Consider the following 72,089-nt stretch of genomic DNA (forward strand, 5'->3'; position numbering starts at 1 on the left):
TAACTGAATTTGAAAACAAAAATTCACAACAAAATTAAAACTAAAACTAATGAAAAATCCAAAACTATTATAACCTTGAGGCAGATATCATTGCAGTCTGCCCTGACCCTTGTCTTTATATTGCTTACCATATTCAAGTGGTGACAGATTATAAGTGTGTAAATCAACATGATTAAATTGATCAGTGGACCACATAGAACACATTTCTGATGTTTTAAAAAAAATTCTACCCCTAAATGTCAAAGATCTGTGATGAGACATAAGCGTTACAATGGTGTAGTCACGTGACTTTCAAGGTCCCGGCGGTCAGAACAAAAAACATGGCGGACAGTTCTCTCATTTTTAGTGAAAAAATCAATATTTTGACTTAGTTTCTTCATAAAAATGGATTTTGATCACATTTCTAGCGAGAAATATATGTTTTATTTTCTAAATCTTCACTCAGTGAATGTACATAATCACTTTGTGGTGAAGATCTCGCCAGAAAAATATGACTGTCATTAACTTGCATTGTAGCAAAATCCGTGTCAGTTTCATGGAAATTTGAGTGATTCCGTGGCTATTCCACGGATTTTGAGTTAAGCGAAATCCGTGGCTATTTCACGGATTTCTGTGAGATCATGTTGAATAAAACGGACATGTGCAATACAATCGATATGTATACTTATGTATACTTATGTATACTTTTACATAAACCTTATGAGTTTCTTTATTAACAGATTACTGTTTAGGGAACACATATTCAACATTAATAAGTTGCTTATTATCATGCAAATAAGTAACATATTGGCTCTTAATGAGTCATTATTCAGTAGTTATTAATGCCTTATTCTACATGGCCTTATTATACAACCAGTAAGACATTAACTAAGAGTTTTCCCTCTATTACCTCAGAATTATTGCTTGTTAGTAGTAAGTAAGGAAGGTTTTTTATATGAGTTATGATCTTAATAAGCTTTACTTCGTATGGACTTTATAAGTCTCTGTAACTTTATATGTAATATTGAATGAACTCATAAGGTTTATGTAAAAGTATACGTAAATTTTAAGTAAATCTACACATTAAGTTTACGTAGAAATTTGCATTAACGTTATTTAATTTATCTATATTACTTTTTAATGAAAGAAAAACATTGCATTTAATTTGACCTTTTACATTCAACGTATGTAACAAAGTTACATGGAAAATTTACATGTAATTAAATTACATAAAGTCCACATTTTTGGCTTAATAATTTTTTTGAGTGTACAATGAAGATGAAACATCTTAGGTCACTGAAATACATTCTCATGGAATGCATTTTTTTCCTAAACTAAAACTGTCCTCACAAACAGGCATGTCTCCGAGGTATATCCCTGCTGTCAGCTGTATGGATCTGCTCTCTGCTGCCCTCCAGTGGTTTAGAGTCTCACTGCACCTCTTGTACTGTGGGATGTGTATAATACTGTATATTGCTCTATCTCAGCAGTAAATGTTGGATCATCATGTCCTTTATGTGTCCTTCAATTCAGCAGAATCACAGACTGTTCAGTCTGGCTGAATGAAAAATCACACAACATGTAACATGTAAGCTCTGCCTCTCTATTCTGGCTTTTACATAAACACATTAAACACACGTTGTATTTAAATAATGTTACCTGGTCCTGTAGCAGCATGCCTCAGATATTACCTCTCTGCTTTTCTCTGGGTTGTGGCAGTATCTGCCTCTGATCAGCAGTCAAGAAAAAACAGTCCTGGAGGCATGAAAGGGAATTCCCCATTAAAAAAATGCGATGGGATTGACTGATAATAACTTTTGCTTTTTCCTGAGGGAGCTCAAGTCTGTCAGCCTGATAAACAACACAGAGAGTTCAAAACAGCTTTGAATCATGTTTCAGTCTTTATATTGCTTGCCATATTCAAGTGATGACAGATTATAAGTGTGTAAATCAACATGATTAAAAATTACTAATAGTGTTGGTCAACATTGTGGGAGTGCCATAAAAGAAATGACACCATGAGTGAAACATAAAGAGCAGTGTGACACCATGCCCTGCCATGCTGATCCCTCCAATCTATTACGTTAAAATGGGGTAATTATTATTTTGATTTTAAGTTTTTTTGAATGAGTCAAAACGTTTTTCAGCTGTAGAAACATTTTAATGAGTGAAAAAGGTGCATACATGTCTTGTAGCTGTAAAAATATTTCATAATGTGATAAAATGTTTTGTTTTCCGTGTATGTATAATAAACTACTTCTCTTTCTCTCCAGTGATGTACTCCATTTAATTACACATCTGCAATAGATAATAAATCATATTTGCATGAGCTATTTCCCTGCATTTACATGATCATCTCTCACACTTATTTGTTTAACTTTTAGCTTTGATAGATGATATAAAAAAAGAAGGTCCCCATAAATGACCACTAGATGTCGCCCTGCGCCACCAGGTGTGATAGATGTGCAGGAGGACAATAGGCGCATTGCAAGGACAAACATCCATTCAAATGACCGTGATGGAAAAAAAATCATACAGCTAATAAAAACATTTTCTCGTCTTATTTTCACTTTCGTTGACAGACTGATTGCATCATTGACTGCAGTTAATTGATCATTTAAATGTTTTTGGATCCATCCCTGTCGCCAAAACATGCATTACATTTTCCATATTGCAGCTAAAATCTGAATTTGAGCCTATTGAACTTTAGAAATAGGTTTTTAGCCTATATAACTGAACGAAATACATTTTCTCTGCAGTGAAAAATCAATAACAAGTGATGTCTACTACATCAATAGTAGAGTGTTTGTTTTAATGTAGCCTTCAGTGCAACTGGACATAAATAATATATGCAGCGCATGCAAACATTAAATGGCCTTGGAGCGTAATGCATTTATCGATGCATTATGCTTTAAAAGCCAGAGGAGATGTGGAGATCCTGTGGATGGTGGAGTAGACGCTGCAGGACCGTTATGTAGCCTGATGAGCAGATAACAGTCCTGCTCATCAGAAGCACCTCATCACCACAACACCACGACGCGTTTTATCACACGAGGCTAATTCTGATCATTTGGCACATTTTCCGACCTCCGAGCAGCTCCACGTTAGGACAGAATCAGGGCAGAAACCAGAATCAGGGCAGAAACCAGAATCAGGGCAGAAACCGCTCTGGGCTGCTACCGGATCGACTCTTTCAGTTGCGCAACTGCAGAGGCCTATCCCACATTAGTGGAGCAGACTGGGCTGCAGCATCAAGACCAGAGCAGACAACCAGCTCTTTTTTTTTTCTTTTTTTTTTTTTTTACCGCATCCTCGCCGGCTCTGTGTGTCTCCTCCGGCTGCTGCTGCTGCGCGTTACTGCACACCGGAGCAGAGGAGCAGCGAGGAGGTCAGGAGAGGAGGACACGCTATGATAGTGGAGGAATTTTAGTGGCGGAGACAAGGGAAGGAGGACCGGAGAGGACCGGGCCAGTCGGAGCAGCTACAGCGGTCAGTGGGGGCGGAGGGCGGTCATGTTGGGACGGGGACTCTGGGTCTGTAAAGCCCGGTTCGGTAAGCGGGGCAGCAGGCTGAGCGTGGTGCCGTATCTGTGCGCGGCCATAGCATGCGCAACGCTGCTGGCTTTGTTCTTTGTGGACTTCATCGAGCTGTGGGTCACCTCCATGAGCATGAACACCGTGGTGGAGCCCCACGCCGCTATCATCCCCCCGCAGAGCGTGCCCCCCACCAGACCCGAGGAGTTCCTGCTCATGCCCAGCCCGCTGGTGTGCCAGCGTGCCAAGCCTTTCCTCATCACCATGGTTACCTCGGCTCCCGCAAACCAGAGGGCCCGCCAAGCCATCCGGGACACCTGGGGAGGAGAGGTGGAGGTGAGGGGCCTGCGGGTCATGACCCTCTTCATGGTGGGGGTGGCGTCTGACCCTGGACTGGCCAAGCTGCTGATCGAGGAGGCCAGAGAGCGAGGGGACCTGATCCAGGGCCGTTTTATGGATACCTACTCCAACCTCACCCTGAAGACCCTGTCCCTGCTGGGCTGGGCCCGCCGCTTCTGTCCTCAGGCTCACTTCATGGCCAAGGTGGATGACGATGTCCTGTTCAACCCCAGCGCCCTGCTGCACTTCCTGAACAAGAGCCGTAACCCCTATGAACAAGGAGACTTGTACCTGGGCAGGGTGCATCTACGCGTGGCCCCGGACCGGGACCCGGACAGCAAGCACTACCTCCCCTCGGGGGCCTACCCTCCTTCTGTGTTCCCAGACTACTGCAGTGGTACGGCCTATGTCCTGTCCCGCTCTGCACTGCTGAAGATCTCCCTGGCAGCCTCTGCCTCCCCTCTATCCACCCCTCTGCCCCCCGAGGATGTGTTTGTGGGTCTGTGTGCCCGGACGGCCGGAGTGCTGCCCTCCCACTGCCCCCTCTTCTCTGGGGGCCCGGCTGTGCCGTACGGGCGCTGCTGCTACCAGGCCATGGTGTCCATCCACCACATCCCCCCCAGGGAGATGCTGCACTACTGGGCTGATGTCCACAGCGCGCACCCCTGCTCCTGGCTGAGTCTCCGCGCCTCTCTGGGGCTCTGCAAGGTCCGGGCCATGCTGGGGACGGTGCTGGGGCTGGAGCAGGGCTTGTGAGAAGGAAAACTGGACTCATTAAGGGGCTGTGCCTCGCTTCAATACTGTGAACAGCACAAGTGCTCTTCAGGCTGTGAAGCACTGAAAAAAAATGTCACTTTATTTTTATAGCTTTATTTTTTTAAACACGATATGTATTAAACTGGCTTTTTTTGCACACACACACAGAAGAAAGAGGATGATCCGCTGGTTGTATGAAGAATTGTCACATAGTCTTTAAGCTCTCCTTAGACTGTTACAGCATCTTTCATTATTACACAGATGTATTACAAACACTAGCATGCTGATAGTAAACACGGTAAAGGAAATATAGCTGCTTATGTGCTGAATGCATACTAGAACAAGTATTTCTAGTAACACACTGAGTCTGAAATTTAAAGGACACTACCTTCATATTTAGAACACCTGTGTAGTCTCTCGCCAGGTACTTCAGCTGTAGATGCAAGTCTATTAAGATGCTCCAATGCATGACGCTCCAAACAACAGTACTAAAATAGATATCAAACCACAGGCTTCATATACCCAGTAGGACGGAAGTCATACAAATAAATGTTTATTTGCATTTTATGTTCAAAACAGAACAATTATCACAGCAGATGTATCCAATATTTAACATCTGCATATTCAGTATTAATAATGATGATATGTGCAACCGGTCATTAGCTGGAGAGTTGAAACTGGAGACAGGGAGATTTAATGCCCAGTATCCGGAGAAGACAGCAGAGAAATTGAATCTTCTGTCTGTGGAGGCTTGGCTCTCTCATATCAACTACCATCAGAAATATAACCACGACACCATGAAACTGTGTGATGCACAGATATGTTCCCACGGAGTTGTAGTTCTCATTCGGTGTATACCATTAGTTTCTCTTCCTCTTCATATTAGTTCAGTCATGAGGTTTATAACACTTAAAGAATACTCGGTTAACATCTGTCATTTTTAATTGTTTATATGTAAAACGTTCACCCTTAAGCCAAGATTTAGTCTCTTACCAGGAACCCAAGAGTTAAAAACACTCGTTCTGGTTGATCATTTTTCAACCTTGAGTAATTGTTTTTGATAAACTGTCACATTGTTGGGAGGAAAAAGAAGTTATTATGTTGGCCATTGGAGTCTAAAAACATCTCAACAACTAATTTCTAATGACAGAAACAAGGGAAAGTTTGTGCGTTCTGGTTTCTTATCTCAAATACATCATTTGAATATTGTCGTTAGTGTAAAACCCAAAAGCTGTGTGTGTGTTTTATCCTTAAGAATAGGAATGTATTTTTTAGTGGGTTGCTACAGAAAGCAAATGGCATCATGTGTGGCTATAAAGTTGCTTCACTATGAAGCAAAAGGCACATTTTCTCTGCAGAGTGTGTGTCTGTGTCCTCCTCCGCAAAATGTACTTATTTAATTGTATTAATAAAGATCATGCATCAAGAATATTTGTTTAATGAGAATCATTTTAACTATTTAAGGTTGAAGAGTTAAAGCCACCACATAGGATTTATTACCTTTCTCTGTAATAGTGAGATTAAACATACGGTATGTGTTTTCAGCAGGAGTGTCCGGACAGAGAACACTTAAAAATAAAAGATAGTATTAAGATAAAGCCTCACACCTCCACCTACAATGCAAACAGAGAGAAGGCCAGTGTGGTAACACTCAGGAAATGTATGTGTGAGTCAATTTCAGTCACGAATAAACCGCTCTGTGTCTAATCTTCAATTTGCCTTTTGTGTTTTTTAACCCTCTAGAGTCCATGAAAGCACCGGCACATTACTTCATGACGTGAAGACATAAAAATGAAGCAACATTGAGCCTTCAGCCATCAGCTTCCCTCTAAAGTTCTGGCTTGAAACTCTGTACCAGATATTTTTTGATGATATTTGGCCAAGGAAAAACGGAGATAATGTCAAATATATTTAGTATAAAAGTACAGAACTAGATATTATCCTCATTTTACCTCTTATATGTTATATTTGCAACCTGTGTTCATATTTGCAACATGTACATTTCTGTGTGTGAAACATACTTTTCGAGATCAGATTTTATGTTTTCCTTTGTTTCTTTTGGGTTCAAAATTTTGATCAATTGAGTCAAAGTTAAAAAGTAATTACCAGGATGTATAGTAGAGGCTGCGCTGAAAAAACTGATACCAACATGGCATGGTGAAGATTTTTTAACAGACGAAATAGAGACAGACTCATGACACAAGCCATCATTTACCTACTTTTATCTTTCAGTAGCCCTAAATTCCTCCAATTCTTGTGCATTTTAAATAAAAAATATTTTATTTATTATTGACAGATAAAGTGTATATCAATCTCTTCAAAACACTTCACATCGAAAATAAAACCACAAGTGAGAGGGGATTGTATCTGAAAATGAAATTATTCCAACTTTATGGTCCACCGTGTATTTGTTGTTCAGTCGCCTGCAAAATCAAGAGATCGTCTGCAGGAAGAGGGCCGAGGCGGGAGGACCACACGGTTCTGGTCCAAGGCCCATCGCAGAGACAGGAAGGACATTCTACAATTCTACAATGTTATTTAGCAGACGCTTTTATCCAAAGCTACGTACAAATGAAGTAATACAACACAAGCAAGGATGAAGTCAAGAACAGTGGTGGTTCTAACCAGGGGCCTCCAGGGGCCACTGGCCCTGTGAAGAAGCCCTTGGCCCCTGCTGTGGCCCCTGTGTCAAATTAAAAATAAAATGATCAATTTATAACGATGAACAATGGAACAATTCTAGCTATTTTTTGTTCAAACAATATCTCATTGTACACAAAAGGAACCCAGAATGTTACATTGTATAATATTTGAATTATGCAATAAAAGCTTGTGTATATATAAAAAAGATCATTCTCACTAGACTGCACTTTCAAAATAAAAAAAAGCAATTGTGCACTAAAATGAGAAATGTCATTGTAGAACAAAAATAGTTATTATTGTTGGTAAGTCTCATTGTTTCAATCAATGTATTTGTATATTCCAAATATACTTGAATTAGATTTTTAAATAACCTAAAATAAAGGATTTGAATGCTTAAATATCATCTTTGGCGTTTTTTAATGGGCCCCTCTGATTAAACACTGGCCCCTGCTTGGCCCCCACAGTAAAACTGGTCTAGAGCCGCCACTGGTCCAGAAACATAGCGTGCCGTGGGTTTAGTTCAGGTCCATTAGGACTCAAGAGCTTTATAGGTTGCTGAGCGGTCAGTGAGATACTTCAGTGTAGAAGAGTGAAGGTGTTCAGTAAAGAGTTGTGCACGACCAGGTGGCGCCGGTGGCTCAGTTGGTAGAGTTGGTGGTTCGACCCCCGACCATGGCGGCTACATGTCCAAGTGTCCTTGAGCAAGATCCTGAACCCAGACTGCTCCTGATGCTGCGTTCATCAGTGTGAGAGTGAATTTCCAATGTATGAATGTGTGTGTGATCGGGTGAATGAGTCAGTCTGTAGTGTAAAGCGCTAATAGACTAGAAAAGTGCTATATAAGTGCAGGTCCATTTACCATTTACACCAGCAGAGAACGATGGTTTCGTCACAGAAGGTGGAGAGAAGAAACATCAGAGCAAAAGAAACAGCGAGGCCGTTTCCCCCGATCAGGAGTGGAACACGACATGCAGCTCTGTTTCCCGCTCTAGATAACTATTGACATAGTGGTGTGGTCCACTAAGTCAGTAGTTCTCAACCTTTTTGAGTCGTAACCCCCAATTTAACATGCATGTTGTCCGTGACCCCCACTCACTGAACAGAATCTCACAGTTCAGATCACCCAAAAAAGAAACAAAATGACCAAAAAAAGGAAACGAAATGACCAAAAAAGACTCAAAATGACCACAAAATGACCAAAAAAGACACAAATGACCAAAAAAGAAACAAAATGACCCAAAAAAGACTCAAAATGACCCAAAAAAGACACAAAATGAAAAAAAGACACAAAATGACTAAAAAAAAGACATAAAATGACCAAAAAAGGAAACAAAATGACCAAAAAAGACACAAATTGACCAGAAAATGATCAAAAAAAGACACAAAATGACCAAAAAAGACACAAAATGACAAAAAAACACAAAATGACCAAAAAAAAGACATGAAGTGACCAAAAAGACTCAAACAAAATGATTTGGCGACCCCCAGAAATCATCTCGCGACCCCAATTGGGGTCCCGACCCCAAGGTTGAGAATAGCTGCACTAAGGCAGTGATTCCCAACTGGGGGGGCCCGACCCCCGCCAATTGGGAATCAGGGGTGCCAAAGATTGCGAAGCCCTCTTAATTTTAAGGGGTGTAATAAATCTAATGGATTAAATATTTACATCTAGACCAGGCATGTCCAAACTATTCCACAAAGGGCCGTGTGGCTGCAGGTTTTCGTTTCAAAAGCACACAGTTTGACCAATCAACAGTCTGAAGACTGAGATCAGTTGATTAACTGAGTCACGTCTGGTGTGCTGAAAACCTGCAGCCACACGGCCCTTTGTGGAATAGTTTGGACATGCCTGATCTAGACCTATAAATTAGAAAATCTACAAGCTCACAACACCTGGCAAGGCTTTATGCAAGTTTGAATGATTGTTTGCACAAACTTGTTGTCCCGTGAAAGCAGAAACTACTTACAAAGATATGCATCACTGTGCGCCGAAAACTTGGCGCGCTAGCCCCGAAGGAGAGGGGGGGGGGTCTGTGCTGCTCATTGAGCTCACGATACCAGCAGAAGAGGGGATTGAGGCTGCTTACGACGAAAAACAGGCCAAGTACTCAGAGCTGGCAGCTGGCTGGAAGACGACCATCGATCCAGTGGAAGTCAACAACACGCCTTCTGAGGGACGCAGGAGGGAACCAATCACAGAGCTGGAAGAGGAGGCCGAGGAGGGGGGCTCTGGGCTCTGGCTGAGGAGGAAGGAAAGAACAACCAACCTCAACAACAGCTGCAGGGAGGGAGCACCTCCCAGCTGCAGGAGGTGACAGGGAGGGAGCACCTCCCAGCTGCAGGAGGTGACAGGGAGGGAGCACCTCCCAGCTGCAGGAGGTGACAGGGAGGGAGCACCTCCCAGCTGCAGGAGGTGACAGGGAGGGAGCACCTCCCAGCTGCAGGAGGTGACAGGGAGGCGTCCCGCTCACTGCTCCGCCACCAGGAGGTTCCAGGACTAAAGGAGCAAAACGTTGGTGATTGGTGGTTCCTGGCTGAAGACCCTGCAGCCGACCATTTCCCTGTATATATTACTGTATGAATATTGAAACATTTTCAGAAAACCAGTCATTACTTTTTATTTGGTTTGTGTATCTTAGTTTTATTTTATTGTGTTGATATTATGCTGTTTGGTTTCTATCTTCTTCTTAGTATTTGGGGTTTCATCACAACATATGTTTGATAAGATGGTTTTATTTTCATTAAGCTGCCTATACATTACATAGTTTGTAAAGTATTGAAGTTTATATAATGGTAACACATCTGATACACCCACCAAACAAACCTTGAAGCCTGTTGCAGGCTGTTCAAGCTGAACTAGCCCAGTAAACACTGCAGAGACAGACAGGCACGAGATGATAGGTTAAGGTGAATACAGGTATATTCAGACAGACAGTAGGATAAAAAGCTGGTTTTGGACATTAAAGCATGTTTTAGTACAAACCGGAAATGATACCGGAAACCTTTCCAATTTGGTATGAGGAACTTTTAAACTTCTGGAAAAGCTTGTTAGACAATGAAGATCATTTCAGTGGACACCATAGTGGTAGCCTATCATTGTTTTTTGTCCTTTTCATTGTTGCTAGTGACTATAGGTCACAGGACACCTCCCACATATACAGTACAGGCCAAAAGTTTGGACACACCTTCTCATTCAATGCGTTTTTCTTTATTTTCATGACTATTTACATTGTAGATTCTCACTGAAGGCATCAAAACTATGAATGAACACATGTGGAATTATGTACTTAACAAAAAAAGTGTGAAATAACTGAAAACATGTCTTGTATTTTAGATTCCTCAAAGTAACCACCCTTTGCTTACTAGAATATAAGACATGTTTTCAGTTATTTCACACTTTTTTGTTAGGCAAGGCAAGGCAAGTTTATCTGTATAGGACAATTCAACACAAGGTAATTCAAAGTGCTTTACATACACATTAAAAACAGCAAGACACAATTGAAAACAGTAAAAACAGTCAATTAAAACAGGGAAGATACAGCAGGATAAGAAAAGAGATAAAATAATAAAAAGCACAAGTCAGACATTGCGTAGTTAAAAAGTAAGGGCAGTAGAGTAGAGCAGATAAGAGTTAAAGTTAAGATACGCTGCAGTAAACTAGAGTGTTTTTAGTCCTGATTTAAAGGAGCTGACCTCACATCTACAGGTAGATTGTTCCAGGTGAGGAGCAGAATAACTGAAAGCTTAGTTCTTGTTCTTGGGACACAACAAGCCAGTTCCAGATGACCTAAGGGGACTGGATGCTGCATAGAGAGGGAGCAGATCAAGCAGGTCATTTGGTCCGAGACCATTCAGAGCTTTGTAGACCAGCAGTAAGATCTTAAAATCTCTCCTCTGACTCACAGGAAGCCAGTGTAGTGATTGAAGGACCGGTGTGATATGGTCCAGTTTCCTGGTGTTTGTGAGGACTCTGGATCAGCTGCAGCTGCCTGATTGATTTTTTGTTAAGACCTGTGAAGATGCCATTGCAGTAATCCAACCTACTAAAAATAAATGCATGGATAAGTTTTTCCATGTCTTGTTTGGACAGAAGACCCTTAATTCTAGCTATGTTTTTCAGGTGGTAATAGGCAGATTTAGTGATCAGCTTTAGATGGCTGTTGAAGTTCAGGTCTGAGTCAATAATTACACCAAGATTTCTGGCTTGATTTGTAGCTGTCAATGACATAGAGCCAAGGTGAGCGCTGATCTTAGATCTTTCATTTTTAGGGCCGAAAATGATCACCTCTGTCTTCTCTGCATTTAGCTGGAGAAAGTTCTGGCACATCCACTCATTGATTTGATGAATACAGTTACTCAATGAGAGCAAGGGACTGTAGTCGTGTGAGGACACTGAAATGTAGAGTTGTGTGTCATCGGCATAAGTATGGTAGGAGATGTTGTGATGTTCCATAATCTGAGCTAGCGGTAGCATATAGATGTTGAAAAGAAGCGGCCCGAGAATGGAGCCTTGAGGAACCCCACATGTGATCTTAGTTCGCTCAGACTCATGGTTTCCAATTGACACAAAAAAGTCCCTATCTTGTAAGTAAGACTTGAACCATTGTAGCACAGTGCCAGTGAGCCCCACCCACTGTTCCAGTCTGCTGACTAGTATGTTATGATCAACTGTGTCAAATGCAGCACTGAGATCCAGTAAAACCAGGACAGAGGATTTGCCTGCATCAGTGTTCAGATTAATATCATTTAAGACTTTGATAAGTACAGTCTCAGTGCTGTGGTGTCGCCGAAATCCAGACTGAAATGTGTTAAAAAGATTATATTGCATCATAAAAGCATGAATTTGCTCAAAAACAACCTTTTCAATGATTTTCCCCAGAAATGGCAGATTTGATATTGGCCTATAGTTACTAATTGTTGTGGAATCCAGATTAGATTTTTTTAGGAGAGGTTTTATTACTGCAGTTTTCAAAGTCTGTGGAAACTGTCCTGCTTGGAGAGAAGAATTTATTATCTGCAGTATATCCGGAGCTATGCAGCTGAAAAAACAGTTTTAAAAAAGTTTGAAGGCAGAATATCAAGGCAGCAGGTTGTGGGCTTTAATTTTGAAACCGTTTCCGTGAGTGTTGTGTAATCTAGGAGGCTAAAATGTCCGAGCTTGACTAGAGGATGGGAAGGCACCAGTGTTATCATTCCTGAGCTGGAGCTGCACACTGCTTGTCTTATCTCTAATATTTTGTTTGTGAAAAAGCTGCAAAGTCATTGCATGACTTGTTAGACAGCAGCTCAGGAGGGACTGATGCTGTGGGATTTGTCAGTCTGTCTACTACAGAAAAAAGTGTGCGGGCATTATTACTGTTTCTATTGATAATCTCTGAAAAATATGACTGCCTTGCATTCTTCAGTTCCTGATTATAGTTGTGAAGACCCTCTTTATAAATATCGTAATATATTTGGAGTTTGTTCTTTCGCCACCTGCGTTCAGCTTGTCTACATACTTTTTTCTGCACTTTAACCAGTGTGGCGTTTCTCCAGGGTGACTTTTTCCTCCCCGACAGAACTTTGGTCTTAACTGGGGCGATAGAGTCGATAACAGCCATAACATTGGAACTAAAACTGTTAACCCTCTATGGTACGGTGTTGCCCCCTTTTTTGGCCTGTCAGATTTCTACAATGCATGTTTTTGAGTGATGGGATACTTTAAAAAAGAGGGAAGAGTCTAGGGAACCAATAGCAATGCTTTAATCTGTCACATGACCTCCAGGAGGCCATATTGAAACCCTTTTTTGCAGACTTTTCCAAAGGAAACAGTTTTACCATTTTGTGCCACAAAAAAACACTCAAACGTCGTTTCCTGGCCCTTTTCCATCTGGAAAAACTATATTCCTACTGATAGGTGAGTAAACCTTCTTTTCTGATAGTTTCATACACTTAGACTGTTCAAGACATTCATTTCAATGGGTCGTTGGTAAAAAAGTTCCTTTTATAATGTTTTTTAAATTTAAAATGTCTTGAATTGTTCCCTGTTGAAGCTACTGAATATTTTACACATGTTTATTAAATAAATTATGTTAAAATTAATTTTAAAAACTTTCTTTTTCACTTGTGCACCGTTATGGTACAATGTTGCCTACGGGCAACAAACCCCAAAAACTTCCCAAAAATTTTTTTTTAAGAAAATGTATTCAGAATATGTTAATTTAGTCTATTTTCAGACAAAAAACACTCCAAACTTTTCTTCCCCAACTGGCATCATAATGCATACCATAGAGGGTTAACAAGGTCATCAGCTAGAGCTGAGGGCAGGTTGGTGATGGTGTGAAATCCTGGGTGAATAATGCACAAGTGTTTTCATTTATATAGCGCTTCCTGATTACCTCTGCTTCACCTTTTGTTGGATTGGCAAGGGTGGTCATTTTAAACAGAACACAGTAGTGATCAGAAAGAGCAACATCGTTCACCACAACCTCAGAGATATTAAGACCTTTGGTAATAATTAGATCTAATATGTGTCCTCTGTTATGTGTTGGGTCTGTGACATGCTGAGAAAGCCCAAAGTTATCCAGAATATTTAAAAGTTCTTTAGCACACCCATCTTCAGGATTATCAACATGAATGTTAAAATCACCTACTAAAACAACACAGTCAGAATCTATGCACACAACAGACAGTAGTTTGGCAAAGTCATCAAAAAACCTTGCATCATATTTGGGGGGTCTGTAGATGGTCAAATAGATTGCTCTATAGGGGGATTTTAACTGAATGGCAACATATTCAAAGGAGTCAAACTGACCATAAGACATGTTTTTGCATTGGAAGCTGTCCTTGAACAGGGTGGCAACTCCACCTCCTCTCTTATGTGTTCTTGCTTCACTGAAGAAACTAAAGTTTAAAATATCATCACTCCTGAGGGGAGAAGATTTTTCAGGAGTGATGATATTACTGCGCCGAGTCGAAGTGCTCCCAAGTGCTATTCCGCCATACATTATAGTTCTCCTTTTTATCCGCTTAGAAAAGCGCCACGTTTTATTTTGTGTGGCCATACTTGGTCGTTTAACTACTCGTGTAGCTGTATTTAAATAGGGAAAACGTGGAGGAGTTTGGTCGCTTCTAACTGTCCATCTGTTTGGATCCTAATGAATGAACTGGGCTAAGCTAAGTGCTAGCCAAGTGGCGCCGCGCGCCAGGGCGATTGAGTGCACGCATTGAGACGCAAGAGGTCTGTATCAACTCGTCTTACTTGACCCAATAACATGTTTTAATATGAAAAAACGGTGGAGTGTTCCTTTAAGGGAAATCGGCAGAGTAGTTTCATTCCCATTCTGTCCATTTACCTCCACATTCACTTTGAGCCGGTGAATTTTTGTTTCCAGTACTGCTATATACATAATGTACTTAACAATGTTAATGTTAAGTACATTATGTACTTAACATTAACATTGTTCTAAACTTTTGGCCTGTACTGTATGTTTGATTGGATTTTGGATTGGATTTTCATTAAGCTGCCTATACATTACATAGTTTGTAAAGTATTGAAGTTTATATATTGGTAACACATCTGATAAACCCACCAAACAAACCTTGAAGCCTGTTGCAGGCTGTTCAAGCTGAACTAGCCCAGTAAACACTGCAGAGACAGACAGGCACGAGATGATTGGTTAAGGTGAATACAGGTATATTCAGACAGACAGTAGGATAAAAAGCTGGTTTTGGACATTAAAGCATGTTTTAGTACAAACCGGAAATGATACCGGAAACCTTTCCAATTTGGTGTGAGGAACTTTTAAACTTCTGGAAAAGCTTGTTAGACAATGAAGATCATTTCAGTGGACATCATAGTGGTAGCCTATCATTGTCTTTTGTCCTTTTCATTGTTGCTAGTGACTATAGGTCATAGGACACCTCCCACATATACAGTACAGGCCAAAAGTTTGGACACACCTTCTCATTCAATGCGTTTTTCTTTATTTTCATGACTATTTACATTGTAGATTCATCAAAACTATGAATGAACACATATGGAATTATGTACTTAACAAAAAAAGTGTGAAATAACTGAAAACATGTCTTGTATTTTAGATTCCTCAAAGTAACCACCCTTTGCTTACTAGAATATAAGACATGTTTTCAGTTATTTCACACTTTTTTGTTAAGTACATAATTCCACATGTGTTCATTCATAGTTTTGATGCCTTCAGTGAGAATCTACAATGTAAATAGTCATGAAAATAAAGGAAACGCATTAAAAGAGAAGGTGTGTCCAAACTTTAGGCCTGTACTGTACCTGCTGATGAATTTGTCTGGAAAGCAGGCCGTGCTAATAACAAATATTAAACTCACAATGTGTCAGCGTAGTTTAGCGTGTTTACAGTCAGTTGTGATCTCACATAACACTCTGAATTCAGAAGCCAGTAATTATGAGTTTTATTTTTAGAGAAACTTGATATAAAACATTTGACATACGCTCAGTCATTTCAGACACCAAAGAACTCAATTCAACAAGGTCAGAAATTAATGTAAAATGTGTTCAACAGTAGAGGGAAAAAATCACAACTTAACCCATTGAAGCCTGGAAAGCGTTTACGTCGTTTTGTAGTATTTGTATAAGCTCTCAAATACTTTTTGAATTTCATTTCTATCTGCTACAGAGGCTGAAAAATCTATTATTTAGTAGAAGCGTTGACACTTTTTCCCCCAGAATTTTTCCAGAATTTCCAGAATATTAGAGGCTTATTTTAAAATCCCCTAGGGATTTTTCAGGCCTCAATGGGTTAACACAAATTCTGGATGACACCCATGCAGACCACTCATTAGCCACTCATGTAGACAGAAAGAGCTTCAGGCTGCGGCATTAAATAGAACTGCCCTTTCACTGCACTCAACATTGATTACAACTGATCTGGGACATGAAAGAGGGCCAACTTTCCAGATTTTCTGCAGTTCGTGTTTTTTTCTCCACCGTGGAAAAATGTGTCCAAAAAATGTGTCCTTTATGTAAAGGTCAAAGGCCACTCCCACAGAATGTCACTGCGTTCTGAGCTGCACAAAGGCTCTGTCTTCCTTTTCTACTTCTTGAATCTGTCCAGAGCAGATCTCTTGCCAGATAGTGCCGCCTCCTTTTTCTCCCTCTGTTTTCTCTCCATTTCAATCTTCGTTTTGTCCTCTGCAGTTTTCCTGATTACGTCCTGGGGGGTAAACAAGTCAAGAGAGATGAGCCAAACACTGCACATAAACCAGAAAGTCCACAATGTCACTGAGTCACTCTTTATTTTATATTCTGGATGTCTTACCCGCTGGTCCTCATGAGCCACTTGTCTCTTGCGCTTTTCAATGCTGCCAGCCGAGCTACGACCTTTTTTCTTATGCCGAGGTACAAATTTCTCTTTGGCAAGCGGGTCAAAGCCCTGGAAAGACAAAAAAAAAATACATTTTTATTTCATGCATTTGTTTTTTTAAAGAGAATTTGAAACTCCAGGACACTGAATTGTGTAAGGTGTAAAGCAAATTGATGAATAAGTCGTCTCTTAATATCAAGAAAACAAAGTTTATCATTTTAGCCAAGAAAAACTGTAATAAAACTGTAGAATAATTGCAGAAATAAGGCATAAATACAAACATAGAGGCTGTACCAATCACTCAAGTCTACACCGTCAATCAATATGTGCTGTAACTGTTGCCAATTTATTGCAACAGATAAAGGAGTTAATTTAAGTTGTACTTGTTTCTTTAAATGTTGTTTTATTTGGTATACATTATAATGCTTTTATTTTGAAGGTGAACTAAGTCACCCAAGTCTGGTTTGGCTGCTCTCGGGGCGTTTGTGGATTTCCCGGGAAGCATGAACAATAGTTCAGATGGAACTGTTTGTCAAGAGAGACTGATCAATAATATATATATTATATTATTATATATAATATAATAAGACTAAGGATGAAATATAATTCCCTTTATGTAGCATGCAGCCAACAAGGTATTTTGTTTAATTAATCTGTATTTTACTTTGTGGAATGTAATGTTAAATGAATTTGATTTAACCTTTATTTCATTATAATTTATGTACAGTTTTCACGCATCGAGAGCAGCCAAACCAGACTTGGATGACTTAGTTCACCTTCAAAATAAAAGCATTATAATGTATACCAAATAAAACAACATTTAAAGAAACAAATACAACTTAAATTAACTCCTTAATCTGTTGCAATAAATTGGCAACAGTTACATGTGCTGTGTGTGAGTCTGAGTGTGTGTGTGTGTGTGTGTGTGTGTGTGTGTGTGTGTGTGTGTGTGTGTGTGTGTGTGTGCATGTTTGTGTATGTGGGGGAGGGAGGGGTGGGTTTTGTCATTTTTATTGTCTGTTTTAATTCTTATTTTTTGTAAAGCACTGTGTTGCATTTATATGTATGATATAAATAAAGTTTGATTGATTGATAGTGCCTGATTAACCTTTAAGGTTTCCTAATATTCACTATGGGTTAACATTATGTTATGTTATGATATACAAGAGTCAACATGCCCACATTTCTTGGGAATATTTTCACTCTTACCAATTAGAGCGGAGCCGCATTCACATTCTTGTTGTTAAAACCGGCTCAATCAATACTCTACAAAACATTTATGAGCTGAACTTTGGAACTGCATCAATAATAAACCGCCAACAGGCTTTTAGATTACTGTCGTCCTAGTTATTATATTAAAAGAGTTTTCTTCTCTTTGTTAGGTTTATGTTCCTTTTTTAATCTGTGAGAGTTTTTGTAACATGAATTTATGTTCTGTAAGTAATAATCTGTATTCAAAATGGTCAGTTATTTTTGTTTTTAACCCTTTGATGCTCAACATGGGTCCAAAATGACCCACATTCATTTCCCATGTTATTTCATGCTGGCTGTGTGTTTGAATATCTTTTTTTTATTCCAACGGATCATTATATCCATTTTTCCTTTCATACTTTATGAAGAAAAATAGTTTTTGTATTATTACATCAAGTTTACACACATGGGTCTAAAATGACCTTGTGCATTAGAAGCTTAGTGATACAAAAAGTGAAAAATTAACAATGTGAGTATATGTGTAACTATGTTTGTCTTATTTTGAAGGTTTAACTTTATAAGAGTTGTTAGAACCACCAGATTACGTTGGAAAATCACATATTTTAACATTTGGGACTTATTAGAGCCACCAAATAATAATTTCCATTGGAAAAACACCAATTTAACAAAATAAGATAATAGATTAATATTTGTGTCTTCTTTGTCAGGTTTTAAATTGGTGACAACATATAAACACCTTCTAATGCACAACATGGGTCAGAAATCACCTCCTGCATTAGAAGAGTAGTGATAAAAAAAGGGTTTTATTCAAAAAGTAAGAAATGAAAACCAAAAATTAGGATGTATGATGATCAAAAATAAGTTATTTGAGGAAAACCTGGAATACAGAATGATTAAATTAATTTATTGCAAAGATACAGAATATAAAAACTTCGTCGGGTCACTTTAGACCATGTTGTGCATCAAAGGGTTAATAATTATTATACTCAACTGAACAGTCTTTAGGATTTGGCCTCCGTTGTCTATTGTGCTATTATCTATATCATGGGTCTCAAACTCGCGGCCCGCGGGCCAATTGTGGCCCTCATGACGATATTTTGTGGCCCCCACCTTGATATGAAAGTTTAATGTGGGTTTTATATGAATGGCACTTTACCGCGTTGTGTGTGGAAGGTCCCTTTTTTTTAGTAATTTTGTGTCTTTTTTAATAATTTTGTGTCTTATTTGGTACTTTTGTGTCTTTTTTAAATAATTGTGGCTTTTTTTAATAATTTAGTTTTTTCTGTCATTTTGTGTCTTTTTTTACATAATTTTGTGTCTTTTTTGGTCATTTTGTGTCTTTTTTTAGTAATTTTGTGTCTTATTTTGGTCATTTTGTGTCTTTTTAAAATAATTTTGTGTCTTTTAATAATTTAGTTTTTTTCTGTCATTTTGTGTCTTTTTTGGCCATTTTGTGTCTTTTTTAATAATCTTGTGTCTTTATTGGTAATTCTGTGTCTTTTTTTTAGTCATTTTGTGTCTCTTTTTTAGCAATTTTGTGTATTTTTGGTCATTTTGTGTCTTTTTTTAAGTAATTTAGTTTATTTTCTGTCATGTTGTGTCTTTTTTTTAGTAATTTTGTGTCTTTTTTTGGTTATTTTGATTCTGCCTCCAGCGGCCCCCAGGTAATTTGAGTTTGAGACCCCTGATCTATATGGTTTTGTTAGTGTTCTTTTTTTAATGTGCTATTAAATAGAAAGGGGAAAAAGCACTGAGAAGGACACATAGCTACTATGAGGAAAGATCTGCATCCTAAAACAGGCGTTGATGAGTGCGAGACACTGACCAGAGCTTGGACCCGGTCTTGGTGCCTTTGCTGGAAGGTGGCCCGGTCCACCTGTCCCAGCTGGGCGGGGTCCAGGGTGATGAGCTCCGGCTGGATTTTCTCCAGCAGGGCTTTAACCTCCCACTCCTGCCTCTGCTTTGCACTGCGGTACGGGTTAGCATCCAGACCGTCAAAGTTGGGCTCTCCCGCCCCTGAGAGTGGAGGATGGAGGAAGACAGCAGTAAAGGAGGAAACAGGGTTAATGCATAATGAACGGAGGATTCAAAATAAAACAGAATATATGCACTTTATGGGTATTTATGCACATTGTTTCATAGCACCAACATTTTTATACTGTATATTCATATTTATTCTGCACTGGAATTCTATTCTACTCCTTAATACATACTCCTTCTTTAGACACTTTATTTTTTATTGTATTTTTATATTTTATTGCTTGAAGTATGCCTAGGTTGTTCTTTTTATTTAATTGTGTTGTTATTGTCTCTGTGCGTAATGCTGCTGCTACACTGGAATTTCCCAGCTTGGGAGGGAGGGAGGGAGAGAGAGAGAGAGAAAGAAAGAAAGAAAGGTTGGAAGGAAGGAAGGAAGGAAGGAAGACAGACAGACAGACAGACAGACAGACAGACAGACAGTCTGTCTGTCTGTCTGTCTGTCTCTCTGTGGTGTTCGGGTCCCAGAGAGCCGAACACCACATGAGGGTTGAGAGGACGCAGCTCTAGAGTTCAGTGTTCTGGTTGGTTTTAACCATCAGGGAACCTCACGCTTCAGTTTAAATAAATAAATGGTGTGATGTGGACCTGAGGCTGACCTGGGACCAGCATGCTGGTGAAGCCGTCTCCGTGCCCGACCCCGAGGACGTCCTCAAAGGGACAGAAGTGCGTCCCCCACACCGTCCCTGGCAGTCGGTGAGCCATGTAGGGTTTAGTGACGGGAGCGCTCCACACGTCTCTGTACAGCTGCAGGGACACACATCAGCTCAGTTAAACACTCTTATGCATTAAAAGAAGAGAAAAACACACATAGGAAATCTAGTGAAGAAGCTGAGGTTAAAATTGGGTTTTTATTTTCAAAATAAGTTGTGTTTTTGTTTTAATGTAAAAAAAACAACGTCTTGTCACTGCAACGTTTTTATCTGTGTTGGATTACGGAGATCTTTTGTACATGAATGCTGCTGATCAATGTCTCAGAATGATTGATCCTGTTTATCATCTGGGTAGGATGTCCTGCTCTGGCCACTCCAAGGGCTAATCATTGGTATACTCTCATTTATAGGCAATATTGGGACTGCTGCCTTCGTACATTTGCACCTTAATTACTGTGAGAAATGCAGGATCTTATTCTCTTGGTTCACTAGATCAGTTGTTGCTTTCTGTCCTTCTGCTCTACAGAGTTGGTAAAAGGACATTTGTTTACTCTGCACCTTCTGCTGGAATATGCTGCAGAAAGAATGGAAATTAACTGAATTTGTTTCTTTGAGCACTTTTAAATCCAAACTAAGAGTTATTGAGGCCAATTCCATAACATGCACTTGTTTCTCATGATGTGTTTAAGGTCTGTATGTTATGTAAATATGTAACTGTATTCTGTGTTTGCTGGCTCCCTTAAAGAAAAAGAGCTTCTTAATCTCATTGGGATATTCCCTGGTTAAATAAAGGTTAAAGAAAATAAAAAAGAAAGACAATAGTGTCAAATAATGACTTTCTGCAATGTGGGACAATTTAAAGCATCAACATGCAAAATGTCAGCTTGTTTTTTTTATTCTATCCTTATGCTGTGTTGTTTATTATTACTGTCATTGTTGTTTATTGTTCTAATTTGTAATTGTTTCATTGTTTTTTATTATTACTGCCATTGCTGTTTTATTATTATTGTTTTGTTTTTAATTGTTTATTGTAAGGTGACCTTGAGAGTCCTGAAAGGTGCCTATAAATAAAATGCATTATTATTATTATTATTTATGCTGAGCTTACACAAAACCATTTTCACAGTTTCAGACTAAAAACAGAAAGTCTTTAGTAGCTCTGGTCATCTGGATGGTTACGTGTCAGGTAGTAATCTGCTTCTAAGGTAGTAATCTTCTTATCAGTCTAGTCTTCTAGGGTTTACGATCATATCAACGTGGTGGATATGATCTTAAGTCTCAGTGACGTAAAACAATCAACAAACAATAGATGAGCGGTTCCAGTAAGACCAGTAAAACCACTTTGACAGGAAAAGTTACATCACAATAATGTTAGTAAGCTCAGTCCTACATAACAATACAGTGATGTCATATATTTACGGCCACAAGCGGGATTTTTGGGGGCGATGTTTCTTAGTAAAGAGAACAGTTAAAATGTATAAATAAATATACAGCCTGCATAAATTATTAATAAATAATCTATGATTAATGTATGATTAATTAAATGAAAGTTGATAGAACTGATACATATAATTATTCAGTTAAACAAATTATAATCAAATAGGACATAAATGAATATCATGAATTCATTTCTAGATGTTCATTTCCTTTATTCTTCCATAAATCTATTTTTACTGTAAAATAGTCAACTCTTCATGTGAGAAACACAGAAACGCCTTTTCAGCTTTGTGAGGCATTTTGTGGCGTCTTCTCTTCTTTTTTCTTTTCTTTCCAACACAAACCAGTGAAACACTCCAGCAGCTGGAGCCACAAGCTGCTTCTCCTCCATCTGCATTTCACTAAGAGCATGATGGGGGGAAATGCATTGTAGGAAAAAAATGCTAAAAGAATCTAGTTGTAGTCTCATAAATAGTTAATCTGCAAGATTCACAGTCTGTCTAAACCAGAGGTGTCAAACTCTATACACTATAATTATATTTGGCCCGCGAGGAAATACCAAATGACAACCAGAGCTGGCCCGCAGGTATTATACAGCACAAATAATACTACAAATCCCAGAATGCTCTGCTGGTGTTCTGGCTTGAACACAGTAGATCAGTGTGGAGCAAACTGAGCAACAATTAAAGTGTCTTTATGCACTTTTTCTTGCTAGTCCAAGGCTTGAATGGCTGCACATTCATTGAAGGATATTATTATTAGTCATTTGGTTTATTATTGTTATTTTATTCTCACATTTATTTTTAGCCTGTGGAAAAAGATTACTGTTAAATATAAATTTAAAGAAGGCCGCATATAAAATAAAGGGACGTACGATTTTTATTAAAATTTTATGTAAGAAATGAATGCCATTGATGTGTTTGTTTGTTTTATTTGATATTCGATTTTGCATGTTTGCAATATTAAGTTATATCAAGCTTTGCTTGTTCCATTTCGTTTGAACTTTTTAGTTTAGGTTAATTTTTTCAATAAATATCAATGTTGGCCCGCGACTTTGTCCAAGTTTTACATTTTGTCCCACTGTGTGTTTGAGTTAGACAGCCCTGGTCTAAAACCTCAGAGTGAGACTAGAAACTCCAAACTCTTGTCTTTAGATGTGAGCTGGTAGTTTTCTGGGAGTCTTTTCCTAATCTTTTCATAGTCTTCTGATGTATAGAAGCATTAGGAAGAAGAACTTACGGCAGAACTTTTTCACAGCAGACGTTTTTGCAAAAGCAGCAAGAACGCAGGTGAAACTAACACCTGCGCATTTTACAGTCTCTGAGCCCCGAGCAGGGAATTCATTTGCTCCTGTCACATTTTATGACTATGACCTACTTCTTTCACTGCAATATATATAATAGAAACATTCTGCACCTCAATGGAAACAGCAGTTATGGACAGAGGAAGGGAGAACTATTCAGAAATATTCAATATAACTGTAAAAAAGAAAATGCGGGAAAAAAATGTAATATAATGGAATCTATGTATATAAAATGTTCACAAATGTTAGCAATAATGGAAAGATAATGGGGGCTCCAAATGCTATATATATATATATATATATATATATATATATATATATCTCGATATATATATATATATATATATATCGATATATATATATATATATATATTGATATATATACATCTTTACAACCTCTCCTTTGTGTAAACAACCTGCAGTTCTGTTGGATGTGAACATGTAACATGGCTGCCCACTTACACCACAGAGTGCAGAATTGGATAATGGTTTTTTTTTTACAGGATCTGCAACCAATTTGTGATTTCAATAAAATATCACATTTTTAACCTCCTGAGAGCCAAGCTTTTGTTTGGTATGTATTGTTGGTTTCTCATAGATATTTTGGATTTGTAGGACCTGATAAATACAAAAACTAAGCATTGTCTTTGAACAGGAATTAGTTTTTGAAAAAAAATAATGGGTCCATTTTACTGTATCATGCAATTAATTCACCAGTGAATAAAACTTTTTATTTCCTTACATTTACTCCCTCTCATTTGAAGAATGATAGTAAAAGTCTATTCGTTTTCAAATGAATACTTCCTGATTAGCAGCGTCGGAAAAATGTTGCTAATGCTAAAAATAGTCAAACTTGCACAGAACATCAAACTACAAACATTATTAAGCACAAATACACAAGTTTTAATCATAAAATCTGATCAGCTTTGGGACCTGGTCCACTTTTGTCTGGGTAAAAGCTGTTAATTGACTTTACCAAGATGCTGCCATCTGGTTTTTACACTGATTGATGTATTGTTCTTATTCTAGAGTGCATAGTTGGAGTTAAGCAGAATGAAATATAAGGTCCAGAAAACCTAAAATGAAATGTCCACATATGAGGATGCAGGGTCCAGGGTCTCAGGAGGTTAAGCTAATTGTTACTTATTTCTTATGAAAGTGTTTGTGAGACATGACCCATTCAAGGACCATCAGAAAGTGGTAAACCTGACAAATTGCAGTGTGTTTGTTTGGAAAACATGCTTTTTCCCACCAGGCTTTGGGGTTCAGAGGGTTAAAATGAACTCATGTGTAATTGTCAGTTCCAAGGAAAGCTTCCTGGAGAGGAGGAGATTGATTATAATTGGTATTAATCTATACAGACAACAGGAACAGGTCAGTTGTAACCTGCAGCAATGTGAAATGTTTCCACCAAATGTATCCGTACCAAGGTTATTATAGTAAACGGAAACTAACGAAATAACCAAAACTAGAATTTAAAAAACATTTTTGTTAACTGAAATAAAAATAAAAACGAGAGTTTTTAAAAAACCGATAACTAACTGAAACTGTATTTTGTGGTTACAAAACTAACTAAAACTAACTAAAATTATAGTGAAAATGTCCTTAGTTTTCGTTTTTGTCAACTTTTTTCATTCATAATTCAGTGTTTCTATTTGAACATGCAACACATGGTGAATATGTTTACTGAGACTGGGATGTTTACACTAGAACCAAAATACAAAACAGTTAATAACCTTATTGGGGCTGAGATGATAAACCAAAGGAAATAAAGGAAACATTTATTATGACCACTTTGAATCTGGCACCCAACACATAGCCCATTACAAAAAAAAACTAAAACTAACACTAAAACTAATAAAAACTAAACTAAAACTAAGCATTTTCAAAAAAACTAAACCAAAACTAGAAAACTCACTCTAAAAACTAACTAAAACTAACTGAATTTGCAAACAAAAATTCACAACGAAATTAAAACTAAAACTAATGAAAAATCCAGAACTATTATAACCTTGGTGCGTACCAGATTGGCTCTGATGGCTCTTTACAGGAAACTGACTAGATCTTTGTTAGGAAATGAAGCCTTGACTTTTGTTTCTCCATACATTCAACGTGTCTGTGGTTTCTGCTTCTGCTGATCATGATCAAATCAAGCTGTGTTCCCTCAACAAACCATTCCCCTGAATGCATCACTTCCTTTGTGCAGGCTCATTTTTCACCGACGTATGGTGGAGAGAGCAGTGTGGAGGTGGTACAGACCTGAACAACGTCCCCTGTGGCTGCAGACAGCAGCCCTCTCTGGCTCAGGGACAGACAGGAGGCTCCGGCAGGCAGGAAGTAAGACTTGAGGGGTTTGAAGGTTCTGATGTCATAAACCTTCAGCTTTTTATCCATACCAGATGTGACCATGTATCTGCCAAGAGGAGACAAAAACAACACATTGCTCTCTGGTGGACATTGAGGAAACTGCAGTTTAGTTACCAAAACTGTGATTTTTTTTTTTTAACCTGATGTTAAAGCTGTTCACTATTTAGGAATTTATTCTACAAAGTGTTATCTTGTAACCACCCACTGCTCTGCCTGGGGTCGCTACCACCAGGAAATACTTGGCCACATACACACTACTGGTCAAAAGTTTTAGAACACACCAACTTTTCCAGAATTTAATTGAAAATGATGCAGTTTAATGTCTCAGTGTACTCTGAAATTAATGCACATTTGCAACATTTAAAATTCTTTTTTGAGCATGATAGTGTTTTGAAAGTAAAAAAAAAGATTCAAAATCATGTTTTATGTTGGACTAAAGGACTAAAAAAAGACACAAAATGACCAAAAAAAGACATAAAATGACCAAAAAAGACACAAAATGACAAAAAAAGACACAAAATGACTAAAAAAAAGACACAAAATGACCAAAAAAAAGACACAAAATGACCAAAAAAAAAACACAAAAAAGACACAAAATGACTAAAAAAAGACACAAAATGACCAAAAAAATACACAAAATGACAAAAAAAAGACACAAAATGACCAAAAAAAGACACAAAATGACTAAAAAAAAGACAAAATGACCAAAAAAAGACACAAAATGACAAAAAAAGACACAAAATGACTAAAAAAAAGACACAAAATGACCAAAAAAAGACACAAAATGACAAAAAAGACACAAAATGACCAAAAAAAAATAAACAAAATGACAAAAAAGACACCAAAAGACACAAAATTACCAAAAAAAAGACACAAAATGACCAAAAAAAGACACAAAATGACTTACAAAGACATGAAAAGAATTCAAAAATGGACAAAATAGCCCAAGACTCCATAGAGTTAAGTTGTTAACCCATTTCTTGTTCCCTGAAAAAGGCCTACTTGTATAATTCTGAAATGTACATTATTTTCCAGTTTTGGTTAAGCTTACCTTTTTTTATTTACCTCTGGCAGTTCACCACTTACCTTTGGACCCTTTCAAGCTGTTCATTTGACTTGAACTGCTTGAATTTCAATAAAAAACTGGAAAAATTGGGGTGTTCTAAAACTTTTGACCGGTAGTGTACATTTTTATTTTTTTACCATTTAAATTGGGAAAATCTTATTTAATTGTAAAGCAGCGAGAAGTGCATTGTTTCACTCAGCTCTCTCTGTGTTCATCACGCCACAAATGAGACTAAATCAGCCAGCTAGTGATTCCTCTGCCTGACTTCTTGCTGCAACTCAACTTCAGTCAGCAGAAGAAAGTTATTAGTTATTAAGTTAGAAGAAACTTATTTGCAGTGGAGTGTTCTGAGTTCTGTGTTTAACTCCCAGTCCTGAGGTCTGCATGGCTAGATCTGATTCACTACAGCTACAAACTGTTAGAAAAGTCTCCTCGGGACGTGGAAGAAGCGGATCACAAGTCTGAAACAATCTTACGAAGCTTACCACTGATATTGACTCACTTCCTACTAATAATATTAGTGTAGAGCAGGGATGGGCAACTTAAATGCTGCAGGGGGCCACAATATTTCATGTTCACTACCACAGGGCCACATATAGGAGCGTCACTTAACCAGATCTAATCAAATCAATTTTATTTATATAGCCCAAAATCACAAATCACAGATTTGCCTCAAAGGGCTCCACAGACTGTACATGGTACCTGGTACCAGATATGATGAAACTGACATTTTAAATATGTTTACAGTGCAGTAACTTAACATATTTCATGCTCAAATGCATCTATAACAGTATAAATAGGAAAACAAAAGGTTTGAAGCAAATAAAAAATAACCACTTACTGTGATTTCTTTTTTGTCAGTGCAAGAACAGCAGACCAACATTAATTGCAAGAAGTCATTTTGTGCATTTTTACACTGCACTTTTAAGATTTCATGCTCAAATGCATGTAGTTGTACTGAGGGCCACTTCTAGTGAGGGTGTGGGCCGTATGCGGCCCCCGGGCCTCCAGTTGCCCATCCCTGGTGTAGAATAATTTTTATATGCAACTGTGCAGAAATGCTGAATTTAATCGAAAGAATAGACATGCAATAAAAAAGCTTTCAAATGTTGATTAAAAATGAATTATTAATAAAGCTTTGAACTAATCACAACAGCCCTAGCTATGAAATAATATTGATTAATAAACAATCCATTACCAAGTAAAAACTGAATGTTTAAAAAGGGGTTTAAAACTTAAATGAAATATTAATGCTGTTGTTTATACTGGGAGTGAAACAACCTCTACGTGATGCACACGATTATCCACAGCCTCCTGCAGAATGATCCCAATATCCATGTTGTCTTTCTAATAAAGTGTGGCGTCTCTGGTGACTCACGTGCCCGTCTTGTCCACGGTGACGGAGCGCACGCCGCCCTGGTGACAGAGCATCTGGACCAGAGCTTCTTTCTGGTTGGGCGACCACAGCGTGACGGTGCCGTTGGCGTGGCCGAGGTGGATGACGGCGTTCTGAGGGTTCTGGCTCATCACATCCAGCCGGCCGGACTTGGTGCAGGTGGCGGTCACCTCCTTCCCCACAGACACGTCCAGATACTGCAGGAAACCTGTGGCACTCTGGAGACGGGAGGGGAAACAGGAAGTCAGGAGCTGATTGCAGGCAAAGAGACGACCAATGAATACACACAAGCCTTAATGTCTAACCTTCACAAGAGTATCATTATCTCTGCTAGCCTGGCTGGTTTACCCAGACTGCCTTGCGCGCTCGAATTTAATTTCAAACCTCCATCCAGTCTGGAAACCAGGAAGGTTTCTTAGCCCTGTTTTAGGGATCCAATCACAGAGCGGGGAGGGACGGTGAGACGATGATGCGTACTACTCGGCAGACGGAAGCTTGTAGTTTTCTTACGGATCCAACATGGCTGCTGCAGACGCGAAACTCTCTTTAGCTGTAGATGGTGTTTTAAATAGTTTAGAGCGAAAGTTGAAAGGCGAAAGGTCTCTGGGGGCTCCGCTGAGATCACCGGTGTTATGGTAGCGGGGCTATTAGCGTCGCTAGCGGCTATTAGCGACGTTAGCGGCTATTAGCGCTGCTAATTAAGTTGCGTTTCCTTAACGTTGCATTTTTGCGTCATGAAAACTAGCGATAGCTAGCTAGGTGGGATAGCGCTAACGTCTTCCCTAGCTCAGGAACAAGGGCTCCACATTTAGCTGATGTAGATTTCACCTCAGCAGGTTCCTTTTTATGGCAGGAGGAGGCATTTCTCTTTCCTTACTCTGAGATGAACTCAGGCAGGAGATTCATTTTGCCATCTTTTCAAAATATATGCATTAGCCGTCTTTTCAAAACAGGTTCATTTGTCATTTTCCAAAAAGGTCCTTTCTAATATATTTAATATATTGTGCATTAATGTTTCTTGGTGAATGAGAATGTTGAGGTATTAATCTGAAAGGTATTTAATGACATTCATGTCAAAGCTACAGGAGAGTGATGATACACACATAGCAGCCAATAAAATCTATTGTTATTAGGCCTATCTGACTGCTTGTATTGCCTCATGACTGACGGAAAATGTCCCTTGTTGTGTGCAGTATAATTGTGATGCATCGTAGAATCGACTCGTTACCTGGTGAATCGTAATCGAATCGGATTGTGAGGGCGGTGCCAATGCACAGCCCTAGTGTTAGGCAAACAGAACATTCAACAGAAAAAAACATGGCAGGATGGTTGAAATGAACTCACCGCTGTTGCTAGCAGGAAGTGGTAGGGCAGGAACTGCATGCGAAGGACGTCATTGAACTTGCGGATGCAGTGAAGCTCTATTCCATTGGAGTCGTAGATATACAGCCACTTCTTCTGAGCCACTGCATACATGGCCTCACTATGCAGCCACCTACATAAAGGCAGAGACATGTTGTGCACACTTGCTGGTAGGTGAAGCACTAGGTGATTATAATAATAATAATAATATTAATAATGATATTATACAGGGTTCGTACACTTTTTCAGTGGTCACATTCAAGCACTTTAAGGACTTTCAAGGTCCATTTTCAAGCTTTTCCAGGACCTTTCAACGGTTGTAAATGTCATGTTTTATATGAGTACTTTGATACTAAAAAGGGTAATTTCACCATACCACCAGCAATGGTATTACACTTTTAACAGCTAAAAGTAGTTTGCTAATCTCATAAAACATGCTGGTTTGGGAATCTAGAGGCTAAGAGCTAAAGGAAGCTCACAGAAATCATCAACCGGCAGCTGGAGGAACTAAACACCAGCCAAACTAGGAGGAAAGACCCACAAACAGGATACTTCAGGACCCTCACATCCAGTAGGAATTAGAACAACTCCCTTCAGTAAGAAGATACAGGAGAGAGCAACAAGAAACATCTAGAAACAAGAAGACGCAGGCCAGATAGGCTATAGGCTGTTCAGTTTATACATTTTTTCCATTAAAAATGTGGTTATCTATAGTCAGATTGCAAGACAAATACAGTAAGAATTTAAAGCATTTACAAGCACTTAATCCAAAATAAAAGCACTTTTCAAACCTTGAAATTCAACATTAAAATTCAAGCATTTTCAAGCATCCGTACGAACCCTGATTATAATTATAGTATAACGTTTTCTTTGCTTTGTATAGTGTTCGGCTGGAAGACTTACTTTACATCATTAATAGTCTCCATCACGTTGATCTCACACATCAGCTGTTTGGACTGCCAGTCTATACAAGCAACATGGCCTCTCCTCCCACCAAGCAGCAGCTGACTGAAGAGAAGAAAATACATTGTTAACTAAATGTCCACAGTTTAAACTTTAAATCCATATTACTATATAAAAGGCACTCACTTGTAGTGATAAAGGAGTTCATTTTCTCATCATGAATTGTGGCAGAAACTCTAAAACAAACACTATTACATCAGGGGTGTCAAACTTTTATTTGGCCCGCGAGGCAATACCAAATTATTATCTTATTATTGTACTATAAAAGCTGACCCGCCGGTATTATACGGCGCATTTACAGCTAATACTACAAATCCCACAATGCCCTGCTGTTGTTTTGGCGCGTCAATCAGGACAGGACCCAGAAACGCTCCTCTGTGACAGTCGTCATAGCAACCTCAAGCTAGAGCTGTCTCCCAGCTACCCCTTCCCAAAAATGGAGGAAAGAAAGGCAGAATTTATTAACCTGTTGAAAAAGTTTATTTTGATATTTAAATCAGAAGGATGCAAATAGAAAAGAGGCATTTTATTTAATTTTTATTTAATAAATTGATGACATTGATGTGTTTTTTATATGAAATTTGATTTTGCATGTCTGCACTATTTAGTTATATATTGTATGTTTATAAGCGTTGCTGGTTCCATATTTAATGTTAAAGCAAAACATGTTTGGTAGATATTAAAAGGTTTATTTGTTCAATGTTGGCCCGCGATTTTATTCAAGTTTTACATTTTGGCCCATTGTGTATGTGAGTATTTTGAGTATTTGACAGCCCTGGTCTACATGGTTTATAGGCGTGTGGAGATACTGACCGTCCAGTCTTGCTGTAATCCGCTCGGTACGGTCCAAACTGAGACAGTGTCAGATTAAAATACTGAGAAGGAAGAGAGAGAGAGGAACAGTAATTAAAAGGCCTCAGACCTGGAAAGCAGTTTATGAAAGGGCTTTTGAAATACAAACAATAAACAAAGACTATGTTTAAGTTTACCTAGACCTTGTAAAAAGCATATTCCACTTGGACATTCTGAATTATTCCTTATTCCTAATTAAGCTTTATTATGACACGTGGGATATGCCAATGTATTTTGGGTTTCAGAGCATTCTTTGGACACAACCCAACTAGGAGAAAATAGAAACACACCTTCTCTAGAATACTATAAAATACTTGATATGCATAAATATTGCAACGTGGACCTTTTGAAGAAGGTTGTTGAAGCAATGAAACAGAGGTTGTGTTTACACATTGAAACAAGTTTGCCACAGTGGAAAACTACGTCAAAAATCCTATTTTGGAATGAGTATGTAAAGCCAATCAGATCTGATTTCATTTGAATATACTTGTACTTTGTGCTTATTTTAAACTTATTTTTATTTTTATGTGATTTTTTGATTGTCTGAAATGGTGCGCTCCCTGGTTCTGTTCTGTTTGGTTTTTTTTCGTTTTTTTCCCCAACTGAAAATGAATGGTCTGTAAAAGAAACCCCAGAAGGGCAGTTTGGACAAATCACTTAAACTTTTACATCCATCCTTTCCTATGTCCTTGAATGACTACGGCTGTAATTGATGTATGTGATGGAAATTTGCCTTCCTAAATAAAAAGAGAATTATAAAAATTTAAAAAATCCTATTTTGACTCAAAGAAGCAAAATGGCACAAGTTGTTCCACCTGTCCATATTTTACCATGATGAACAACATTCTGTGAGAATCAGAGGCCACATGGCTGCATGTCAACAGGAATATTAGTGGAAAAGTCGCTTAGTAGGAATATTGTCCTGTTTGGAATTAAGAGGAAGAAAATGAGTATTTTGTGGATGTAAATGTAGTTAATCTTGTTCTAAACAAGCTGTATTTGACTTGTTTTCTGACATTTAGCTTTTTTAAAAACTAAACAGGAATATAAAAGGCACTGGATTTGTCAAAGTTAAGCCCCCACACATGCAGAACAATCCACCCGAAGCCGTGTGCTGCTCATGCTGTTATCAGGGGCGTGTGCTGTCAATCAACATTTAAAAGTAACAACTGACCTTAAACAACATTAGGAAATAGAAATATGATTTTTTTTTACAATCAAGGCCTCAAGCACTTAGATATCAGAGGTGAAAAACTTTGTTTGGTCAGCGTCCCACCTTGGCCCCTGATGTTATATCCACAGCATCTGCGATATCTTCCTGAGAGATCGTACACGTGTCCTCACCTTCATCTCCTTCTAGAAATCTGAGATTAAACAGGACTTTACTAAATGTGCATTTTCATCGTTAAATCTCTTTCATGTCATACACCGTGACATGAAGCAGCCAGCCAACTTTTAGTAGAAGTTACCCTGCGTCCTCTGGGAGCAGGAGGTCGAAGCGAGCAGCTTGTTTTTGGGACATTTTTGAAGCTTTCTCTGAGCGAACGATCGTATCTTTCAGCTTGGGATGCTGCTGACTCGGCTAGGACGAAGAGAATAAAGAAATGAGATGTTAGCTGGTGGCAACATACAACTCATTTACTAGTTATTGTAAATAAGAGACATCAGGGTGCTTACCTTTTTGGTTTTATTTTTCCTCTTGAACTTCTCCATCCTGTCTCGTGGGATACGAGCAGGTCCTGGGAAAGGGTCAGATTTCTGAGGGAGAATGAAGAAAAAATCTGAGGAAATACAACTTAATGAAGATAAAACAGTACTGTAGAGACGGGAGATGTATTCTGCCCTACAAAGTCTAACTGCAGTAACTAGGCAAAAGGTAAAACTGAGAAAAACTGCTTTAAAGTTTTTTTTACGTTTTTTTAAAAACGTTTTTTAACTGGCCTGCCAAATTGGTTATATGTAGGTAAGTGATATGACACTTATTTCTACATGTATTGATGATGTCATTTTTATGCTCAAAAATCATGATGATTTATTTTACCTTTGACCCCAAAAATGTAGTTACTGCACTCTGGTTTTGCTGTAAAAGTATTAAAATAGTATAAAATCTTAATGATAAACAGAGTGCAGTAACAACAATGTTCCTTCAGCTTTTATATTTAGTTTTCAGTGAATAAACATTTTAAATTGATTTTGTTATAAGTGTGTTTAAGTGAATAACTCTATTCAAAGATTTGTGTATTTTAGACTTAATATTATAGAGTAATGTTATATTTTAGTCTAAATATAATTTTATCTATATCATAGATGTATATGTTTATATATATATATATATATATATATATATATATATATATCCAAAGCAGGCCCTGGTAAGTGCAATTACTGCTTGGTTTTGAGTTGGATTTTGTGGTTTTTATATCATTATTTCCCTGAAATAAAGCAAAATTGAAATCTAAAACTTTGTCACAAGATAAAACAGACATCAAGGAGTTAATTTTTAGTTATAACTCAATTTTGACCAAAAATGTAGTTACTGCAGTTAGACTTTGTAGGGCAGTATTGATATAATATATAAATGTTTACTCAGTTCTATCTGTCGGCTGGTTTAAGGAATACGGCTAGAAAACAACAAACTGCTTGTTGAATAAGAAATAATTAAAGGAAATTAGGGCTGCACAATTTATCAACCATATCAAAATTGCAATATTAGTTTGGAACAGATCCTGAAAAAAAGGGAAAAAATCACATAACTTTACAATGAAAAGGAGAATAATGATGCAAGAATGATCATTCCCTCTACTTGCATTATTAGTCTAAATAATACCAACTAGATCAACTAATCCACATTGTTGTAGTGATTCTTACATTCTCCAATTGTAAACATATGGACCCTATAGACAGGAAAACAATATATATATATTTTAGTCGACTTAAATGTGCATCATTGCCTTTGACCATCTGGCCCTTTGCCCTATCCTCTAAATGTTTGACCAAAATAGCTACAACAGCAAAGACAGACTTGTTCACATTCACTACCAGTGCTTCACAATGAGTGATTTACAGCGAGAAATTAGCAAATGACTTTCATCATGAGGCTCAAAGATGCAGCTCCAGAGGGACTTTTCTTTCTGTTTTTTTGGCCCAAAATGTCTCTTTTTGTTGAAAAGGTTGCCGACCCCTGAACTAGATCCTACAGCCTTACGGGAACTATTTCTAACATTTTCTTATCGACAAATTAAACCGAATACAAAGGAGCGACTTCAAAAACGAATGATAGTTATATTTAAAAAGGCAGTTTTATTGACTCTCTTTCAACTAACTCAAACAATCCCTGAGGGCAATATTGCAGTTTTTATGGTGTGTTTATTGAGCTACTTAACATTGCAGTGACAATGAAAAAAATCTATATTATTGTGCAGCCTTATTAACTATACACACATACTTGTACTTTAGATTAAATATCATACATACATGGGCTGTTTAACCATTAACCAGTTCCTATTTTATAATACTTACAGTTAACCGTTTCTTTGGCAATGTTTACATATTGTTTTTACACTTGATTATTTTATACATGATCTCTTTTCTACTTCCCTAATAAAGTTGTATAAAAACATATTGTGATATTGTGTAGATGTGTTTGTTTCCCACGTCTTTAAATAACAGTGACACAGAACTTGCTTCCACTTTCTTACCCCTGATATGAACTTCTTTCCATCCTCAGGATCATTTTCTTCTTTTCTTTTCTTTGTTTTCTGTGTGTTTTGCTCCTTCTGTTCTCCTTCTTCTCCTCCTTTGTTTCCATGGGTCTCCCCCTCCTCCGCCTCGTCCCAGTAGCGAGCAGGAGGCTGCTAGGAGCAAGCAGGAGCAGGTTAGCAGCAGTGACTCTCACAAAAAGACACATTTACAGTTGATTTATCCCAGCTCGGCTCCTCCATCACCCCTTTCACACGCGCTGCTTGCGTTAGCCGCCTGATGCTAACGAAGCTAATGCTACGGTGTGTGTGTGTGTGCGTCCTGATCTCTGCTAGCTAACAGCACCAACAGCTACATACTCCACCGATCATTTATTCCTATTTACCTTCTTCTCTTTACCCACGTGTGTATCCTTCACCGGTGCTTCGTCGGGCGACGCCATCTTTGTTGTATACGTTTTTTAGTTCCTGTGACGTCACTTCTGAATACATCACTTCCGGCGGTACGTAGTGATGGTTCCGCTGAAGCTCCGACACATGCGCGGTAGCTCATGAAGCAGGCGTGGTTTGGTCACGTGACTCGTGACGTCACCGAGTCACCAACAGTGGAAGTGAACCGCTACCTCGCTGATCCTTCAGAACTTTTATTTTATTTTCTAATGTCATAGTTTATTTTTATGCTTTTATATCTCTATTGGAGTTTGTGTCTGTGTCCACTTGACCTACTGAGATGATGGTTTTGTTGTTTATTTAACTCTTTGCCTTGCAGAATGTTGTATTTGTTTTTGTTCTTTGTATTTTTGGGGGGAATGCATAGTGGAGATTCTTGATTGAACTTGTAATTATAGTATTGTGCAATAAAGATGGGAAAAAAAAAAAAAAAAAAGATCCTTCAGAACTGCTCACATACTGGGCAAACCACAAAAATGTATATCCCAATCTTTATCAAGTTGCTCAACATTTCTTATGCCCCCCAGCCTCACCCGTGCCGTGTGAACAGGTTATTTCCGAGGCTGGGGAAATTGTATTGAAAAGAAGAAACCTCATTGTCATTATCATTGTTGTATTCAGTCGTGTAGTTAAAAACAAATGCATGAACCAATCAATGACACGTCTCGATTGCACTTCATGTTATTGGCCACTAGGTGTCCTACTGGAGCTCTGTGTGTCATTGAAGCTTCCAGTCATGAACCATGTTTTGTTCAACAAAGCCTCGATCAGCCATCACTAGCGATACGTTGAGCGTTGTTTTTCTTTTTAAACACAATCTTATAATTCATGACAACACGAAAAACCATCATTAACTGTATCTGAATGACAACATTTAATTTAAAGTTATGAAAACAAAAGAAATTCGATTTTATTGCCCTTTTTTTCTGTTTTTTCCGTTTTGTTGCTTTTTATTTATTTACACTGCAAAAAAGGTGTTTAGTCTAAAAACAAGATAAAAACAGTAAATCTGAGGGAAATGATCTTGCTGCATGGACAGATAATTTACCTTGACAAGATTTCTTGAATTAAGATTGTTGAATCTAGAAATATGCATGTTGAATGCTTAAAACAAGAAATTAACTCCTAAAACAAGATAAATTATGTAACACTTCTGAATCCAAAGTTTTTTTCCTAGGTAAGAAACAAATAATTTACAGGTCACTCTGCTCGGGCCAGTTCAGCAGCTTTAATTTATCTTGTTTTAAGAGTTGATTTCTTATTTTAAGCGTACAACATGTTTATGCTTATTATGAAAGTATCTGTCTTTAGACACCCTTTTTTGCAGTGTATATACAGCATTAGCTGTTGTACAAGTAGTTACTGCAGCTGGGTTTAAGTTCTTTGTATTAGGTAGATTAATTCAGTTGTTCCTTTCCTGTTTACTAAAAAGGAAATGGTTCTAAAAAGTTCTCACAACAAGGACTGTGGGTTTTCTTTGTGACTGGGTCATGATTTCTGGAAATAGTTATTGCTGTTTAGTTTTTGAAATGTATCTTTTAGTCGCTTCGAGCATCACAAGTGAAGTGCCGTATAGATAGAACTCACACCATTATAATCTAAATCGATGAATAGCACTGCAGGGAAGATAAATATTGATTAATTTTGGGGTGTATCAACCCTTAAAGTAAAGACACCAATTGCAGCAAAAAACAGGACACCATCCTTCCTTGCAAATCCTCATCACTCAGCTAGTCTCTAGAAGTCAAAACTTTCATGAAGTGAAAGTTTCAATAATGGGTTGCAACATACTCACAGCTGTCCACTGGCCTTTGGACAAATACTTGTGTGAGTGGTTTTGACTTCCTCCCTTGAAGCATTTTTGAAAATGTGCCAAGACTCTTTATCTATCTCAAATAACATGCAGAGGGTGGTTCTCTACGACAAACTTTGCTTTTCATCTGCCAGAACAAAGCTGTGTATGTAAAACAAACGCTGCAAAAAAAAGATGCTTTTTGTTATTCTTTCCTTGTATTAAAGGGCATTTCACAGGAGAAAGAACTCCATATGTTTGAGTTGAACTCCTCACAGCAAAATCTGTAGTGTCGTTTTTTCAGTGTTAATCATTTTGAGTTGCTGAGTGTTGATTTTTAGAGTTGTTTGAACATTGTAGTGATCAAAAAGCTCTGCCAGCGTTGTTACATGTAAACACCTGAGTTAGATTCACTTCAGTTGGAGTTGATTTTTCAGATTTTGTGACTTGTATGTTCGGCTAAAGACAGAATACACTTTTAATGTATCGTAAAACAAAACAACGAATGTTAATTATCACATTAATGAAAGGAAATAACATGATTTTAGTGTTGAAAAAACACTTAAATGTGTCATAAAATAACACAATGTATGTTAAAAATGAATATTTGACACCCTTGGTGTTGTTTTATGACACCACATAAGTGCACTTTTAACTCAAAATTGTGTTATTCCTTTTCACTTGAGTGTTCAACACTATTAAAGAGTTAAAATATGAACACTTTTCAAAGTGTAATTGTAACTCAGAGTCCGTGAGAACTATATAAACTCAAAAAAACTCTGTGAGTTGAATTAACACTCCTGATTTTTCTGTGCTGCACACTGTGAAGACAATTCCCAAATGGTGGACATAGTTCAAAAGTGCATGCAGTGTGTTGTTTGTCTCTAAGTCCAGCCCTTTTGGCATGTTTGTCTTGGACCTTTATTTTCTTTCAACTTTATAGTTTATTGGGCTGTTTGCTAGTTGCAGGTGGAATAAACAGTATAAACCGCCCCTCCCCCTGTTAAAAATTAAAAAATCCACTGAGCGGAGAGGGGAGGGTTTGGAGTATCACAATCTTTTTGAAGGGAGATTAGTGAAAAACAGTTTGCTTGTCCAGGGAAAACTACAGCAGGAGGAGAGAAATACAGCACCATGTCATCTGATCCAGACACGGTATGTCACTTCATTAATCCAAAGTCTAGAAGTCTTTTTTTTTTAAAAACAGCGACATTGTGCTAAAGTTAATTTCTTGTTTAATAAATAAATATTTCGAAATGGATACAAAAGCTACATATTTTGGGCTTAAGCCCTATAGATTGTGAAACAAATACCAAAAACCTAATTTGCCAACCATAACACCTAATGTGGTGCATATGTTCAGGAAGCATTTATTAACTAAGATTAATGTTATGTTGATTGGTGCACATGGGGATTTAGCATTATATGCAATATAATTAAACTCAATGAAGACAACACCCATTAAATCCTGAACACAGTTTTCATTATCTTCTACACAATCAAATAGCTGCAGTTTAACTCTTTATCAGGCAAAGAACCATATTTGGTAACTTGAGCGGACATCTATAAAAGGTCTCCTCATAGAACCATATGGGTTTCTACATCACTGACCAATCAGTAAATCACACAAGATTCAAGCTTTCCTTTATTGTCATTGTATTAAAAAAGTATACAACTAAATTTATGTGTGCTTCTCATATATGAGGTGCTTTAAAAAAGACATTCAGACATTACACTTATGTAACAAGTAGTCTAAAAAGATAAAATAGTTTAAAGGTAAAAGATAAAGTGGTGATGGATGCAGATGAGGTGTTATTGTCTATTTAGGGTTGCTGTGGGAAAGAGATAATAATAATAATAATGACTCAATTGACCTGGATTTGCAATATAAAAATGAAACATTTTGCAAAAAGTCTTGTAATATCCTCCAGTAACACTTCAGGGTCGACGTTTTCCATTTCCAGGAGTTCCTATGAAGCGTTAATAACTATCACACAATGATCATACAGTATGCTTTATATGTTTTCATTATTTTATTATCTTTTTTATCATGTAGTCACCACCTCGACCAGAACTGTTTGATTTCCATGGAGTCTCAATGACCCACTTTTTCACAGACAACTGGGAAAACGTTCAAAAGTTTCAAGCCAGGCCAGATGATATACTTATTGCAACATACCCCAAAGCAGGTCGGTCCATAAACATAACCAGCCAGTTTAAATGCTTTATAGTTCATAAAAGATATGTGTATAAAGGTTGGGATCATGTTATCTTCCTCTCTGTGGTTTTTAGGAACCACATGGGTCTCCTACATCCTGGACCTGCTGTACTTTGGTCAGACAGAGCGTCAGACATCTGTCCCCATCTATGAGAGAGTGCCTTTCTTGGAGATTGTCGTCCCATCTATTGGTTCAGGTTGAAGACACCATCAGACATACTCACCATATTTCACATGCACCTTTTGCTGAAACTTAAGCAAACATTGTGATTGTATCTGAAGGTTCTTTTGCCTTTTATTACCCTTAAAAGCATCAGGGCTTTACTTCCTCCATCCTTTCCTTTTCATGCAGGAACAGACCTGGCAGACAGCCTCCCCACCTCTCCTCGCCTCATTAAGACTCATTTTCCTGTCCAATTTGTGCCAAAGTCCTTTTGGGAGCAGAACTGCAGGGTCAGTAGTTTCTGCTTTACGTCTCAATGTATGATGACAAGATTTTTAAATCACCTTTCTCACCTCAAGAAAAGTTTACAAATATAAAATCTCCATGGACCATATATATATATATATATATAGATACATATTCTGAAAGTTCCAAATTCTATAAAGGATGAGTAATAAAAAATAAAAGCCATAGAAGTTGAAACAAACCCCACTAAAACAAACACTTGTGTGTGTGTAAAGGTGTCATGTAGTGTTCACATAATTGATTGTGTTTCCTTCTTCTGTAGATCGTCTATGTGGCTCGCAATGCCAAAGACAACATGGTGTCTTTTTTTCACTTTGATCGCATGAACGTTGTTCAGCCAGAGGCTGGAGACTGGAGCAGCTTCTTCCAGAGATTCTTGGACGGAAAGAGTATGCATCAAATTCAAGGAAAAAGGAAAAATGTTCATGAGACAATTGTAATGGTCTAATGACAGCCAATGTAAAAAAAATCCCTTACAACAGTTTAATGCAGTGTTAGGACATGAAGCTATATGCTATTCAGTCGCAGCCCCCAAACTGTAAAATAACATCCCCCACTCCATCAGATCTGTCAGGCCTGGCTCAGACTAGGACTCAGATGCAGAGCAGGTGAACTGAACTCTCTTTATTTTCAAAGAAGGAGGCAAGAGTAATCCACACAAGGTGGAAACAAACAGAGAAAACCCACTCAGAGGGAGGAAAAACACTATGAACCATCTACGCTAACAAATAAAACTCAAAGGTCCTAATTCGAGTTACGGGGCTTGACGGGGCTAATCTAGGAAGGTGATAAACTAATGAATAAAAGGTTAAACAAACAAAAGGCGCTCCTAAAGGGAGGATCCAAACCTGATAGCAAAAACAAAGGAATCTACAAAACTCTACAATGAACTGGGAAATAGAATAAAGGAAGGAAACAAAAGTGAACACAAAATCACTCCAAAAGGGAAACAAAACAGCTGACAAGAGAAACTATGAAACTAAATCCTAGCGCTTAGCTGATAATAAACTACAAAGAAAAATCACTCTTGCAAGGAACACTCAAAAAGGCGAAGCAAGGAAATCTGAGGCTGTGGCATGAAGGAGAAAAACGGGCTGGTATGGTGACGAGGTCAAACACACTGGACCAAGACGAGGGAAATCAGACTATTTAAGCACCAGGAGGGATACGGTGGCCCTGAAGTGCAAACCACACCAGCAATTCATCAAAACGGAAAGGGTAGCTACATATTGGACACTGGTCCTCCTCCTGATTGGTTCCTGCCGTCATTCGCTTCTCCGTAGCCAAACCAGCCGCCCATATATAATGTAGTGCGCCCGTATTGTGATATTTATGGTAAATTCATTGAGCCTGTTCAGAGCGAGCTGACATGAAGGATAAACACTTTACTGTCATTATTTCTCACTTTGCAGTATAAAACTCTCACCTGCAGAGAGGAGATGAAGCATTAACTTTACATGAACACACCACGTGATATAATCAAATTGCGTCACGCCGAAAATGTATTTGTTGTGTCGGCGAAATTCACATTTCATGGCGTGTTGTGGCGAATTGCTGCTATTTTGTGTTTGTGCTGGTGTGGTTTGCACTTCAGAGGAGCACCAGGTGAACACAATCAGTAACTGGGGGAGACAACGGCTGTGTCCCAAAGTCAAGGAAGGATGCTCAAACGGCTGGATTTGAAGGATGCCACGTCATCGACATCCGCCGAAGGACTGTCCCAATGTCCAGGATGCTCAGAGGACAGAGTCCTTCTTTTGCCCAAATCCCGAGGATGCATGTGTGTATCCTCCGTGCGCTCCGACTACCCATAATGCATTGCGCACACCGGTCTACCGGGAGATTTAAAAATGGCGAGCGTAGAAACAGCGACGCCGGCGGCGCAATATGCATTTAAATATATAAGTATTTTCAGTTTATACTGAATGTTATCACATAACTTACAAAACGTGTGTTTAAAGTCAAGCAAAAACATAAACATAAACAAATGCCAGAATATTAAGCTAAAGAGAATAAACGTCATCTTGATACATTGTCGGTTAAGTTAATTAATGCCGTCTCAGTCGCTAAAGTTATTGTTAATTAATTTATATGCGTCAGATGATAATGTACTATGTGCAACTATGCCATTCAGAAAGTTATGCATTTCTTTATTGTGTTTACAGGGACCGAAAGTCCGCTATTATCCGTTATTGATATTTATAAATAACTGTTATTGTACTGTACTGTAAAATAAAAAATAAAAAATCACAGAATATATTTCCATGATGAATTATGCTTCGCTGCTTTTATGAAACTAGCCAAATTCAGCCAGGATCAGTTAAATATTCAGGTTTAATCCACTTTATGGTTTTTACTTGATAAATCGTGGAGATTCAGCCTTAAAGCATCTTCTTCCATTTTTACAAATATGTGTCAGAGTGCTGATGCCAAAGACACATCCATGTCGTGAACAGATTTTGAAATTGCGGCGCTGAATTAATTAATTAATTTATGTATTTATTTATTTTTATTAAACTGATAAGAACAGATACTACACTTGATCTTAGCCAAAAGGCCGAGAGCGGCGCTGAATTCAAGCAGGACGTCCAATTACACAATGACGCACAGCTGCACTCTGAAGGCTGTCCCATTAGTGCATTACACCAGAGAAAGGAAGGACTCTGGCCTCGCCTTCGGAGGACCCGACTCTGAAGGAAGGATCCTTGACATTGGGACACAGCTACTAATTGGGGGAGACAATCAGACAGATGACACACAGGGAAAAGCAAGTGACCTGAAACGAGAGGAGAGTTACTATTTCAAAGTAAAACAGGAAATGACAAGACCAAAACACCAAAATAAAACACCACCTCACAGCGGTGTGACAAGATCTGCTCACTGAGTCTCTCAAGGCCAGACTAAAAACTCACTTTTATTCACTAGCGTTCCCTGATAGGGCTTCATATGTGCCTGTTGAGACTGCATTGTTTTAAATATGTTTGCTGTCTAATGTCACCATGACTTTCTCGTGTCTTAACTGCTATTTTATACACTTTCGTACAGCACTGGTCAACGTGAGTTGTTTTTAAATGTGCTTTAGAAATAAATGTTTATGACAGGTGTCAGTCTTATGGGAACCCCTTCAAAACGTGTCAACAAGGTGGTAACAAGTGATGAAATGCAGAGATTTCTGCTGAACAATATGAAAGTGAAGTGCTTCCATGTGTCGTTCTGTGGCCTCAGTGCTTGATGGATCCTGGTACGACCACGTGAACGGCTGGTGGAAGAAGAAACAGACTTATTCCAATCTCCACTACATGTTCTACGAAGATATGATTGAGGTATGTTAGTTGTTATTGTTGGTCTCTTTCTATGTTGTCTGCTCTTCTCCTCCAGCAGTGATGATATCTGACGACGGTGTTTTCAGGATACTGGACGGGAAATCGACAAACTCTGCAGCTTTCTCGGTTTGTCTTGTTCGGACGAGGAGAAGAAACGAGTTACAGGTGGAGTGCAGTTTGATAATATGAAGAAGGACAAGATGGCCAACTATTCTACATTGGAAGTTATGAATTTCAAAGTTTCTCCCTTCATGAGAAAAGGTAACCTGATGAATAAGATAATAGATGAACGTGTGTTTAAAAACACCTTCAGCTCAATCATGTCTGACTTTCTTTCTGTGGTTCTGCAGGGAAAGTTGGTGACTGGAAGAACCATTTCACTGTGGCCCAGAACGAGAAGTTTGATGAAGACTACAAGAAAAAGATGACTGACACCACTCTTCAGTTCCGCGATGAAGTTTGAAGAAGACTGGACAAGCTGTGTACATTCCTGACTGGACATGTGCCAATTCACTCAGGAAAGACCAGAGAATGACGCAAAGATTCTAACATATTTTTCTTTATAAAATATTATTATAACAGACGATGTGATTACACAGATAATGTGAGCTTGTCATAGGAGAATACAGGATGATTATAACAGATAACATGAGAAGATTATAACAGAATATATATGATGATTAACACAGAAATTATACTGTATGAGCTGTGGATGTAAAATGAACACTGCAAAACAATAAATGAGGCTCTGCTGTTATTCTACCCATGTCCTCAAAGGCACGTCACAAAATAAATGAGTCCATATGTTTTGAGTTAACGCCTGTACACTAGTGGTGTCAACAATAATCCATTCGGCGATGCGTCGCAATGCGGGGCATGCACGATTCAGCATCGATGCGGCAAAGTGCCATAATGGATTATGTTTATTTCCTGTCCTCCAGTGGGAAGTTGTGGTGGACAGGGTGGGAATTCCCCACTCTGGCCTTGATGCCCTGTGGAAAAATGTCCCATTTACGGCCAAGGAGGCCGTCAAAGTTCCAGTAAACACAACGCTAACCCGACCCGCTCCCCGTCCTTCCAGACGTGTGCGCATCAACACATGGCTCACAACACGCACGCACACACACACACACACACACACACACACACACACACACACACACAGGACAGACATGTGGAAACTTGATCTGTCACATAATATACTAGATAATATACTGGTCCCTACAGATATTGCTGTATGGGACCAGTGCTGGGTGCGATTGCCCCGAGGCCCTAATTAGATACAGCAGGATAAGAAATGACATAAAATAATAAAAAGCACAAGTCAGACATTGCGTAGTTATAAAGTAAGGGCGGTAGAGTCGAGCAGATAAGTGTTAAAGTTAAGATACGCTGCAGTAAACTAGAGTGTTTTTAGTCCTGATTTAAAGGAGCTGACCTCACATCTACAGGTAGATTGTTCCAGGTGAGGAGCAGAATAACTAAAAGCTGCCTCACCTGCTTAGTTCTTGTTCTTGGGACATGCAACAAGCCAGTTCCAGGTGACCTAAGGGGTCTGGATGCTGCATAGAGAGGGAGCAGATCCAGCAGGTCATGTTTCTGAGCAAGGCTCCTAACCCCCCACGCAGCTCCCCGGGTGCTCCGGATGCTGCATGCTGTGTTCACTTGTGTGTCAAAAGGATGGTTAAATGCAGAGTTTGAATTTCCCCATTGTGGGATTAATAAGGTAATTCATAATGAAACTCTTATCATTGTTATTCTTATTAAAAGCTACATTCTCAGGAAAGAACATTAATCTTTATGTGTCATATTATCAGCAAGTATACCCAAAATAAAAAGAGCTGATCTACGTTAAAGTTGATCCCCAAAACCTAAAAGTATTTCATTTAAATGAGGAAACCTTTCCTCTCTCTCTCCAGAGCTGCTGAAGCCTTTGGACCACAGCTTGTCATCTCTTATCTTGTTTTGATCTTATGTGGAAACAAAGGGATCATATTTGTTTATGTAATTATACCTGATGTTTTCCGAATATGCAAAGGATTGCTGCGTGTGAGTGACCTGATGTTGGTATAACACTGAGCTGCTGTTCATTGTCTGTTAATTCCAGCAGCAGCAGCCCTTATTTTATTTTATTTTAGAATTACATAAAATGACAAAGATAACATATAATGTAAAGTGCAGTAGAGGCAGAAAAAACCCAGATGAGCTGATTTATTTAAAGCCTCCACCTAAAATTTCATTAGAAAGTAATAAACTGATAATAGAAAAAACAAATGTATCACATCAACAAGTTATGACAATAACAAAAACAATTAAAAACAAAGATGAGCATGTTAAAAAAAGTATATTTGTGTGTGAACTAGAATGTTAAAACAGCAGTTAAATGAGCTTTCAGACATCTTTTGAAGCATTTTACAGAGATGGAGGCCTTTGCCAGATGGGAAAAGGTTTTTATCCATAATTTATTCCCTAAATTGAACAATAAATTGACCTCTGCATGTCAGAAATCTTGGAGGATGAAGATCTAAAGATTGACGTGTTGAATAAGAGTGAATCTGAGAATTACATTTAAAATAAGTCTTAAAGTGCTTTGGAAAGTTTTCATGATCGGAATATACCTTAAAAATAAAAACACATATTTGAGAAATATTGATGTGATGAACAGAAAGTATGTGGAGTTTCTGAAAGAGGAACAGATGATCATGTGACTCAGATCTGGTTCATCCTAACAAAACCTTTCTGGACAACCAAAACTCTATGGAGTGTAGTAGGAAAGGTGCCCAAACTATATTACAATATGAAAGATATGGATACATTAAACTATAATAAAGTGTATGAAGACCGTTTGTAGTTACCAAATTACTAATCCTCTTAATTATACCAATAGATGTGCTTATTTTTTTGCTGACCCAGTGTATTTGTGCTTTCCAACTCAAGCTCTCATCAACAAAGATTCCCAGGAATCTTGCTGTTGACACTTGATTCATCTCAGCAGACTGAATTATGACTTTACAAGAGTCTCCAGAGCAGGGGTTCCCAAAGTGTGGTGCGTGGACCCCTGGGGGGGGCGCGAGATGAAAAATGTAATGGCGGTCTGATAATGACACAATTCATTCCCCCCCCCCCCCCCCCCCCCCCCCCCCCAACACACACACACACACACACACACAATAAAGACGTGTATTAATCAATTAATTAGTAAATACAGGCTATTCAATTTTGTGTAATTTTTTGTTCATTTTTGCATCTATTTTTTGGTTGTTTGGTAATTTTTACATGTATTTTTGGTCAATTTGTGTCTATTTTGATAATTTTGTGTCATCTTTGGTCATTTTTGCATCTATTTTTGGGTTGTTTGGTAATTTTTACATGTATTTTTGGTCAATTTGTGTCTACTTTGATAATTTTGTGTCATCTTTGCATCTATTTTTGGTTGTTTGGTAATTTTTACATGTATTTTTGGTCAATTTTGTGTCTATTTTGATAATTTTGTGTCATCTTTGGTCATTTTTGCATCTATTATTTGGTTGTTTGGTAATTTTTACATGTATTTTTGGTCAATTTTGATAATTTTGCGTCATCTTTGGTCATTTTTGCATCTGTTTTTGGTTGTTTTTGATCTTATAATGAAGCGTAGAAGAAGTTATCTTCTTGTTCTTGTATCATTTTTCCAGCCTGTGTTATGATGACGGGTTGTGTTCACTCCACGCTCGTTTAAATTTGCTGCAATTTTTGTTCAACGCAGCTCAAAATATGATAACATTTGTCCCAACTGATCTGCTTTCTGCCTCTGATCCTGAGCCTGTCATCATCCTCCACCTTTAATATGGATATAAAAACTCTTATTGCATGTTGTTTTTTGAAGGTGTGGGGGATTGGGGGGGGTCAACCCGGTTGGGACATAGAAGGGGGGCACGGCTAAAAAAGTTTGGGAACCGCTGCTCTAGAGTATGATTTTTTGCCACAAAATATATAGTTAGATTTTTTTATATTCAGAGATAATTTATTTAATTTGAACCATGTAGTATATGAAGTTAAACAAACATTAACATTTTTAATCAGAGAACTAAAATTTGAGTGAGAATGAACTAGAGTTCATCTGCAAACATTATTGGATAAAGAATATTTGAGACATTTGATAAATCATTAATATAAATAAGAAATAATAATGGTCCAAAAATCCCACTGCGCAAAGAGACGTCCAAATCACGTCTTTTCCAAGTCCTTGTTGCACGTCTAGTTTTGGTCCCCTCAAGGTGCAGACTGTCCCTCCAGACGTCTTTCTTTCAACGGATACTTGACGTCCACAGGACCGCCGTGCAGGAGCTATTTCTAGTCCAAATATGGTCGTTGTGGACGTCTTTTCTACGTCAAATTATAACTCATTTTAGACTTTTTTTTACTGTACTGCTTTAGTTCCAATGCATAACCAAATGACGCTACAGTAAAATGAGCTGGTACAGGAAAACAGGTTCCTACCTTCTGGACACGATTCTACAGTCACATTAATAATAAATCACAATCCAATCCGGACTGTTTTTTCACCCATTTTTTATTGCACACGTCAGTTGACAATAGTTACTAGGCTACTAAACAGCAGGCAGCATGAGCCTCAAGTTAGAAAAACTGTGTTAAAAAAATAAAGGTACAATACAAGTACTTCAAAAATAGGGTTAGTCCTGATTGACTATGTACAAATATAACAATATAAAATATATACTGTATATATATTATCAATAAACCCTATATATCTCTTTCTGTGTCAAACTTCACAAATTCACATGAAAATAAATCTGGCCCTTTTTCTATTTTTACACAACTGGTTAATATTTTAACACACACATTCCCTTTGTGTGTTTTTTAAATGAGTATTATTATTGATGATAAGATGCAGAAACACCGAGGACAGCAGCTACAGTGTAGAAGCAGTAAAACAACAGTGTGACAGAATCAGACCTGATGCTGTGGAGCCCTCCGCTCCTTTGGCTGCATGCTTCAAATGCTCTGAAGCTCCTGATTTGTTCCTCATTACATTTTTACATTACATTACATGTCATTTAGCAGACGCTTTTGTCCAAAGCGACTTACAATAAGTGCATTCAACCTGATGGTACTAGACATAGACCATAGGAATCAAGTAAGTACATAACTTCAAGAGCTAACTGTCGTTCCTCAGCGGCCAAACTGTCAAACTGCATGACTCCATCTGCAAGAACATAAAGACAAATGAAGAAATAAGTGCTGGAGCCGCGGAGCCACAACCGGCTGGAAATAAAGCCTCGACAGGTGTCGTGCCAGAAAGTGATTGCCTGCCAGAATCTGATTTCTGGCCGCGGGAGCGCGCACGGCAGCCCGTTGAGCGGTAGCGTGTTTACATTATGAAGCTCATGAATGAGATCAAGTCATATTTAGGCAGAAATAACCTCTCAGTAACTATACTATGCCTTCAATCAGTTTTTGCGAGGTGAAAACTGCAACACACATCCAAACATGGGAAGCAAACTCTATGTAGGGATCAGATCAGATAAAAAAACAATGCAGAGTCACGAGGATCATTGCAAAAGTTATCATATCTTTATTGAAACCCCACCAATAAATCATATTCATTATTGTCTAATTTCCAAAGACAGGGCTAAACAAAGTCATCAGACATACCAAGCAAATAGACGTGTCTATCACGTAGTTGCCATGTCTGATTTCGCTACAAACTACACTTCTTTTGGCCACAGTTGTAATAATTACGCAACAACAAACGTTAAACTTTCGAAGCTACATGCCTTTGCTATAATTACATTATAATACAGTTGTGTGTATCTGCACATTAAAGCCTGAACCATGAAATAATTGCCAGACAATTCAATTTAAAAAAAAAACCTGCTGACAAATAAAAAAAAAAAAAAAAAAAAAAAAAAAATATATATATATATATATATATATATATATGAATTTGCATATATGAATTCTAATTTGTATCATATTTGATACATCGGGTCTTTTGTGCAATTTGTTGCTCACAGTTTTTCTTGAACTAACAAAAACATATAAAACCTAATATTTTTAACCAATGAAAACTTTGACTTTCCTTTTAGCATTTTCCTCAAACATACAAAATATTTTTTTTCCATATAACACAATATCATACATCTGCTGATATAAAGTTTTCATGCAGCAATGACAGATCCACCAGTGGAACCAGCATTTCATTTTTGCTACATCTGGTATTTTTGTGCAATTTGTTGCTCAGTTTGTTTATCTCCAACACATCATCAATGCTCAATTTTCTTGCCATCTAAAAATACATACCAAAAAATAGTTTACCTAAATGAGAAAAAGACTGTATGTTGCTTTATTTTATGCATAATGTATGAAATGCAATAAAATGACAACTGACACATTTTCAAATAAGTTATTGTGTAACAAATATGATACATTAAACAGAATAACACTATTTTAGAAAAGAAAAACAGGAAAATGTAAACAAACAAAAATATTACTTTTATTCCTGGTAAATGTAAACAAAGGAATCTTTGGTTTGATCTTTAGTTTGTCCTTCAGCCGCAGGAATCTGACCACAATGGCTCTGGGCTTTCTGATGCTGTTCCCGGCTTCCCAGTCCTGTGAGCCCAGTCCAGCTCCATTTTCAAGTGATCCAGTTGTCATTTTTCACCAAATAGTTTTCTCACTTTTTCTTCAGATTCAGACACCTTTTCTTTCACAGACTCTTTGATGCCGTCCACAACAATATTATGCCGTCTTGTCTTCAGTCTTGTCTGAGACTGAAATCAAACTTTTACAAATTGTGTCCAAGTCGGTTCTGGTTTCATTACAGTTCTTGGACAAAGTGCCACAAGAGATTTTAACATCATCAAATTCCTTTTGGGTCATTTCCAGACTCACCTTGAAATCAAAAACTTGCTTTGACAGATCATCTATCCTCTTATTAGAGGAGTCAACTATGATCTGTACACAAGATTTGAAGCTTTTTTCTTGTTGTTCAAGCAAAGTTCTGTAAAAGTCCTTTTGCTGATCCAGTAATTCACACATTTGAGCCATGGAAACATCTTCCTCCGTGTTGTGATTGGAAGCTTTAGGTGGCATTGTTTGGTGATGGAGGCCTACTAGGCCTGAAGATTGTGCAGTAGAGTCCCAGTCCCAGAAACACTTCACAAAAAAACTAGAAATAGCTACCAGTTTTACTGTAGATAATTGATGTGACTCTTATTACTTCAAAACAGTAGCAGATATTTTAGTTCTTAGGGAGGATTCCTGAGATTTTTGTTGGATTTTGTTGGATAAAACCAGCAGGTGTGTGTGTCCTCTCTCTCCAGCACTAATTCGTGATTTCGAGTTCTTTTGCAACTGCCGTTGGCGTCCCCTGTTGGATTTCTGAAAGAATGCAGGCTTAAGGCACTTCCAGGTTTTTCCTTCATTGCTCAGGTTATTGGCTACAGTCCAGAAGAAGGGCTTCTTGTGGTCTTTCTCTGAAACTCCAACTGATTTATTGCATATTGTGCTTCATTTTAATATGACAAATGATGATAAAACTCTAGTAATTGTAACTGTGTGTTTCACTAGAACACAGATTATGAGGGGGAGGACCTAACCAGCCCACCACACCCCACCATACAGATGTTCTGGGAGGTTTTTGATGAACTAACGGAGGATCAGAAGAAAGCTTTCCTTTGTAACTATTCTATCTAACTTTGACATATGAAACAATGACAATGTATCATCTTGCAAATCTGCTAGACTGGACTTTCTATATAAAGGTAAAGGGAAGGGAAGGTAACTAATCATTGCATTCTAATGAAGTTATTATCAGACTGGGGTTTTGTCCCCCAGATCTATTTTAGAGCAGGAAACTTAGTGAAAAGGAGATATTATATAGCCTCTCCTGTCCTCTCCTCTCAGATCTGTGTAAACAGCCTCTCCTGTCCTCTCCTCTCTGCTCTGTGTAAACAGCCTCTCCTGTCCTCTCCTCTCTGCTCTGTGTAAACAGCCTCTCCTGTCCTCTCCTCTCAGATCTGTGTAAACAGCCTCTCCTGTCCTCTCCTCTCTGCTCTGTGTAAACAGCTTCTCCTGTCCTCTCCTCTCTGCTCTGTGTAAACAGCCTCTCCTGTCCTCTCCTCTCTGCTCTGTGTAAACAGCCTCTCCTGTCCTCTCCTCTCAGATCTGTGTAAACAGATTCTCAGTGAATATTATATGTATATATATTATATGAAAAGGAGATCCTGAGAACCAAGCTGACTGAGGCCCTGAGCAGGAACAGGAAACTCAGGTGCATCAGGACTGGACTGGGAACTAAAGACTCACTTTATAATGGAGCACTTTATAAATGACCTTCACAAAACACATGTAGACGTTCAGAAGAAGAACACAAGATGCTCAAAGTGAAGTTGGTTCAATTAAAGGAACTACTTTCTCTCTCAGTGGCATCAAAAGTCACAGGAGCAGCTGTGGTTGATTTCTCTGCTCTGATTGGTGGACGCCACCTGGCCACACACACACACACACACACAGGACAGACAGGTGGAAACTTGATCCGTCACATAATATACTGGTCCCTACAGATATTGCTGTATGGGACCAGTGCTGGGTGCGATTGCCCCGAGGCCCTAATTAGATACAGCAGGATAAGAAATGACATAAAATAATAAAAAGCACAAGTCAGACATTGTGTAGTTATAAAGTAAGGGCGGTAGAGTAGAGCAGATAAGTGTTAAAGTTAAGATACGCTGCAGTAAACTAGAGTGTTTTTAGTCCTGATTTAAAGGAGCTGACCTCACATCTACAGGTAGATTGTTCCAGGTGAGGAGCAGAATAACTAAAAGCTGCCTCACCTGCTTAGTTCTTGTTCTTGGGACATGCAACAAGCCAGTTCCAGAGGACCTAAGGGGTCTGGATGCTGCATAGAGAGGGAGCAGATCCAGCAGGTCATGTTTCTGAGCAAGGCTCCTAACCCCCCACGCAGCTCCCCGGGTGCTCCGGATGCTGCATGCTGTGTTCACTTGTGTGTCAAAAGGATGGTTAAATGCAGAGTCTGAATTTCCCCATTGTGGGATTAATAAGGTAATTCATAATGAAACTCTTATCATTGTTATTCTTATTAAAAGCTAAATTCTCAGGAAAGAACATTAATCTTTATGTGTCATTTTATCAGCAAGTATACCCAAAATAAAAAGAGCTGATCTACGTTAAAGTTGATCCCCAAAACCTAAAAGTATTTCATTTTAATCCTCTCTCTCTCTCTCTCCCGTCCAGGTACCGCCTTTGGACCACAGCTTGTCATCTCTTATCTTGTTTTGATCTTATATAGGAAACAAAGGGATCATATTTGTTTATGTAATTATACCTGATGTTTCCCGAATATGCAAAGGATTGCTGCGTGTCTGACTGACACGATGTTGGTATAACACTGAGCTGCTGTTCATTGTCCATTAGTTCCAGCAGCAGCAGCCAGTCTGAAGTCTTCCTCTCATGAAGCCAGAGAGACAACAAGATGCTGATGATTTTTCTTCTCCTCATGTCTGCACCAGGTAAGTCTGTCTCTTCTTTTAGATTCACACTACATTGATGTATCACAACTCTTTTATGATGCCCTTCAGTTACATTATTTATTTTATTTTAATTAACAAAGTATAAAGCTGCCAGGAACCCAAAATACAAACAAAAGACACAGCTTTCTATGGAAATGTACCATTTTTAAAAACCATTTATACACACAAAAACAGCACAAAAAATAATAAATAATAAAACTATAAAACAGTCTATTTGCATGTAAATTAAAAAATAGTAATAGTTTTCATTGTAGAAAGAAAATTCACATCTTAAAAATGGTCTAGAAACATAAATGTGACACTGTGAAAACTCCTGTGATTTCACTTAACTGGCTTTCTCAGCTTGTCTACATATCATATATAAATAGTTATACTGTACATAAAATATGTGTATTATCAATAAATAGATGGAGTCCAGAGGGTTAAACTCACTCATTTTTTGTTGCCGTGCGGAGCCCTCAGGCAAAACACTTTGTTATACAAAGTGGCGTTCAGTCCCAGCGAGGCAAGAATCCTTGGCTTTTTAAAACTTTTTGACCCTTTTATTTTTCTTTTCTATCTCTAACTCTGTTTTTGGATTGAGTTTTTATTACTATTTTATTGTTTTACTGTTTTTAGTATTTCATTGTTTTTATTTATTACTATATTTGTGTATGATTTTATTCTATTTTAATAACTGTACAGCACTTTGGTCCCCTGAGGTTGGTTTTAAATGTGCTCTATAAATAAATAGACTTTGACTTTTTTCACTTTGACTTTAGCTATATTAGACTATTCAGACCCCTCTAGAGACTCTTGAGACAAATCTGGAGACTTTTTCTGGTGTTGTTGGAGACTTTTGGAGACTCGTTCTGACTTGTTGAGCAGCAGCAGGACGTGTTAACCCCTCAGCGTCCAGGCTGAAAATGAATCACGCATGCGCCAAGTCGCCGCTGGCTGTCTTCCAGTCCGTGTCTGTGACGTCGTAAACTTGTCTACACTGTAATAAATTATTCTGTAGTCATTTCATTTTACTGAATATATTTGATCAAATGTGTTAAAAATAAATGCGTCCTTGATTTTGAGGCAGTTGTTTAATCCATTTTAATGTCCTGTATTATTACTGTGTGCACTCATTTCTCCATCCAGAGGCTCATTGTCCACTCCCCTCAGAATAACTCTTTTTAAACTCGTCCTCAAAGGGAGCTCACTAGTTTCACCTTATTATTAGAGCTTTCCAGAGACGCCGGCTGATTTATGAGGCCACAATATTTTAAATTCTAATGAAATAGTTTTGATGAACACGTTGTGATTGACTACAGCGTTGACATTTTACAGCCGTCTTCCCTTCAAATCAATATCAGCATGGTGACAGAGAAACATGTCTATCTGTCTGTCAGAGAGGAAGAAAAAAACTGCTGCTGCCACTGAAACAGACAACATAAAGTTCATCTTTATGGATTCAATTAATGCTGAATTTATCCTGTTGTGGATTCATGCAACAGATATTAATAGCAAGAGTTTATCCTCTTTATTTATGACGAGTTCCATACACTGTAAAAAAAAAGATAAACAACAGCTACTCAATAAAATTGAGGCAACAGATTGCAGATCGCAAAATTATTAATTAAATCTAACTAAGTTACAAGTTGAGTTAATAACTTAACAGGAAGTGCCTGTTAATTAAAAACGGACTAATTCTATTGTGTTGGATTCATTCAAAATTCTCTTGATTTAGAATTACAGACACATAAAGATTATATTTAATGTGATCAAAATAAGTAGATTCCATCTCAAACATTTTTATATTAAAGTTACTTAATATTGTTGTATACTGCATTAATAGTGTGTGGTTGTCACAAAATCTCACGGCACACCAACCACTGTTATATATTGCTGTATTAAATATTATTGTATTATATTATATATGATTATATGATATGATAGCAGGGATAATGTGTCATCAAACAGAAATAGTCTAAATTGTCCTTGTGTGCAGTACTTGAGTAAATGTACTTTGTTACATTCCAGATTTGACTACAGACACAATGACGCGTCTGGATCCATTAAACTGTAAAGTTACAAAGTGAAGATGTATCAAAAGTGATTTATAGCATGAATGTGATCAGTCTGCATGTGTGTCTCTACAGGCCTGTGTGCTGGACGTCAGTACCATGCCATTAATGAACAGAAGAACTTTACTGAAGCACAAAGTTACTGCAGAGAGAATTACACAGACCTGGCCACTGTAGACAGCATGGAGGAAGCTGAGATCCTGAAGAAAACGGCAGAAACAGCAGGAGTTTCCTCTGTGAGTTCACTTTCAACATGTTTCTGACATCATGTCAGTGACACGTGGGTTTAAAGTTTTACAGTCTGAGACATGAAACTTCACACAAACTTTTAAATCTTTTTGTTTTTTTACTCTGAAGGAGGACGAAGGATTTAGTTCCCTATTGAACGTGTATTATAAGAGATCTCTTAATGTCCAGTATAAACAGCAGCAATTATTACAGGAAGCACAACCTGTTTCACTCTTCATATGGACACATGAATATTATTATTAATGCAAATATGTGTTTCAGTTCGCCTGGATCGGACTGTACGATGGTGATGTCATGAGCTGGAGGTGGTCACTGACAGACACAAGCTTCTACAGACCAGGAGAGGAGGAGTTCAGACGGTGGAATCGTGGACAACCAGACAATGGAGGAGGTGTTGAACACTGCACAGTGATGCGGTCTGTTGGACTATGGAACGATATCAAATGCACAGCCACCTTCCGGGCGGTGTGCTGTGATGTGAGAGGTGAGAATATTGATGAGTGAAGGTAAAACAGACCAGTTGAGCTTGTTGACCTCTCCCCTTCTCTGCTGCTCTTTGCCTCTCTGTCTCCAGTTACATGAAGCTCATTTAAAGCAGATGAGTCCTGCCTTCATTTCTCTGTTTCTATAAAGAGCTCCATCATTAACAGCTTTATCCCACGTCACTGTCTCAGTCAACAGGGCTGCAAGAGAAGGAGTTGATATGCACACAGCTCCACGGTGACTTCAGCTTCATGCTCACATTCATTAAGAAACATCAGACTGCTGAGAAAAACATTCAGACGCAGAAAAACTCAGATATAAAGTTTGCATCAGTGTGTGTTATGTTGCCTCTGCACAGCATTTCTCTCTGCTCTATGTTCAGGGCTGGATGTGACTTTTGTCCTCACTGACGACTCCATGAGCTGGACCGAGGCCCAGAGCTACTGCAGAGAACACCACACAGACCTGGCCAGTGTGAGGAACCAGACAGAGAACCAGAAGGTCAAGGAGCTGATTCCAGCAGGAGTAGACTATGTCTGGATCGGCCTTTTCAGAGACTCCTGGAAGTGGTCCGATGGAAGCAGCTCCTCGTTCAGAAACTGGAAGAAAGGGCAACCTGATAACAGGGGGGGGAGGCAGGAGGATTGTGCAGCAGCAGATTTCAGCTCCTCTGGAAGATGGTGGGACAGGAACTGTTTCAATAAGTTTCCATTCATCTGCTACGGTCCAGGTGAGTGGTAACCCCTGATTCAAACAGTATTTATATCAGATTTAGGTTTACTTTAGCATCAAAGAGAAAATAAAACACATTTCTGGACAATAAATGTGAACTCTCAGGATGTTGGTGTTAATGTGCAGTGACCAACTGCAGATCATCAGTTTGTGTTGACTTCAATGTGAGAATATGAACAGATGGAGGAAGTAACTGCTTCTACCTGCCTGATAAAGCCCTGAACGCCCCCTGGTGGCGGCCTGCAGTATAGCTCTAAACTGACCACAGGCAGGACTAAACTAACTGAGGACACTTTATATCAACAGGATGCTGATTATTATCAGAGCAGAAATCTCTCAACTCATCATGTTTGATCGTCTGTTTAGAAGTCCCAAAAACAAGTTGAAAGCAAGTGATCAGACATCATCAGCATCAGGTATCTAGGAAGAGTTGAGTCAGGAGCGTATCTGTTTGTGAACATCACACAGCTGACCAAGTCTGACTCTGGACGGTACAGATGTGGTCTGAAAAGAGCTTTGTCTCTCCATCCATACAAGCATTTTGAGATCATTGTCACAGATGCTGAGTTTGTTCTCAAAGTGTAATGAAAACTAATGAGAATAAAAATGTTGATTTGAAGAAAGTTTTTCTTTTCACTGACAGTTGCTGATGTTTTAATACTGATTCATGGTGATAGTATAGAGAAGCATAGCACACAGAGTATCTCCTTCCTCTCATCAGGACTTGATTTGTTTCTGTTGTCCACACCTCCACCCACTGAGACAACAACACAGAGTTTAGAGTCCAGTTCAGGAAGCTCCACACCTCCACCCACTGAGACAACAACACAGAGTTTAGAGTCCAGTTCAGGAAGCTCCACACCTCCACCCACTGAGACAACAGGAGGTAATATATATATATATATATATATATATACTATAATAATATATGTTTGTACCATGGTCTCGGTGAACAACTGACTCTGATTGGCTGCAGGGTGCCTGTTAATTCCTGACAATAGCCAATTGTCTCTTTCAAACCAGGAAATAATAATAATAATAATAATAATAATAATAATAATAATAATAATGATAATAATAATAATAATAATAATGATAATAATAATAATAATAATAATAATAATGATAATAATAATAATAATAATGATAATAATGATAATGATAATAATAATAATAATAATAATAATGATGATAATGATAATGATAATAATAATGATAATAATGATAATGATAATGATAATAATAATAATAATAATAATCATGATAATAATAATAATAATAATAATGATAATAATAATAATAATAATAATAATAATAATAATAATGATAATAATAATAATAATAATAATGATAATAATGATAATGATAATAATAATAATAATAATAATAATAATAATAATAATAATGATAATAATGATAATGATAATGATAATAATAATAATAATAATAATGATGATAATGATAATAATAATAATAATAATAATAATAATAATAATAATAATAATAATAATGCTAAGAAAAGACCAAATGCCAGTGTCTTTGTCTTTGTCTTTTTTTTAATACAACATTTGTTGACCATTTATTTGGATGTGAGCTGGTTGGGATCAGACGTTGTGATGTTCATGTCTCGTCCAATTTTACTCTCCACCATTTCTAAACATAAACATACACATAGTTTTAACCCTGCAGTGTTTGAAAGAGCCAAAGGTCTTCATCTAAGCTGTGAACAGTGGCAACACGTGGGAGGCCTGGGTTTGAGCAGTCAAAGAGTCTGGAGAATGAACTTTTCTCTTCTTAACCTCACACAGATCTGTGGATGATTGTGGTCGTGAGTGTTGCTGTCATCATCACCTTCAACATCATCATCATCATCTTCCACATCTCACAGCTGGCACTGATGATAATCTGTTACCGGAAGGTCTCCAGCAGCAAAACCATAGAGGACTATATGAGGAAAACAGGCAGCCCAAACATGGAGGTGACTTTCTTTAACCCTTTCTTATTCTCACTGCTGCCTGAGATGAACCTGTGCACGATAATCAGAAGGATTGTTAAGAGATTGTTTTTAGTGAAACACTCTCTATACTGAGCTCTACTGTTACTGTTGTCCCTCTGATGATGGCAAACATATCTTGATACTGTTTGACTGATTGAGTCAGATTGAAGTCTAGAAGAGGTATAAACAGGTAAATTAAACACTAAAATACAAATTAATATAGTGATTTTGGAGTTCTCAGAAAATGGAAGCAGTAACGATGAACTCAAGTAGTGACTATTCTCACAAGGAATTGTCAACAGAGCCCAAACCACTTCTGAGGTATAATCCACTTTCTTTCCTCAAAGTTTGTACTAAATATATCTCAGCAGACAGCTTTAGTCTCCACCTTCATGCACAAAGCACCCAGAGGTTTTTATTTCCTTTCTCCTGCTGTCTCAGGTCGTCTCTGTCAAATATCTGATTGTTTGTTGGTTTGTTTCCTCAGCTCTATGACGACTGTCGTCCAGTCGATGCAGGTGAAGACTCCACCTACGAGAGTATCGATCCAGTGGGCAGGGACCAGGACCAGATCCACCATACACCCCCATAAGCCTCCAGAGTCCTGAGCCCTGTGCTACCAAGCTGGATTTGATGGTTATTGAGGTAACTTCAGCTCTAACCCTGGGTGTTTGGTATCATGAAGGTGGTTCTCTTTTAATCTGGCCAGATCACCATGGCAACTCATGCTGAGAAGCTAACCTGGTTGGGACCAGGTTATGTTCTAGACAAGAGATCAGCGTCTATAAAAGCCCCGCCTACTGACCAATCAATTCTCCTTGAGAATGGCGTCACCTTTTTGGAGATCATGTGGATCTTGGGCCGTAGGTCTCTGAGGAGGGCGATAGTTTTTCGAGGGTTAGGGTTAGAGACCCAGAAGAATATTTATATGAGAAATACAGATCCTCAGCGGGGAGAATAAGGTAGAAATTAGGGGTGGGACAATATGCTTTGGTCACCATTGGATTGTATCACGATTCTTGATAATTGTGATTCTACAAGTATTGCGATTCGATATAATCAATTATTGCAATTTTCTTTTCCTTCTTAAAAAACAAACAAGTTGAATCATACACTTCTAGAGATGATGAACCATGAATGGCGTTCCCATAAACAATGCACATTAGTCTGTGTCAGTCCGTCCAGCAGCTGACATTTATTTCTACTGAGACAAAACGAGCTACATAACATGTACAGCATTTTTTAAAGTTTACAGCTACAAAATTAATTCAAATGTCCTAGTTTCTGTTCTAGTTTCAATGTAATTAACCTAATGTAATGACTTGTTCAATAGATTAACCAATTTGTTTTTAAATAATAAGTAAAGTGCTCTGACTACTCAGTGCTCTCTGAAGTAGTGCTGTAAGATAAAAATAAAACACTTGGCCAAAAGAGAGTCTCTAAAAGAAAAAAACAACACAAATGTGAGCCATTAAATTAAAATGTTTCAAATGAAAAAGTTTTTTCAAAACCCTGTACTGCACATAAACACTGCTCTCTGAGGTAGTACATGTTCTTGTAATGGACGCTGTAGGAGAGAGGAATAACGATGTGGGAAAGACAAAAAGTGAGTAAAAAACACCCTTAATATGCTTCAAACTGCAAATACACTGTCTTCTGTCACAATTCCAACCCTCGTCTTTTATCCGGCCTGACCAAAAAGAGACAGTCTGACTGTAAACCAGCCAGCAGCGACTTTATGCATGTGCGATTAGCAGACTGGACGCTGAGGGGTTAACATCTCTACAACACGATGGTTTTTGTCCGCTAGTTGAGTCAAATGATGCTCCAACGGCCCTTTATGTGAACACACACAGAGCCTGAAGAGGAAAGCCTGGCTTCACTCAGATACTTGAGAACCACCTTAGTGATACCACTTATCCCTGACTGCGGTTGTTAGGCTTAGTGAAGCCAGATCACCACAACATATCCTGGCTATGTTGAAGTGGCTTCGTAGTCCAGGGCTCAGCTTCTACTGACTGCACCGCAATCAGGAGAAAAACATACACATGAAAAAACAGAAACTTTTATGAATTATTTTATGCCAGGCGAATATTGCCAAATTGTAGAATGAGTTTGTACTTCTTAGATGCATTTTGGTTGAATTAGCTCATAGTTTCTTATTTATTATCTTCTTCTATTGTGACACATTTCATATAATATTAACTTGTATTATTGGTAAAACAATTATTTGAGACAGTCCTTTCCTTAAAAAACGAGCCCACAAGCCATTTTCTCAAGCAGCTTATCATGACTCATACTATTGACATTTATTGCTAAGCTGCGACCTCTGGTGGCCGTAATAATTATGCAATTTAAAGATCAGACGGATTGGTCAAACAAACACAGGACTTGGACTCAGGAGACCAGTGTTTGTGTCCCATTTAGGACTAATAGTTGAAGTCATGTGCTACTTCACTTTTGTATTTTCATGCACTTACTTTCAAAAGTGAAGTAACCCAAGAAATGTACTTATTTTAGTCAAACCATGATCTTTTCTGAACCTTAAAGGTGATGTAAACAACATTCACAACATTAATACAGCAGCATACAACAATTTGCTCTGCAAAGATATAAAGAAAGCAAAGCTTTCTATTTTCTCCCTCCTTTATTTGGTTTATGAATGATTTTAAATGATCAATGATCAATTAAAATAAAACGCAAGCTAGTAATAAAGCAAGAAAGATTTGTTGGAAGATTTCTTGCTTTCTACTGTTTTGATTTATTCCCCTTCATTTAAGTGCTTGCTCCTTTAAAAAAAAAATGTTTATATACATGTCTTTTGATTTATATAAAATGAATTACACATAATTATGTATGTTTATATATAACCCCTGGATCTTTTTTTCTTGTTTTTTCACTTAAAGCAGGGGTGTCAAACTGAGCAACTCAAATGAGTCGTTCTTTGACTTCTGATTGAAGTCAGATGTTGTAAATGTCATTTTGGCTGAACAGACATCCTGTGGTGTCTCTCTGTCTGTGACATCATTTCCCTCATGCAGCCACTTCACTGAGTGGAGACAGAAAGCACCTTTAGTCACAGAACACAACAATCTGACTGTACCAGTGTTCTTCTGTTCAGTGACTGGTGAAGATGGAGATATTGTGAGAGAAAGACAACAAGAGTAAAATTAACTTCATCACTGGAATCAGAATCATTGTAAAATTTCAGTATTTTGTTTTAACAAGACAGTTAAACTTTATGACTTAAATACTCACTGCTGACAACAGAGAGGTCAACAACAACATCTTGAACTTGTTGTCTTGATCTGATCTTTCTGCAGGTGTAATAATCACTAGCATCCTCCACTGTGACTCTTTATAACCAGAGAACATTGTTCTGTAACACTCAGTCTGTCTGATTTAGTTGCAGCATCTTTGTGAATATGCCCGTCTTTAATCAGCATGATTGGTACTGTATTGTTTGAATCAGTGAACTTCCAGGTAACTTTGTCACACTTATCCTGATCATGTTCCACATCGTCACAAGGCAAAGTAGCTTCATCTCCAACTCTGACAACGACAGAGGAAGATTTCACAGCTGCTTCTGTTGAGAAAATATAAAAAATGAACTAAAATAGTAATTTGTCTGTTATGTTCATAAGTAGTCTGATGATAGTTTGAGATACGTTTGTGTTTCTTTGGTTTCAATGCTAATGTAGCTGTATAGCACCATTCATACACATTAAAGACATTAAATAGACATTAAAGCACCAGAAGCAGCACTGTGTCTCATCTTTGGCTCCAAGAGTTCACTAAACTCACCACGTTACTAACTAAACTTGTGTTCTTACCTGTAAAGCTGAACAGCAGCATCACAAATGAAGACATTATAATCCTTCTGAATTCAGCCATCGTGCTTCTCTCTTGGTGTCTCGCTCTCAGCTGTCAAAGTCTCTGACCAGCTGCTTCTTAAAATGAACTCAGTTTAATGTTAGATGACAGTAGAAGACGTCTTGGTCATCAATAGAGGAAGTTTAATGTGTGAAGATCGTTTCTTGGTTCCTCATTTTGTCTTGGCACTAATTTATTCATTTATGTGTGTGTGTTATTTGTGTGTGTATGTGATGTGTGTGTGTTTTTTGTGTGTGTGTGTGTGTGTGATGTGTGTTTGTGTGTATGTGATGTGTGTGTGTGATGTGTGTTTGTGTGTATGTGATGTGTGTTGTGTGTGTGTGTGTGTGTGTGATGTGTGTTTGTGTGTGTGTGTGTGTGTGTGTGTGTGTGATGTGTGTTTGTGTGTATGTGATGTGTGTGTGTTATGTGTGCGCACGCTCGTCTCAAAGTACAAATAATTATTTAGGGGCTCCATAAAGCCGCGCTGTTTCATTTTGTGTTTGCAATTTTTTTATTTTGTGAAAAAAAATGTTTTTAGCTCAGTTCTTCCCCCCAAATCTCAATTTCTTTTCTTATTTTCTATTTTTAAATAAAATTTAAAAAGAATACTTGATTTTGTAAATGTATATAGAGAGATTTTTTTTTTTTTTTACAGTATTATAGCAGAAGGAGTGAGAATTAGAGGAGGAGGAGGAGGATGTAGAAAAAGAGCAAGACCCCCCAACTGCAACTTTGCTTCTAGTTGTTTTTAGAAAAACAGAATTGGTTGATGGTGTTGTCTGACAGCATGCACAGGTCTGAGATCACTGTATCTTTGCAGTTATTTTAAAACTGAGGCCGTGTTCTGGTGAGAATGTGGTTAACAGCTGTAGAGGTGAAACATAGATGGTGAAACACACTGATGCTCTTAAACCCTCTGAGCCCCAACAAGATAGTTCTGGGCTTTTTCTCTCTTTTTACATTTTTAGAACCTCTAAGTGTTGTGCTTGAAAGTCAAGAAGTTTTTCTGACAGATAAATACTAAAAGCACCAAACAAAGAAAAAACTCATGTAACTCAAAATATGTCAAAACCAGACGAGGAAATAATTTGCAATCTTGTGGAACTATTAATTTATTTAATTAAGCAATAAAAACAACAAGCAATTAAAACAATGATGAGAAAAAACAAGCAAGAATTAATTTTAACAACATTCATTCTGCCCCTGCAAGGACACATATTACATAAGAAACCAATATATTTAGCTGCTGCTGTATTCTCACTTTGCCATCGTTAAGCCAAACAACTCATATCTTATTTAAACTCTACTGGATTTATCAACCTGGTCTCACAGGAATCCGTGGAATAGCCACGGAATCACTCAAATTTCCGTGAAACTGACACAGATTTCGCTACAATGCAAGTTAATGACAGTCATATCCCAACCTGGTATTTTTTTCTATTGGTTTGTGTCCAAGTCACATGACTATCAAGGTTACGGTGGTCAGAAGTCAGGTCAGCTAGAGCTAGAGGGTCGCCGGTTCGCCTCCCGCCTGCGGCTCTTCTGTGTGGAGTTCTCATGTTCTCCCCGTGTCAGCGTGGGTTCTCACAGGGTTCTCCGGCTTCCTCCCACAGTCCAAAAACATGCACTTAGGTTTAATTGGTGACTCTAAATTGCCCGTAGGAGTGAATGAGAGTGTGATTGTCTGTCTCTATGTGTCAGCCCTGCGATAGTCTGGCGTCCTGTCCAGGTGGACCCCGCCTCTCGCCCAATGGCAGCTGGGATCGGCTCCAGCCCCCCGCCACCCGATTGCGGATAATCGGTTAATGGTAATGAATGAATGAACTATATTTGTGTATGATTTTTGTTGTATTTTAATAACTGTACAGCACTTTGGTCAGCTGAGGTTGTTTTTAAATGTCTATAATTAAACTTTGACTTGACTTGACTTAATATTTATGGGTAGGTGAGAGTTAAACAATGACGTAAACTAAGTTTCACCAACAGGGGGCGTCTCTTAATGTCAGATCAGAACCTGAGTGTCTTTGTCTGGCTCAAAGTTAAAATCTAATACAGAGGAACAAGAAAGACAATATTTCATTATTTCTGTTTTCTACATATGTTGAGCTGATATCTACCAGCAGTGGACTCTGTGCTGAGTTGATGTTGTTGATCAGTGGAGTCTGATGGAGGCAGAAGGCTCTCCAACGTTGTCATAGTGCACCGTACCTTCATCTTCATCTTCATCATTACGCTGCTGGGAGAAACAAAAACAACACACTTCAGATTCTGCATGAAAACAAATATTACACTGAAAAAAGTCATAATTTGTTGTTTAAACTCACATTGTTTTCTCCCATCTGTGCTCTGTTCCCTGAAAAGACAAAATAAAAGAGTCAACTTTAGCTTCCAGCATAAAAATCCAGGTGAATTCAAACTTCCTGTTTTTAAAAGTTTGTGAGCGTTGTCACCTTTAGTTCTTGTCCACATGTTGACTGCAACAACAGTTATGATGAGAGCTGCTAAACCCAGTGGCACATAGATGATCCTCCACCAGCCTGGAGAGAGAAGTTAGAAATGTTCAATATAGTCGCAGGTTTCATCATCATCACACATTTGTTAGCTTGTTCTTGTGCTCTCCATATCTGTGAAAGTGCCAAAAGTGTTCTTTCCATCAATCAATCAATCAATCAATCAATCAATCAGACTCTATTTGTATAGCACTTTTCATACAAGAGAGATGCAACACAAAGTGCTTTACATAAAAAAGGAGAGAGTAATAATAACTAGAAAATTTCCTCTGGGGAAATTCTGAAAGGGCCACGGGGGCTACTGCCGGTGTGTGTACACTATGATGAGATTCTTCAGAGATTTCAAACTATGCCCTTTAACCTCAAAGTGTGTGTGTGTGTGTGTGTGTGTGTGTGTGTAGCGAAAATCGCACAAAGTTACCTGTGTGTGTAATTAAAATCACAAAGTTACCTGTGTGTGCGTGTTTGAAGCATGTGTATACATGTGTGAGGAGTGTGATCATTGATCTCTGACAGGGTGTGCTTGCATTATTATGCTATATTATTATTTCATCAGTGGCATTAAATCAGATTAAGTGGGATTAAAAAGTCTGATTGTGTGGTGTTGTGTTTCACAGGTGCGTTATGATGTAGATGATGACGCAGTGAACTATGAAAACATCAGAGCTGCTGAGGGAGTTTGACCAACACTTCTGCCTCCATCACACTCCACCGATCAACAAAGAAACTAAACTTTTCTCACCAGCAGTCAGTTCAGAACTCAGCAGCTGGATTTTAACTTCATTTATCAAGAAAAGAGAATTTAACTCTTGCTAACTTCATTAAATCGTCTTCCAGCTGCAGATTTCAGAGCTGATTTTAACATTTACTGCTTGTTGTTGAAGCTGCAGCAGCTTGAGCTCAGTGTAATGTGCAGAATATTCATTTTAATACGCTTTTTTAGCATTGCTGTTTTTGTATTTGTTGTTATTCATTAGTGTGTGTTTGAATCAGTTTTCAGCCTGAATAGAGTTAATAACAGTCTTGTCTTTATTCTATCTCAATATAATTTGCAAATAATAATAAAAGTTCACCTCTAATGCTACACTGTGTTTTGTGATTCATTTAATAATTAAGAGTAAATATTGTTTACTATGAATGTCTGTTGAAGTGGCTGTTTAAGAGTCAAGCCTTGTTGTTCTGAAGGGGGCTCAGTAAGTTAACTAGTAGAAGTAGAAGTACCAACCAGTGGTGGGACGAGTATTCACATACTGAACTTAAGTAAAAGAATAATCTTTAAAAGTGGTAACATGATTCCTTTGAGTGTTGTGTTATTATATGGTGTGATATTTGGATTAATATGACTGCTGCATTAATGTTTATGTTACATTTTACTGCTGTAGATGTTTCAGGTTGTGCTCATTTTACCTCCTTTATATCCTTATTGGGTAGTTTAATCTGCAGCAATGCATCATATTATATTCTGTTAACTTCTTTATGGTTTTATATCAAAGTTATTAAAGCAAACTAGCAGAAAGTGACACAGCGCTTATCTCCAATGAGTCACTGTCTCGTTATGCAGAATGGACCCACTCAGGTTGTTTTATATATTCCAAATATATAATATTAGTTTATTTTAATTGATGCATTTATAAGTGCATCATTTTAATTTTCTCAAGCTAGGACTCATTTTACCTAATTAATGTACTGTCATGAGGTTTATTTAAAAAAAAAAAAAAAAAAAGACTAATTATTTTAAATTCTTCATGTTTTTTTTGGTTAAAATCGACCTGAAAAGTAACTGAAGCTGTCAGCTAAATGTAGCGAAGTAGAATTATAAAGTTATATAAAATGGAAATACTCAAGTAAAGTACAGGTACCTCAAAATTGTTCTTAAGTACAGTACTTGAGTAAATGTACTCAGTTACATTCCACCACTGAGTATCACCTTGTTGCACCAGCTGCATAAAGAGTTAAACTCTGCTGGGGGAGGAGTTTGACTCTTCATGTGTCAAACATCACCATGAATCTGTTTTCTAATAAACTCTGTCTAAAAAAAAACAAGCTGCATTTCTGCAAACATTTATCTCAACTAACAATCTTCACACCTTCCACTTCCTCTGTCCAGCTCTTCTTCTTTTAACCGCGGGACTAAACATAATGTGCACTTGGATGGTAGAGAATCAACAGAAAGATGAAAATGTAGAAACTGTACAATGCCACATCCAAAGTCACTTAAATCACCTTTTTTCCTCTTTCTGGTGCTCGCTTTGACCGTCAGCAGCTGGTCTTCACCGTGTCTACATGCTAAATGCATTGAGTTGCTGCCATGTGATTGGCTGATTAGACATGTATGTTAACGAGCAGTTGAACAGGTGTACCTAATAAAGTGGCCGGTGAGTGAAACACACTCATGTTTATGTTTAGAAATGGTGGAGAGTAAAATTGGACAAGACATGAACATCACAACGTGGCCGTCTGATCCCAACCAGCTCACATCCAAATAAATGGTCAACAAATGTTGTATTAAAAAAAAAGAAAAAGACAAAGACACTGGCATTTGGTCTTTTCTTAGCATTATCATTATTATTATTCATTCATTCATTCATCACCATTAACCGCAATCGGGTCGCGGGGGCTGGAGCCGATCCCAGCTGTAATTGGGCGAGAGGCAGGGTACACCCTGGACAGGACGCCAGACTATCGCAGAGACAGACAATCACATTCACACCTACGGGCAATTTAGAGTCCCCAATTACACCTAAGTGCATGTTTTTGGACTGTGGGAGGAAGCCGGAGAACCCGGTGGGAACCCACGCTGACACGAGGAGAACATGCAAACTCCACACAGAAGAGCCGCAGGCGGGAGGCGAACCGGCGACCCTCTAGCTGTGAGGCGAGAGCGCTAACCACTACACCACCGTGTAGCCCCCATTATTATTATTATTATTATTAGGGCCTCGGGGCAATCGCACCGAGCACTGGTCCCATACAGCAATATCTGTAGGGACCAGTGCTCGGGGCAAAGCCTACTAGTCCTGCAACTTAAAGAGTTGCAGGACAAATTATATATCAAAACGTGCGGTTTGATCGGGATCGGTGTGCTATTACTTTTCTCTACAGAATACGAATTTTTGGCAGCGTAAGTCGCGAAAAACTGCTCAAAATTTTGCATTGAAATGAATGGGACGGCCGACAAAAAATGAGCGAAAAAGAACAATAATTGGAGATTTTTAAATGTCTACTTCTCCGGCATAATTTCACCTAGAGACTCCATTTAAACTTTAAACAGTAGACACAAGTCTTGTGTATTGGTGTATTAATCCACGTTTCGATAGGTCATATAGTTTTTTATCAATCCCTGTTCAATGACCATGATCATTTTTGGAGAAATTCTGAGATTATAATGGGTGTGTATTGCACGGAATGTGTGACGTCATCGCTCAGAGTGTAGAGGGAGAGGTAAAACTGTCAAAAAATAAATTTGAAAACTGCGCTCCAGGCCGCAAATTCCACTCTACAGAAATAATTTATACATAGAAACGTAGGAAAGTTAGTCTTCTCCCTCACAATCCTCTGGTAAAGCTGTCAGAGTTATAGTTTGGGCGTAGGACGCACAGATGCGCCACCAACACCACCAACAGCCTCATTGGCTCCCATATTAAAAACGCAGGAAGATTTCGGAAAAAGACAAAAAAACAGTTTTTTTAGATCGCTCTAACAAAGCTATTTTTTCCATTTTTCTTTAAAAAAAAAACATATGTAGACGTTCAGGAAAAACTCAGGACGCTCAAAGTGAAGTCGGATCAATGATAGGTATTATGGTTTTGCCAAAAATGCTTTCTGTTCGAGGCCAGAAATTTCAGTCTGTCCACCTCTGCTGTCACTCTTTCATTAACAGCGGCAGTTAATTCTGTTGATTGCTTTGATCTGATTGCCTTTGATCATTGATGTGATTACAGTTACAGATACACACACACACATGCACTAAAGTGCGCACACTCCTCACACATGCATACACATGCTTCATACACACACACACACAGGTAACTTTATGTGATTTTAATTACACCTACACACACACACACACACACATTTTGAGGTTAAAGGGCATAGTTTGAAATCTCTGAAGAATCTCATCATAGTGTACACACACCGGCAGTAGCCCCCGTGGCCCTTTCAAAATTTCCCCAGAGGAAATTTTCTAGTTATTATTATTATTATGATTATGATTATGATTATCATTATTAATATTATTATTATCATTATTATTATTATTATTATTATTATTTCCTGGTTTGAAAGAGACAATTGGCTATTGTCAGGAATTAACAGGCACCCTGCAGCCAATCAGAGTCAGTTGTTCACCCAGACCATGGTACAAACATATATTATTATAGTATATATATATATATATATATATATAATACCTCCTGTTGTCTCCTGTGTTGTTGTCTCAGTGGTCGGAGCTGTGAACAACAGAAACAAATCAAGTCCTGATGAGAGGAAGGAGATACTCTGTGTGCTATGCTTCTCTATACTATGACCATGAATCAGTATTAAAACATCAGCAACTGTCAGTGAAAACAAAAACTTTCTTCAAATCAACATTTTTATTCTCATTAGTTTTCATTACACTTTGAGAACAAACTCAAAATGATCTCAAAATGCTTGTATGGATGGAGAGACAAAGCTCTTTTCAGACCACATCTGTACCGTCCAGAGTCAGACTTGGTCAGCTGTGTGATGTTCACAAACAGATACGCTCCTGACCAACCCGTTCTCATTCCCAAAGCGTAATATACCGAAGATTTGTCACACCCCTAGACGTATCATACTGGCGCAAAGGGTACCCTTCCACGTCTGTGTGAAACGCTCTGGGTTCTCAATTGACTCCAATATAAACCCGCTCGCGGCGCTGAGAAACACTTAGAGCAGAGGCTTACAGCCGTCTATTCACTCCAATAATATCCCGACCACGGCACTCCATTACGCTGCCAGCGACAATCTGAATGGAGAACCGAGGACCCTGTGCACGGAAGTATTTTTCTTCCTATTTTAAGGATTTCTTTTAATGACATCGTCAACATTTCTCAACATAAACACATCAAAGTCTCACTGATAATTCAACAATAAAATAGCTTCATGTTGTGGCTCTCAGTATCATTTTTTTCTCCTTCGATTCTGAGAAATAAACTTTTATTCGTTTGTTTTACGGCATTCCACTGGCGGACATTTCTCTCATTTTTAGTGAAAAAAAATAAATATTTTGACTTTGTTTCTGCATAAAAATGGATTTTGATTACATTTCAAGCGAGAAATATATGTTTTATGTTCTTAATATTCACTCAGTGAATGTACATAATCACTTTGTGGCGAAGATCTCGCCAGAAAAAGACGATCCGCTGTGTTTTATTTTGAAATCTGTTTTATTTTGTAATCTACCGCGATCATAGCGGATGTGGTCCTATCCTCGCGGATGTGCTTTGCGATCTCATTGAATCGCGCTTCACTGTAAATGGCCCCGACTCTGCTCTCCTGTTTTAGTTAAAATATCTTCATTAAACAAACATTGTTGTCTTTTTTTAGCATAGATAATATACATACAGTGTAATTATTTATTAGACAGTGTGTGATATTCGATAAATTGGGTAGAAATAGGTTTTCACAGCCCTAATAGGGAAGAACTACAAAACGAGAGGTCTAGGGAGTTGTAGTTTTTTTAATAAAACAGGTTTTTCTCTAAAATTTGAAGTTGGAAATACTTAATTAGTGGCTTTCCAGGGGTTTGAGGGGATGTCAATCACATTTTTGGCATCAGAATTTAAATATTGTCTTGTTCAATGGGGGATTTGTTGTTTTTTCAGCATATCCTAAAGCCCCCCCACTCCCACCCCTTAGTGACTATGCTCACATTATAGTCCATGTCAACACCTTTCTATAACAGTAGGTCTCATGTCTGTAACCCTTTTTGTCTCTTAATTATAATCATTTAAATATGCCCCAGGGTTAAGGTTCAAAGGTCAATATCTCAAAGCAAGAATATTATAGAACCTTGAAATTGATATATGTTACTCTCCAGGCCAAGACCTTTCCGGTGATGTATTTGGTTTAGCTCTGTGACAAAGTTTTATTTTTTCACATCTCGCACTCAGAGCACTCAAAGGGCTGTGGGAATCTAAGTCTGTTAGGGCAGATTTCCAAGGTTTGAAAAAAATAAAACTTTGTCATAGAGCTAAACCAAATACATCACCGGAAAGGTCTTGGCCTGGAGAGTAACATATATCAATTTCAAGGTTCTATAATATTCTTGCTTTGAGATATTGACCTTTGAACCTTAACCCTGGGGCATATTTAAATGATTATAACTAAGAGACAGAAAGGGTTCCAGACATGAGACCTACTGTTATAGAAAGGTGTTGACATGGACTATAATGTGAGCATAGTCACTAAGGGGTGGGAGTGGGGGGGCTTTAGGATATGCTGAAAAAACAACAAATCCCCCATTGAACAAGACAATATTTAAATTCTGATGCCAAAAATGTGATTGACATCCCCTCAAACCCCTGGAAAGCCACTAATTAAGTATTTCCAACTTCAAATTTGAGAGAAAAACCTGTTTTATTAAAAAAACTACAACTCCCTAGACCTCTCGTTTTGTAGTTCTTCCCTATTAGGGCTGTGAAAACCTATTTCTACCCAATATATCGAATATCACACACTGTCTAATAAATAATTATACTGTATGTATATTATCTATGCTAAAAAAAGACAACAATGTTTGTTTAATGAAGATATTTTAACTAAAGCAGGAGAGCAGAGTCGGGGCCATTTACAGTGAAGCGCGATTCAATGAGATCACACAGCACATCCGCGAGGATAGGACCACATCCGCTATGATCGCGGTAATTACAAAATGAAACAGATTTCAAAATAAAACACAGCGGATCGTCTTTTTCTGGCGAGATCTTCGCCACAAAGTGATTATGTACATTCACTGAGTGAATATTAAGAACATAAAACATATATTTCTCGCTAGAAATGTAATCAAAATCCATTTTTATGCAGAAACAAAGTCAAAATATTTATTTTTTTTCACTAAAAATGAGAGAAATGTCCGCCAGTGGAATGCCGTAAAACAAACGAATAAAAGTTTATTTCTCAGAATCGAAGGAGAAAAAAATGATACTGAGAGCCACAACATGAAGCTATTTTATTGTTGAATTATCAGTGAGACTTTGATGTGTTTGTGTTGAGAAATGTTGACGATGTCATTAAAAGAAATCCTTAAAATAGGGAGAAAAATACTTCCGTGCACAGGGTCCTCGGTTCTCCGTTCAGATTGTCGCTGGCAGCGTAATGGAGGGCCGTGGTCGGGATATTATTGGAGTGAACAGACGGCTCTAAGCGCTTCTCAGCGCCGCGAGCGGGTTTATATTGGAGTCAATTGAGAACCCAGAGCGTTTCACA

General features: G+C 38.1%; 5 protein-coding genes and 1 pseudogene across 6 annotated transcripts; 4 read left to right on the forward strand and 2 right to left on the reverse strand.

Annotated features, from left to right (window-relative positions):
• Nucleotides 1–3,277: 3,277 nt before the first annotated feature.
• b3galt4 (UDP-Gal:betaGlcNAc beta 1,3-galactosyltransferase, polypeptide 4) lies at nt 3,278–6,321 on the forward strand. The gene has a single exon (XM_059333500.1). The coding sequence runs from the start codon at nt 3,492–3,494 to the stop codon at nt 4,605–4,607; it is 1,116 nt and encodes a 371-aa protein (XP_059189483.1). The 5' UTR covers nt 3,278–3,491; the 3' UTR covers nt 4,608–6,321.
• Nucleotides 6,322–15,657: 9,336 nt separating this feature from the next.
• wdr46 (WD repeat domain 46) lies at nt 15,658–35,441 on the reverse strand. Of its 2 annotated transcripts, none has more exons than XM_059333344.1 (14): nt 35,318–35,441; nt 34,932–35,084; nt 32,911–32,991; nt 32,703–32,815; nt 32,510–32,597; nt 31,195–31,256; nt 30,322–30,426; nt 29,401–29,551; nt 28,039–28,274; nt 25,487–25,640; nt 20,434–20,581; nt 19,623–19,813; nt 16,541–16,654; nt 15,658–16,435 (listed from the first exon to the last, which is right to left on the reverse strand). In XM_059333344.1, the coding sequence occupies exons 1-14, from the start codon at nt 35,372–35,374 to the stop codon at nt 16,316–16,318; spliced, it is 1,773 nt and encodes a 590-aa protein (XP_059189327.1). In that variant the 5' UTR covers nt 35,375–35,441; the 3' UTR covers nt 15,658–16,315. The 2 variants fall into 2 exon arrangements, with proteins under 2 accessions (XP_059189327.1, XP_059189326.1); XM_059333343.1 differs by having other exon boundaries at nt 34,932–35,087; nt 35,318–35,402.
• A 2,760-nt stretch (nt 35,442–38,201) lies between these two features.
• sult1st4 (sulfotransferase family 1, cytosolic sulfotransferase 4) lies at nt 38,202–43,977 on the forward strand. The gene is made up of 8 exons (XM_059333345.1): nt 38,202–38,328; nt 39,230–39,362; nt 39,466–39,588; nt 39,744–39,844; nt 40,123–40,249; nt 43,086–43,183; nt 43,270–43,444; nt 43,534–43,977. Exons 1-8 carry the CDS (start codon nt 38,308–38,310, stop codon nt 43,644–43,646), a joined length of 891 nt encoding a protein of 296 aa, XP_059189328.1. The 5' UTR covers nt 38,202–38,307; the 3' UTR covers nt 43,647–43,977.
• Nucleotides 42,321–42,431, reverse strand: LOC131972400 (U2 spliceosomal RNA; annotated as a pseudogene).
• Nucleotides 43,978–54,907: 10,930 nt separating the features above from the next.
• Nucleotides 54,908–55,818, forward strand: LOC131971100 (lactose-binding lectin l-2-like). Its single transcript, XM_059332399.1, has 2 exons — nt 54,908–55,030; nt 55,305–55,818. The coding sequence occupies exons 1-2, from the start codon at nt 54,977–54,979 to the stop codon at nt 55,545–55,547; spliced, it is 297 nt and encodes a 98-aa protein (XP_059188382.1). The 5' UTR covers nt 54,908–54,976; the 3' UTR covers nt 55,548–55,818.
• Nucleotides 55,819–56,058: 240 nt separating this feature from the next.
• Nucleotides 56,059–59,218, forward strand: LOC131971581 (leukosialin-like). The gene is made up of 4 exons (XM_059333089.1): nt 56,059–56,206; nt 56,980–57,144; nt 58,067–58,236; nt 58,742–59,218. Exons 1-4 carry the CDS (start codon nt 56,059–56,061, stop codon nt 58,844–58,846), a joined length of 588 nt encoding a protein of 195 aa, XP_059189072.1. The 3' UTR covers nt 58,847–59,218.
• The last annotated feature ends 12,871 nt before the right edge of the window (nt 59,219–72,089 follow it).

This window comes from Centropristis striata, chromosome 5 (assembly GCF_030273125.1).
Source record: "Centropristis striata isolate RG_2023a ecotype Rhode Island chromosome 5, C.striata_1.0, whole genome shotgun sequence".
NCBI lineage: Eukaryota > Metazoa > Chordata > Actinopteri > Perciformes > Serranidae > Centropristis > Centropristis striata.

Bases quoted from the DNA above. Each gene is read 5' to 3' on its own strand.
- LOC131971100 (XM_059332399.1), top strand. From the start codon at position 54,977: ATGGAGGAAGCTGAGATCCTGAAGAAAACGGCAGAAACAGCAGGAGTT. The intron at 55,031-55,304 runs GTGAGTTCACTT...TATGTGTTTCAG, and splicing joins AAACAGCAGGAGTTTCCTCT to TTCGCCTGGATCGGACTGTA.
- LOC131971581 (XM_059333089.1), top strand. From the start codon at position 56,059: ATGTCTGGATCGGCCTTTTCAGAGACTCCTGGAAGTGGTCCGATGGAA. The intron at 57,145-58,066 runs GTAATATATATA...AACCTCACACAG, and splicing joins ACCCACTGAGACAACAGGAG to ATCTGTGGATGATTGTGGTC. The intron at 58,237-58,741 runs GTGACTTTCTTT...TTGTTTCCTCAG, and splicing joins CAGGCAGCCCAAACATGGAG to CTCTATGACGACTGTCGTCC.
- wdr46 (XM_059333343.1), bottom strand. From the start codon at position 35,374: ATGGCGTCGCCCGACGAAGCACCGGTGAAGGATACACACGTGGGTAAA. The intron at 20,582-25,486 runs GTCTGTACCACC...GTGTCCCTGCAG, and splicing joins CCACAGGGGACGTTGTTCAG to CTGTACAGAGACGTGTGGAG. The intron at 16,436-16,540 runs GTAAGACATCCA...TTTACCCCCCAG, and splicing joins TGGCTCATGAGGACCAGCGG to GACGTAATCAGGAAAACTGC.
- sult1st4 (XM_059333345.1), top strand. From the start codon at position 38,308: ATGTCATCTGATCCAGACACG. The intron at 39,589-39,743 runs GTTGAAGACACC...CTTTTCATGCAG, and splicing joins CGTCCCATCTATTGGTTCAG to GAACAGACCTGGCAGACAGC. The intron at 39,845-40,122 runs GTCAGTAGTTTC...CTTCTTCTGTAG, and splicing joins TTTGGGAGCAGAACTGCAGG to ATCGTCTATGTGGCTCGCAA.
- b3galt4 (XM_059333500.1), top strand. From the start codon at position 3,492: ATGTTGGGACGGGGACTCTGGGTCTGTAAAGCCCGGTTCGGTAAGCGG.